This window comes from Centropristis striata, chromosome 2, assembly GCF_030273125.1.
Source record: "Centropristis striata isolate RG_2023a ecotype Rhode Island chromosome 2, C.striata_1.0, whole genome shotgun sequence".
Lineage (NCBI taxonomy): Eukaryota > Metazoa > Chordata > Actinopteri > Perciformes > Serranidae > Centropristis > Centropristis striata.
The window spans coordinates 12,645,815-12,701,023 of record NC_081518.1 but is presented as its reverse complement, the minus strand read 5'-3'; the positions used below and the strand labels follow the sequence as shown (position 1 = coordinate 12,701,023).

At 39.1% G+C, this 55,209-nt stretch overlaps 2 protein-coding genes and 1 long non-coding RNA gene across 4 annotated transcripts; 1 reads left to right on the top strand and 2 right to left on the bottom strand.

Annotated features, from left to right (window-relative positions):
• Positions 1-1,245: 1,245 nt before the first annotated feature.
• Positions 1,246-45,765, top strand: itga11a (integrin, alpha 11a). The gene is made up of 29 exons (XM_059359258.1): positions 1,246-1,352; positions 12,145-12,257; positions 12,717-12,808; positions 13,198-13,312; positions 13,455-13,582; positions 14,573-14,721; positions 14,814-14,958; positions 15,466-15,631; positions 16,176-16,246; positions 19,062-19,206; positions 20,123-20,271; positions 22,818-22,961; positions 26,837-27,040; positions 27,470-27,600; positions 27,839-28,005; positions 29,801-29,940; positions 30,498-30,608; positions 31,159-31,244; positions 32,007-32,217; positions 32,360-32,458; positions 38,162-38,238; positions 38,509-38,592; positions 38,867-38,957; positions 39,569-39,682; positions 40,624-40,707; positions 40,818-40,928; positions 41,110-41,205; positions 42,121-42,234; positions 44,523-45,765. The coding sequence occupies exons 2-29, from the start codon at positions 12,170-12,172 to the stop codon at positions 44,598-44,600; spliced, it is 3,390 nt and encodes a 1,129-aa protein (XP_059215241.1). The 5' UTR covers positions 1,246-1,352; positions 12,145-12,169; the 3' UTR covers positions 44,601-45,765.
• LOC131993385 (uncharacterized) lies at positions 40,960-43,682 on the bottom strand. 2 transcript variants are annotated; one of them, XR_009396316.1, is made up of 3 exons: positions 43,288-43,682; positions 42,728-42,834; positions 40,960-42,457 (listed from the first exon to the last, which is right to left on the bottom strand). It is a non-coding gene; the product is annotated as an uncharacterized LOC131993385 (long non-coding RNA). The 2 variants fall into 2 exon arrangements; XR_009396317.1 differs by lacking the exon at positions 43,288-43,682 and adding an exon at positions 43,113-43,280.
• A 7,283-nt stretch (positions 45,766-53,048) lies between the features above and the next one.
• Positions 53,049-54,916, bottom strand: LOC131989616 (relaxin-3 receptor 1-like). The gene has a single exon (XM_059354901.1). The coding sequence runs from the start codon at positions 54,854-54,856 to the stop codon at positions 53,711-53,713; it is 1,146 nt and encodes a 381-aa protein (XP_059210884.1). The 5' UTR covers positions 54,857-54,916; the 3' UTR covers positions 53,049-53,710.
• Between the last annotated feature and the right edge of the window lie 293 nt (positions 54,917-55,209).

The window sequence follows — 55,209 nt, the reverse complement described above, 5'->3', positions numbered from 1 at the left end:
CAGGGGATTAGGTAGAAGACAGATGAACGGAGAGAGATGGATCGAGAGGAAGTCAGAGTGGTTGCCGATTAAGTTTTTTCCCTTCTCTTCTGCCAAAAGGAAAAACTCATCACCTCACACAGAGTCCTCCCCTTTCGATGGAAATTTGAAAGCCAAATAATGCTATCACCATCAATGAGCTGTAACGGGTAACTTGGTGCCAAGCAAAATGTGAAAACAAAAACCCTTTTCCAATCGGTATTTTAAGTGAAAACAGACATTTACTGCCCTTTTCTACCACCTGGTAAGCTGTCAAAAGATGTGAGAGAAATTTAAGTACACAATCGGGAAAACAGAATTGCTTTGATGGTGTCCCACAACAGCTTATACTTTTTACCCTCTTACTAGATGTCAGGTTACACTTCACCATCTATTAACTGCATTATCAAAACTAGTCCCCTTGCCAATCTTATACAGAATTGCAGTCTTCTTACACCACATTTATGGTCATATAACAATTTATACATACATGTCATATTTTATAGATATGGATATATTTTATAGATTTATAGATATTTATAGATATACAAACTACATTTTTACAAAAAAAAAGACCAGGTGAACCAAAAATGACTTAGACCTCATTAAAATGACACTACATTTAATGAGAAGCAAGCTATGACTTGTTATGTCTCAAAGTTCAAGATTTAGAACTTACCTGTCTTGACTTACAACTCGAGTGCAAAGCCTTGAGATTCACTTGTGACTCTAAATAATGACTTCCATCTCTGGAATAAGGCATATTATATTTACTTCATGCCAGATTGGTGCCTGTCAAAGAGTTCTTATGGCAGTAAGACGTTGGTCTTGTAGATGGTCATGTTGATCCTACTCTGCTTGACCAGAACCCCTCTGGGATTTTGGTGGATGACTGTCTGTCATATGTGACAGACAGCTCAGCTGCTCTGCAACATATACAATGAAAATGTGTTTTCTTCATGGGGAAGGTCTTTGTTTAGACTGGTGCAGGGAGACAAACAAACAGGCAGGGAAGGGATTATTTTAATGATGAGTAAGGATGAGTTTGTGGCATTTGGGCCAGATGCTGAGGTCTTATCAATGTTAATGTAAATATAACTTTTAGTATAGCTGCTGAGGTACTACCGGGTGGCACTGAAAACTAAATGGATAAAATACACTACTGCTTTACTACACTACTTTTGCAAATGCTAATGAAAATTGTCTTTTCTTTTTCAAGGTTTCCATGACTGCTTCAATATCGACACAAAGAACCCCAGAATCATCAAAGGCCCTAAACAAGCGCAGTTTGGATACACTGTTCAGCAACACGTGGGTGCTGGAGGAGAAAAGTGGTAAGGGGCTGATATGATGTACAAACTGCTGCTATTAAATATATCATGACTTGTGATGTTTTGTGATCAGAGCTATTTTTTATAACTTGGCGAACATTGTCTTATGTAGAATAAATCAGTTTCAGCAGCTAAAACACTGCTGTACTGACATAATTTTTGCTTCTGGCCAACAAGTCCTCCAGCTCATACGACCACTTTGGTTTTTGTTCCTACCCTCTGATTTGACCTACAGAAGGTTTTCCTAAATGGCAAATCTACTGGTAGCAGGAGATCAACATGTCATCATACAGTGCACCAGTTGCAGTTTTAACACGTGGTTAATGTTGTGAAACAGTCACAGATTTATCAGGTTTAGGCTTAGGTTTGTTTGGTAAGATAAGTTGTTTGTAAAGTAGTTTACGTACTTAAGTTAATATGTTACGTTTATGGCATAATTTAAGTACATCATGTAATGTGATGTACGTTTGACGTAAGTTTACTGGTATATGTAAGCTAATATAAATTAATGTTGACTTTTGTTTCCACATGGGACATGAATAGTAGTCTCCTGTGTCAAAGTCCTGTTTTTTTTTAAATCATCCATCCTCACCTCCTTCCTATGTGGAATGTCTGACTTCCTCCTTTCTCCCTTCATGAATACTATGGCCACTAGAGGTTGCTGTTTCACAATAAACGCAAACACAGCTCGTAATAATTTTCTTGTACAAACAGCCTATGTGGCCTAACAGTCTAACACAATAACCACTTGAATTACAGTGTTGAACTTAAAATATCTCTCATTGTGATGTTTATTTTTTTAAGCTTCTAAGCTTTTCAACAGCCAAATTTTACCTTAGAGATATATTGCTAAGATTAAGAGGTCAAATACATAATGACAGTAAAACACATGCAACAAGCTGTAGTGCTGACTGGCTGTCTGACTTGGCAGTAAGATATTTTTCCCCCGGAAAGATAGTGATCTACTGTACCTCTCCTGCTGTGTTTTAAGTTTCCTCCCATTAATTTGTGCTTGCAAAAAAAAACTGTAGTTCAGAGCTGGATACCTCACATTCATCATGTTACCTCATAGCACAAACTGACTCCTGATGCACACTATTATTAGGCCAACTGGCACCGTGTGGTGGCCAAAATTAGTTTCTGGCATCCCCAAAATGTCTGGTAACAAACACTGTGCTAGTACCATGCCGAGTTCCAGCTGTGCTTCTGTCTGTGTCTGTGTGTGTTTGTGTGTGTGTGTGTGTGTGTGTGTGTGTGTAAATCATTAGTTCTGTTTATATATATTTTAATTACACGTCTGTTTTTTTCTCTCTCTGGCTTCAATGGCCTCCAGACTGACTTCACCAGAAAATTGATAGCGTTTGTCGTTTGTTTAAATGCTTAAAACAACCGTTGTTTACAATTTCCTGACGAACAATCTCCTGCAGTTGATAAGTGAATAATGACTGTCCCCTCAAAGTAGCTTCATTTGTTAGGGTGGATGCTTTGGTATATAATGCATGTGACCATAACTACAGTTCACATCTTGTCTCCTTCTAACAGTCAGCCTTGTTGTAACAATGAAAGCTAAATTAAAAACAACCAGATCTTTCCCAAACCTTATGCACAGTCCCAGTTGCCTTAGGCCATGTTGAGACAAACAAAAGCACTGGGTAAAGAAATGCAGCCCTCTTGTTCACTTAAATTAGATCACTGCAGGGACAGGGACACAGCAAATAAATGTAGGTCTGTCTGGCAAAAAAAGTCAAACCTGGCTCAATGTTTGAAGGAAAACAATGCAACTTCATTCGTAAAAACGTTGCTTTGGCCCTAATTAACAATGCTGACTTTGTAACATAAATGCTTTATTACTGTTGGTTTTTTGTTACTGTTATGATGAAACATAAAGTGCATTGCTGCCATGCCTCCCTAACAATATAAACTGCTGTGTAGCATTCTGGGATAATGGAGTGGATCTTTACTCAGACTGGGCAATTTGGATCACATTGCATTGTTTTATATGTACATTGTCAATACCTACCAATCTCTGTATTATTCAATATCTATTCTCTATCTTAAGCCAGCTTCATCTTGATGCAAACTTTACTGAGTAAAGGGTGTGCCCAACTAGTGATCAACAAACTATCTAGTGGGCCTTAATCATCGTGGTGAAAACACTCACATTAGTCGTATAAGTGTAACATAAGCATTAGTTGTATCTAATCTAATTATTGTAATAACAACATTGTGGTAGAACTGGGCTATGGCAAATTAAGAATTTATTGGTCATTTTCCTCCAAAAGAGCAACCCAATGGTATTTCTATTTTTACACTTGACACTACTCTACTCACATAATGGGAGCATTGTATATGCAGTCAATACCATACTGTCCCGTGCTGATTGTTTTTACTGCTCTTGGCTAGTTAGCCATCCTCTATTACCCCCGGCAACCTGTGATATGAGGCCTATAGTTGTATACTTGTGTGTGTTGTGTGTGTTTGCATCTGTAAAAGTATATTCATATCAAGAAGCTTTAGAATATTCAATTTGGCACTTAAATAATTCTGCTGTCTGATAAAATCACACATTACAATGTGATGTGAGACATTATTAGAAAACAATTGCATTTAAACTGTTTCTTACTTCTTCAAAGGGTTGTTTTAATATCAGAATTGGTTTTAGGGTTATGGTTAGAAACAGGTCAAGGTTCAGGTTTTATACGGTCAACAAATCTTAAGAAAAGACCAAGATCAACAACTAATAACACTTACAAACAATATCTGTGAAGCCAAAGCCTGATGTGGATTATTCCTCTGAGTCAAATGCCTCCATAGTAGAGAGTAGTAAAACCACATCAATGAGTCACACTGTTTCACTGGGTGAAATGTTACCTAATTGTAATGAACATGGGCACTGCAGGCGAGTTATGAGTCAGTCAGTCTAAGAAACACTGTCTCACTGTCATGAATGCTTACTAATCTACAACTACTTAGCTACTAAGTAGCTTTGACAAAAATCATGAAAAATGTATATTTGTGACTCCTTTTCATCATCAGTAGGAACCACACACAGGGTTGGGAAGTCATAAAGAATTGAGACACATTGCTGGTTTTGGTCTTTTCATGAACGTTTTTGACACTGAAAAAAATGTAGAACATCCCTCGCTTTATCCTGTAAGGTTATGAGGGGCTAGGGAGTGCAAACCTGTGTGTTCTTGGCCTACAGGAAGGGACAGTGACACACTTGCAGAGTGAAGTGACACACTAGCAAGAGCTGCCAGCTGACCGAAGTGAAAGTCATCTTTCACATGTCAGCAACAGAGTCCGTCACACTGTAAAAATCTGACTTCTTTACCATTCAGAGCAACTGTAACCCAACCATGTCTACCAAACCTGAAAAGGTCTGATGAAGCTGATTTGTGGGAAATTAAGGTCACCAGAGACGTTGCCTCAGCTGAGGTAAATGTCTGAGAACGAGGTGAAAACATTTACACTGGAAGAATAGTGCAGCACAGCCAAATGGAGCAGTAGGGATTGATTTTTTTGTTACATCTTTATTAGGTGTTCATACATCTGGTATAAATGTGTCCTTTTTCACAAGTAATAAAATAGTTGTATTGTGGATGAGCACTCATGTGGTGGACAGTATTTTAATTGATGCAAGAAAAGATAACATTTCTGTAAATGTCTCCTTTTATACATGTTAACAATGTTATAAAGCATTGTTATTGTGGCTATTCAGTATAGTGTAACTCAGCCTACTGTGACCCACAGTGTTGAGTCTCCCACCTCTTTTACACCTTGGTTATGACTCGTCTGTCTCCCCGGCAGATAAATTAGTCATCCAGTGGAGTTTAGTTTTAAAAAGACTGTTTAGTCAGTGCAGCAGTGTGCGTAGGTGTGGGTATGTGAACACACAGCTGCATTCACAAACTCAAGCTGTACCGTATATTTGTGTGTCTGTGGGAGTGTGTGTGCAGTGCATAATCTGACAGTTCTCAGCTGGACCAAGGAATGTTGCAGAATCTGAGGGAGAGGTGAAAACACCACGTTACTGAGCGTTAAAATTATTAAAAAATAAAAAAAATGTTGCCAATTTCGACAAGACGTGATTTGTTTCATCCACATCTGCACATGTAAACCAAAGATAATGTTGTTGAGGAAAGTTTTATCTCTGACCAATGGGAGCTTGGCTAAATAATGGGAGCATCCAGTCTATATCAGACAGTTGTAGAGGTATTCAGATTATTTAATTAAGTACTGTAAAAGCAAGATAAACCAGTCACTGATTGTACTTATCGTACTACTTACTAAAGCAGTGTATTATAAAGAGCAACAAAGGCCACGTAGGAAGGAAGTCTGGGTGGATGGATGAGCCATGTCACTACTCATTCCATACATCCTGCCTGACTAGTTCTGCACATGTGCAACTCTTTACAGAGATCGGAAGGAAGTTGGATAGCTCACTTAGTTACTTCCATCATCAGCTGGAAAAAAAGTGTTTAAATCAGAAATGTAATGATTAAGACTTTTTAAAACACTCTTGTACTTGGGCAGGCACAGTGATTGCTTGTGTTGCTGGAAATCTGTAGGATTTCACACAGATTTTGCACAACTTCTCATAAGATACCATATGAGAATGGTTGCATAAGTAAGTGGAAATACACTGAAGTATCAAATGCGTATGCACAATTAACAAAAAATGTGATAAAAATTTGAACTTATTTCGATCACTTTTTAAACTGTTGAGATAAATTAAATATATAAATCAAATATAAATAAATGACCAAAGAAAAGTAGAATTTACTCTGAAATGAAGTAAATGTATAAAGTAGTACAAAGTACAGAATTGCACATTTTGCTTAAATCCAATACATAAGCACCTTTACTTAATTGTATTCCATCACTACCAGATCAGCGATGCTTTCTTGTGTAGAAGTGTTGACTTTGACTCCACGTGTCTCCCATTTTCATGTCTGTCATCTGAGAGGGATTTCTATTTGTTTTCCTCAAGATTAATGTGTTGATGAGGCAATGATCTGTGCTGATTAGGACAGAATCTGCTCTTTTTTGTTTCAAGAGAATTAGAATAAATCTTTGAAGTGCCAGACAGCAACTCTGCAGCAGCACATGTGCTCACCAAGTGTCAGCACTTCAGGGGGGCATTTCTGCTGATTGTCTGGGTTTGTGTGTTCCGATGCGTGTATTCACTATATTTACAGATGTGACTTCATGCTTAGATTAGTCAGTTAGAAAACTCAGCTATACACGTATTATGAATTGCAGTGGGGAGTCTATTCTGTCCTTGGCCATATATGCCTTTTAACTTTTTAACCTCCTCTTTCCCCTCAAGTGGTTTCACCTCAGCTGAGCTTTTGATAGAATTTAAATTGTAACAATCACTGATGTTGCCTGTGAGCATCTGTGCTAGACTGCAGCGCTGTCAACTTTTCCAGAGCTGTCTGATTTCTCAAAACCCTCAGCTCTGTTTGGATAGGAACAGGATCACAGCTGGTAAGTGACTCTGTTTAAAAGAAGAAGAAAAAAGCTTTTTATGGCCTGAACCTGAAGTAAAAGAGGCATGCAGCTAAATTCAAAAGGCTTTTTGAGCTCCAAATTAAGAAAGTAGTGTGTTTTGATTCCAGTATGCTTGGACAAGTTATTTACAGCTTTTGTGGATTTGCGGTCTAAAAGCAGTATGTGTAGAAAGAGATTTATCTGAGAAATCATTACCAAAGCTTGTGTGAGCAGGAAAAAAAATACTGTTTTCACAATTTTTGGTGTCAGAGACGTCAAGAAGTTGAGACATCTTTGTCAGGTCTGATGACAGTTTCTGTCCATGACTGCTGATGGAGCTACCAAGTTGGGGAAAGGTCATAATGTCAAGAATGTGTCATTTCCTCACGTGTCTACTGAACCTTATGGTGCTCTAAACACTCTGCCAGAGCAGACACTCTTTGGGGAGCTGACAGGAGGCCTTCACTTCACCTCCAACCTGATGGGATACACGGACCCTGCATACTTGAACCATACACCACAGAAGCCGCCCACTTTCTATTCCCACTGTTTATTTTTCTGCAGTTGTACCAGATCTCCTCAATGGAGACCTGACCTTTACTCCTGAGCTCAGTTACGAGTTGCACTCCACAAAGAACCACAGGGAGTCTGTGAAGTCTTTCAGCACTGACGTTAAATAGGGTTCCCTTTATTTAGCTCATTTGTAAAGCGGCAAAGAAAAGTGTTTTTACACCTCCTGAGCTCGGTAGGAAAACAGAATTCGATCCATTGAATTTTAGTTTAGACTCAACACTCTCAGTCATGTGATTATGATGCCTATGTCATCGGTTTTCATGTATTTTACACCATTTAAGTTAGAGGGTAGATACATGTTACATAGAATATTGTGAAAATATGACTTTGTAATATGACCATTAATGAAAGGAGTGGATGCACATGCATGTGGTTGCAGCTACTGCAGATTTGCACTTGTTAGGGACAGAATCCACTCTGAATCTCTAAGCCATGGGCCTTCCTTTAGATGTTGAGATTACGTTTAACAGATAAGTAAAAACTTTGACCTTCTGGTGATGCTAGAGGAAAAGGAAAAGGAACCACCAAAGTCAGCAGGATTCAGCCTGTGGGGGCCATGAATGTGTTTACAAATTTCATCCAATCAAATCCATTTAATAACTGTTGAGATATTTCAACCTGGTGGAAAGTGATGGACTGATCAAACAACATTGCCTTTCCTTGAGCCTTGTCCCCAGCATGACTAAAAGAATATATATCTTAGAAGGAAACATCTCATTGTGTAAGCTGGAAAAGATCAACATGTTTTGTGGGTCAATGAATTTAAGTCACCCTGACGCTGTCCGGTCAATGCGCTGAAGTGAAGCAGATACACTAAATTAATGTCTTTGTAAAATGATTATGTGACTATTACAATTCCTCAGATTTATGAGGAAGCATTAAGAGAAGAACACATATCCTGTTAATGCAGACAAATGGAATGTGATGAACAAGCGTGACATTGGAGTAGCACGCTCATGTTTGGGGCAGGGATGTGGTTTCACAGCGTATACGTCTCATCCTTCCAAATATGAAAAACATTACCACATTAATGACAGCCTGGGCTTGGGGATGGCGCTTCCTCAAAACCCCAAAATCGTGTATCCCCCTGTAACCATGGTAGAAAATGTCCATGAATTCATTTTGGGTCGAGTTTGTTTCTCTCTGTGTCATTACCATTCCTGCAGCGATGATGCACTGAGGCTAGCATTCGACCCTAATGAGCTCTGGAACATGATTGTTTGAACAGCTTCTGGTGAAATTCAGGAGGACCCACGGCAGGCGTCCAAGTCAAATGCAACAATGGCCCCTTTTCATCAAGGTAGCTGTATCCTGACCTGAACTTGTGCTGCAGTGTCTCCTCTTGCCAATGGACAGCCATAGCTGAAGTAATAATCATGATATTAATAGTTATGAAAATATGAGCACTGTTGGAGCCACTGTGGTGAAAATGACTTCCAGAGTCTGTGAGACATTAAAATGTTGGCTTCAGGTGCAATAACATTGAAGCTTAGTTCCCTTTGAGTCGCTGTTTGATCTGCAGTGATGGACTGTTTGAACAACATTTCCTCTTGTCCTCATTGCTGCTTTAAAATGTCAAATCATAACTACATTAATATGCCCTTAATATACCTCACATCAAATGCAGCTGCTCTAAAAGAAACTCACCAATAAAGATGGCATGCCACATGCCAACTCAAGACTGAAACAGTAGTTGGGTAAACAGTCTCACCGCATGGTCTATTTCTGTTCTGGAGCTTATTTATCACACGATCTTTCTCAACAGGAGTTCCAGTTTTTATGGAATTCGATGTTAAAGTTTCGTGCAACTTTATAAATCCCAACAAGGGCACAATCAGTCTGGTAACAAGTGTAAAGTAAAGTGTACTTAATATGAGTATTCGTTTTCACGATATGAATTTCCTATGATCTTTTTGAGCTTGCTGAGGTTAAAACAGCATATTATAAAAAGGACAAAAGAGTGGTAATGATAAAACGTAACCTGTGACCTTAATCAAATGAACAGTTATGTTTTGCAATACACTGCAGGATTTTTTCTTTTATAGCAACAGCAGATAAAAACCATTTCACATTTGAGCTGAATTACTTGAAAGTTCTTGTTGAGTACACAGTCTGAATGCCTTTCCAATGCTATCCACAGAACACCTTTGATTTCCACAGAAATCATGCATGTCATGTTATGTCATACTAACCTTGTGCAGTTCTAAGCAAGTTTCTGGGTGCACGCCTTTCCTAGGAACTAAACAAAACCAAAGTGTTTTCTTTGGAATTTTTTAGGAGCTTTAAAACTCCATGGATCATGAGCCTGACCTAGAAATCCTTAAATTGAAGATCTGTCGTTCTTTAATTGTTAGACTTTGACCTAGAAGTCCATCATGCACGGGGTTGGCCACAGTCTGCTTTTGCTATAAAGTGGTGTCAAGTGTCTTTCCTCTCGGGCACCACTGAACTGGGAATTGCTCCTTTGACCGCTGCTTTCCCTGTGATTTTCACTTGGACTGCACAGTTGTTTAAATTCCTAGTTGACCTAATGTATTTTTGAAGCTTTTCCAGGAATGTGATTAGTTTACAGCTTGCCATTGCATGCCTATGGGAAAAATGAAAAGCTGCAATCTTATTAAAAAACAAGCATATCATTTTTTTTTTTTAATTTATTTTCTTATTTTTAAGTTGAGATGCCATATTCAGTTCTTCTCGCCATCTAAACAGCCGTTTGGATCCCATGATTTTTCTGCACTGTGTTTAATGTATTTCTTCAGTCGCTGTCATAAAACTTGATTGGAAACATGAAGCAAGAAGTGACAGTACAACTTAAGTGGTAAATTGCTGCATTTATGTAGCACTTTTATCCAAAGTAATTTATAATTTGCCCTTCATTCACCCATTCTCATTCAGTTTAAATGAAACACTAAATTAAAGAGCTTGGTGCTGCTTTTTCTGTGCTTATAAAAAGCATTGTAAGGACAGTTTACTCCATTGTCACTTGTGTATTTTAGGTATTTTTCGATTTTGGTAAAGATCGAAACAACTAGAGAATACAACTGTGTTATTATTGCAGTGTTTTTTGAATGCATACATTGTTGTATCTATTTAGGGTTTAAGACTTAAGTCAACGAGTTCTTTACCATGTACTGTGTATGGGGTTTACTGTATGTCATGCAGGACAGTATGAAAAATCCCCATGCAGAGATAGAGCTGAGGGCGGTCTTGCAGTCTCATGTTATCTGTTAACATACTATGTTAAAACCTGAGGCATCTGGACAATGAGCCTCGTGACTGTGATGGTGCTGAGATGTAGAAAAAGTGAGCTATTTAATCTAAAGATCAACAGAAACACATCACAAGACAAGTTAAACCCTAAAGGACTCTTATGAAGATCAATAAAAAAATGAATAAAACAGCTTTAACCTCCTTTTTGTTTTGAACACAGAGAGTTCTTATAGCCGACATGAATTATGACTGTCTTTAAGGCCTTTATGCCCCCCATCAGTCCTGCAGTAAACACACTAGACAACTTTATATCTCCATCACATTAAGTCATCTAAAACCTTTAAGTGACATTTATAAGACCATGCTGACCTTCACAGGAAACCCACTCTCCAGTCAAGTGCAGGACTGACTCCTCACGAACACTACGTCATGTGAAAAGAATGTCCTCTGATTCAACCTTATTCATCAGAAAGCTCTCATAAAGTTGAATAGTTATTTCCCTCAAAGGTCCTAATGATGGCATCATTGCACCAATGATTGATGGGACACAGGAATACTCAGCTTGATCTGCCTGAGGTCACTTTTGCAAAATGACAGGAGACCATAAAACAACATCAATAATATGTATACCTTATGGAGCAGTATGTTGAATATCACTGGTTTAGAGAGAAGAAGAAGCAAAGTCTCTATGGAAAAAACTAAATACCTGATTCAACTCCTTCCAAAACAGATATAAAGGTGTCCTTGAGGGAAAGCACTAAACGTTTTCCTCGATCATGAGGTATATATTTTGGTTTCTTAGTGAAAATAAGTAGCGAAATCAACTATTGGATAAATTGAAATGCAATTCAGTGCCCATGGGATGGGCCCACGTTGGTGATCCTGTGATTTTATCTTTAGTGCCACCATGAGGCCAACATTTGTGGTTCTCTATAACTACTGGAGGTCCAACTTTTAACCTTCATCAGATATATAGGCCAACATACCTGATTAAGGTCATCAGGTTACCACATGGGGACATTGTAGGAATAAGAAACTGGCACACTGACAGCAAAAATTATGCTTATAATGCACTATGCAATTTGTGTCAAGCTATGTGTGTTTCCCCATTTTTTGTAATACAAAAATAATTTCCGTGTGAATATTTTATGGAGATATGGTTGTATCTTGAGGCTCTGACTTGCATGCAAGACTGGATGTACTGGTGGCTGGGTGAGACTGTTTGGAACTGTTTAAGAATTTGAAGCCCAGCTGGACGTGATTAAACATGCTTAGTTAATGTCCTTAGATAAAAAAAGGTTTGAAATCTTCTTGGTCAGGCCGTGTGTTTTTTCTGAGTCACTGAAGTTAACAGACAGTTATATTCATTCAGAGGATTGGATACCAAAGAAGACTTAGTTAAAGATAGGACCAAAGTTAGTTAACTGTTTACAGAGAATAAATTATGATTGAGACTTCGTTAGAATTATACTTTAATATTGATGGTAAGTGACTTTTGTATTTTGTGTCTTTGCAGGTTATTAGTGGGCGCTCCATATGAAATGAATGGTCCTTACCAGACAGGGGATGTTTATAAATGTTCACTGAGCCGAAGAACCAATGGCAACAGTTGCTCCAAGCTCAACTTAGGTACAGTATTGCAATTTTATTTTTTTTACCAGAGTGTATGCATGAAATATTTTGGTGTTTGTCTGAGTGTTTTTCTGCATTTGTCTCAGTAAACATCATGGCAGCATGTGTGAGACAGAAGTGTGGGTACCATACCAATCATTCCACATTTAACTATTTTTTTAAATGGTTTATGTACATTTCCACATGTGTGTTTTACCACACATTTCGCCGCATGCTTCTTCATACCAGTTGCACATGTGTGGTGCTGGTTAGGAAGGCACATGAAGTTTGTCAAGTAAACGTTTAGGTCTGAGGATGTAGACACTGCTTTGGCTGCCCAGACAGCAATAACAAACCAAAGTCCCAGATGGTGGAACTTCTGTTTGGTCTCTGAAGGATAGTGCATGTATTTATGTATATATTAGTCTGTGCATCCAAGATCCAAGATCCTCTCAATGAGCTTCATTTTCCCTCAAGGAAGGATATCTCTGACCAATGTATCAGAGCGAAAGGACAAGATGAGGCTGGGAATGACTCTCACATCGAACCCTAAAGACAACAGCTTTGTGGTGAGTTCAACACTCATTGAGCCTCATTCTTTATTTCTTCCTAAGGTTTTTCTTACATTTGTTCTGAAGAAAGGCTCACTGCAGTGAACAAAAAAAGAAATTTCTTCTTAAGAACAGTTAGTGAATGAGGCCCAATGGGTTTATCTTCTTGAGATATAACCTACAGTTGTGGTCTAATACTGCAGGACCTTTTGAGAGGTAAGAACACATTTAATATAATAAAAATGGTCAAAATGGAAAAAATAATCCCACAAGATTGTCTTTTGATTACACGGTTGTCAAACTGCAGCTTTCCCTACGGAAGTCCTCTGAGAGCATGAACCTAACCTTCTGTAATGTGCTGAGGTCGCTAATGTTGCTTTTATAAACACTTTTATTTTATTTTTCAGGCCTGTGGGCCGTTGTGGTCCTATGAGTGCGGCAGCTCTTACTACAGCACTGGCATATGCTCCAGAGTCAATGCAAGCTTCAAGTTCTCCAGAACAATTGCGCCTGCCTTTCAAAGTAAGCCATTAAGTATCTTTACTGTTTGAAAAATATTCATGGACAGTTTAAGTCACAGCAGGGGATTATTTCCTCAATTATGATCATCTGTTTTCTCCATGTGTGCTCTCAGGATTAAGTCTCATCTTTAAATGTTTTTCAGGATGTGAGACCTATATGGACATAGTGATCGTCCTGGATGGCTCTAACTCCATCTACCCCTGGTATGAAGTGCAGGCTTTTCTCATCAACATTCTTCAGAAGTTCTATATTGGACCAGGTCAAATACAGGTGTGTAAGGAAGGAAGGAATATTAATGTCCCCCTCCACTCAAAAATGTGTTTTTTTTTCTTTATTTCATGTCCTCTATGTATATGTCTGACCTTAGGGTAGTGTCTCACTAACCTAAAATCTGAGATTCAAATGTACACCAGGCAAGCTAGATCTGGTATGTCATTACTTCGAATAGCTAATCACATGCCAAAAAAGAACATTTAAAACAGTGTAGAGCAGACTTGTGTGTAAAGAGAATGAAAGAATGCTTTAAAATCATTAAAAAAAAATGTTATTGTGTCTCACAATCACTAATGCTGTGCCAGCCACTGTCAGTTAAAAGCTAACAAACACATTCTTAACAAGCTAAAAGATGCTAACTGCACTTACCGTTCTGATACATCTGCTAGTTGCCTATTTTGATGCATAACAGACTCCTCGTCTCAGTCTGGGGTCACCTAAGGTAAAAAAAAATTTACCAAATGCAGTTTGCAGATCTTGAGCCATCGTGCTCCACCTGGTTAGTAGCGAGATCACCGGCGTTACAGTAGCGGGGCTAATAGCTAATAGCCCATAGCCTGGAGGTTCGAAATGAAATTCAAGCGCCCAAGGCTGTATGGGTATACCCAGGCTAGCAGTGGGCGGTATGGAGGCCAGAACCACAATCTCAGTACAGGCCAGCCTCTTTTAATTTTTTTTGTTACTTTTTATCAGGGGAAACCAGGTTTAATAAAATGCAAACTATAGAGTATGTTTACAGACTATAAAATTTGTCTGGAGGGGGACTTTAAAGAAGATAAGATGTATTAGTTCAAGTATTGGACTTAATTTATATATAAAAAAATATATATTAAATCTCAGATTATTGCCCGCGGCATTTTCACAAATTTTTGTTCTTCTGTAGGTTATAAGGCTGTAATTCTATTTAAATATTACTGAAGTTAACTGCAAGAAGACAGAGGTCTTATTAATTGTGAGAGATCATTCTCATTGTGCTTCATCGCACAGGTTGGAGTCGTGCAGTATGGTGAAAAGGTGGTCCATGAATTCAAACTCAGTGACTACAAATCTGTTGAGGAAGTGGTGAAAAGAGCACGCAGTATCGACCAGCGCGGTGGAGAGGAGACCAACACAGCTCTTGGCATCAACACAGCACGGTATAGTATCTCAGTTTCTACACATGAGTAACGGATTCACTTCTCCTCCATTCTGTAAGTTATTTAACTGAACTGATCACTTGTTCTTACAGCTCACAAGCTTTCAAACAAGGAGGTCGGCGCGGTGCCAAGAAGGTGATGATTGTGATAACTGATGGAGAGTCACATGACAGTGCGGATCTCCAGCAAGCCATCGAGGACAGTGAGAAGGATGGCATCACCCGTTATGCCATTGCTGTAAGTCTGCTAGGCCTATTATTTACCTGAGTTAGGTGGCCTACATTTTATGAGATTTAACCTAGTTGTGTTATGGGTAATACATTTCCAGTGCAGCATTTAAACACCATAAACATTAATGAGGTGACCTCATAGAGTTCAGTGAAGAATTGAGCCAAAAACAATCAAAGCCCCCAGAGAGCGCCAAATCCTGTATAAGCTCAGTGGAAGTGCAGTTAAAGGTGTAAATGATCTCCTCCAAACCACATGCATCTTTGGTTTGTGCCACTGCTGGTGCAGCTATTGGCACACTTGATTCCATCCAGTGGCTTAGCTGGGCATCTGAGCAAAAACTCTGAAGTCATTTGGTTGAAAACCAACTGGAATTTTTGACTGTGCTGGCATTGCTGAAGAAAAACTTAAATTCTCTGAAGCCTTCTCAAAGACTGCCAGTGTTAACCTCTTACAGGGCTGTTAAAATGTGACAGATTGGTTGACACTCAAGATCGTTTAATTTAATCTTCACAGGTCCTCGGCTACTACAATCGTCGTGGAATCAACCCTGAAGCCTTCCTCAATGAAATCAAGTACATCGCCAGTGACCCAGATGACAAACACTTCTTCAACGTGACAGATGAGTCGGCACTGAAGGATATTGTGGACGCACTTGGAGAACGCATCTTCAGTTTGGAAGGTTTTGCAAGGAATTAATCAGAATTACATTATATCACACTGATTAGACAGACATTTTTGTTTGTCCAAAGCAATGTATAACCCTCTAACCCTTAAACAATTTCTCTTGTGAACTAAACCACATGCTGTAGTTTCTGTGAAATAGTTACATAATGCTGCTTTAGGTTTTTTATCAAGCAAAAATATAAAACATTTGCTGGTTTTAGATTCTCAAATGTGAGGATTTTCTAATTTTTCCTCTTTTTTTATCATTGTAAATTTAAAAAAATGTTTTTGTTATCGAGTAGAGTGAAGAAGTCCTCTTGGGCTATGGGAAATTGTAATGTGATTTTCAAAAAATATATATTTTTTTGTTATTTTATAGACTAATTAATGGGAATAAAAGATTAGATAAGACGGGTGGTTATGCTCTAAATCATCCCTACATGTGAAAGTCCACACTGAAACTCAAGAACCATGGCTCTTCTTAGTTTTGATTGTGTTGGCAGCTTAAATTTCTTTGCTGCACTAGTTCCAAACTGTAAAAGACTGACTTGTTTACACAGGAACCAGTAAGAACGGGACAGCGTTTGGCCTCCAGATGTCTCAGGCTGGATTTTCCGCACACAACGTCGAGGTGAGTCTGACTTCTGCAACCACGTCACTTCACATCATCTGTCAACATGTGGAACAACACACATTGTCTCAATTTCTGGCGCATCATAACTCCTCCCCACAACCTGCCATTTATCACTTTCCAGTCCCCCCCTGAGGGGCCTGCTGTGTAGCCCCAGAGGTTTAGGTCATCCTGATTTAGGAGCCCCCGACAGAAGAGACAGGCCTTTTTCCACTTCAGCCATGCAGTGATGGGTAATAAGACACCACTTGTTCCCCAGAGAAACATATTGCTGGGAAGCTGAGACAAAATTGAGACAGTTCGGCTGCAGAATAGGTCGTTTTTCCGCTTACTTTACTGAGAGGTTTTTGATTGTATCTGAGAGCAGATAGTTGCAGGTGTGCTGGCTTTGAGGGTGACACAGCTGGAAGCGGCAGATAAGAAACATCTCTACTGTACTTGCTGGCCATACCAATTTTTATTCCTCTCTTGGCTCTGTCAAGGCATTTGCTGATGCAACTGCTTTGATTTTCCAGTTCCCCTTCACAGTGTGATTTGTCAGGGGGGGGAATAAATATCTATGATGAAAAATAAATATCTAGCAGAATTTGCAGCTGGGTGGCAGCAATGGCTGGAAATTCTGTCCACAAGGCCAGATTCCAGAAATGCTCGACGACACCAACCTGAGTGTTGAGAGTAGGATAACTTATTGGAAAGAATGTCGGAGCTTTAAAGGAGAAAAACAGTCCTGCAAGCCCAGATGGTTTTGCTGAATGTGATATCTGCCAACTCTGAAGGCAGCTTATGTCATATGCTATCCCTATAGAAGTATACATAATGTATCGCATACAAAGCGGTTTCTTTGTCTTTAACTGTAACTAAACCTTGCTAAAAAATAATGCCAAGACTCCATGCATGCAATGCAATACTTTCTGTTTTTGCCACAGTACAGAATATACATCGCTTGTTTGTTGAGCTGGAATAAATTGCTTATGTTTTTTTACAACCACAAATCTGGCCCCCTTCCGATACAGTAAACTAAGAGTTGACATCCTAACCAAAGCACGGCTCATGGTCGTACATGCAACTGCAGTAGAAATAGGTCACTGGTTTGTAAGGTTGAACTGTTTTGGGGTTTCATCCATTTGCCATGGAGACCATTTTGACCAAAACAGACGACCACATTGGCGTAAAGCTGCTGTCAGAGAGTGACGTAGTGCGAGCGTGGTGAGCACACAATTCCATCTTTAAGGAAGGAATCACAAGCCCTCCAGCACATGCTCAAACACTGGAAAATGTGTTGTCGGCATATTGTGTACGGCAAAGAAGAAAACTGCGCTCATTAAGCTAAAGAACCCTATAATTACAGTGTCAGTGATACAAAGTATGGTGAGCCATGGAAGATAGAAAATCCCCCCTCTAGCCCTCCTTGTGTCTGCAGCTAATTACACTCGCCGGTTTGTTCCTTTGTTGAATGTCACTTTAAAACACACACTGATCAAGATTTAACAGTGATTTGATAATGGCCTTTTAAGCAGACTTGCTTTCTTCGCACACTGTGGTTTGTGATTGTGTGAAATTGTTCCACTGTAGCTTTTGTGGTTGTTGATGAAGTAGCTGTCATAAATTCAGTTCCACCAATAGTTTTTTTAATGTCCCGGAGAGAACAAGGCAAAGGCCAAATCCACACGCACATGGGTATTTTTCAAAACGTAGTATTTTCCTGTGCATTTTGGCATTTGTGAAGATCTTTCAAAACTCTGTTTCCAGTGTCTATGCGTAGACAGGACAAACTGAGTTTTTGGCTTGTAACATTAGAGTGTGCACTATCATCTCCTTTGTGAGGCATCACAAGTGAGACAACATTTCATGCATTGGCGGACGTTGCCGAAATAATGCTTACAGGACTATTAACATCTTTACACAAAAATGCAGTTATTCTTCCACTATATTAAGGAACAGGGAGGTTTGAATGTGATTCACTGTTGTTTCCAGGTAGCTTCCTCTAATTGCTGGCTTCTGACTTTTTTTTTGATGATTTTCCATATTGAAACTTATTGAAAATATAGTCAGATTTGTCTAGTATGGAATCTGGGAGAAAGATAACTTTTATATATTTAAGTGATCGTTATTGCCCTCTGTAGTGGGGATATCGTGCTCCTTCGGTGACATGAAGGAGGTCAGTTGATGGAGATTAATGGGGCACTTTATCCAAAATTACTGTCTTAACAAGAGACCTTCAAATTGACTAAAAAACTTATTCAGTGAACACATGGAAGGCAAGAAAGGAAATCTTGTATAAAAGGATCAGATTTGATCAGATTAGATTACTCTTGTTCTCTGTTGCACTGTGATTATTGATGTATTATAAAGGTTTCTTTTTATCCCATGAGGGATGATAGCCATGACATGACAGGACACCCATTCAGTTTATTCATTCACTTTGAGATGGACCATTGGTTTTTATTTACCGCAACATGTTCCTGTTACAACATCTGCATTAGAGTGATCTGATGTACTGCAGGAGAGAGCAAGAAGGATACCTTTAATTAGATTTTCTTCATTTTCTTTTAAAGTAATCCAAAAATGTAGCCAGAACCTCCCTTGTGTTTATCACTGTTACCAAGATTACGTTTCACCACAAGCCAACTTCCACCATCATTAATCTGACTGAAACTGAGGTGAGCCAAACACACAGGCTGCGCTCCAAAGTGGTGGTCCATGAATGTATCATTGTACACAGCTATTACCATGTTGCGTGCATGTGCAGCACAGACAGATCATTCTCTATTACTCTGTTGTTTGAAGTATAAAAATGAAATGTACCCCCCTACAGGATGGGATTCTGGTGGGGGCAGTCGGGGCTTATGACTGGAATGGAGCGGTGCTGAAGGAAACGCGACAGGGAAAGGTGGTCCCTCCCAAGTCTTCCTATACACAGGAGTTCCCTGAAGAGCTCAAAAACCACGGTGCCTACTTGGGTGAGTAACACCCTGGAAATGATTTAAATGGAGCAGAAAAATCATGACTGGATTGTTATGGATATGTCTATAATGAGAGAGAAAAATGCAGAAAAAGTACAATGTTGAAATTGTAACAGTGAAGGCTACGCTTGAACACCGTTTATAACATTTGCTCCCACGGCCACCAGCCTTTAGTTTCTGTTTACATCCTCTTGTCCTGTGGTTTAACACTAACTGCATTAGCTGCTACCCATCTCTATAAAGTGTACCCATTGCTCCCAGTGCTTCCCATCATATCCAACCCCATCTCACTCCACCACCACAGCCCTCTGCTTTTACCATCAGTGGTTTGTCTCTGAGCTTATCCACCAGGCTGCCAATGGACGCCATTCTAGACTCAATAGTAATATGAGGTGGAAGCATAATTTTGGACAGCCAGGGAGAAAGTTAAAGCTGGGAAAAAGGGGGTATGAAGATGAGAGACGAAGGTGGAAAAGTATACGGGGAGTAAGTGGAATTTTTAAGGGGAAAAGACGAAATAGAAGAAGAAATCTGAGAAACCTGAGAAACTAGAACATCCAGTTCTGCGTAACTGAATGCAGCTCACTGAGCTTCAGCTCCTCAGATTGCAAGTTTTACTATTTTTCCTTGAGTCATGCAGATCACTGCTGTGAAATTAAACCTAAAGGTCAGGCCCAATCACTATTAGCACACTCAAACAATGAAACAAAGTATAGTGCCTGGGATCTTCATGATACATTTACCATCAATTAACCTAATTTACAGATTCATATTTTATGGAAGAAAATGATGATTACTGACATCACAAGTAAAATTCAACACTGGTCCCTTTGGTCTCTAAATCTACTTACTTCAGAAGGTTATTGACTGTGAACAGAGGCCGTATTAATATGTGTGTTTTTCACATAACCAGGTTATACTGTGACGTCCGTGGTGTCAGCCAGAAACGGACGTCTACTCGTAGCGGGAGCTCCACGATTTAATCACACTGGCAAAGTCATCATCTTCACTCTGAAGAACTCAGGCAACCTCACCATCCTGCACTCCCTCAAAGGCCAGCAGGTACTGGAGCATCCAGCTCTTCACCTACTTGATAAAAAAAGTTTATCAGCTGCTGTCCACATGTTGTCCTCATTTCTGCTGTTGTTGCAGTGCAACAAGGAATGTCATAAAATATTGTTATAAAACATCAATGAAGTCACCACTACATGATATTGGCCCTGATTTCCCACTTGCTGAGTTTTTGGAGAACTCAGAAATAAGCCAATCAAAGCAAATCAGCATTTTCTCCCTTGGGTGACGCTTGCTATGTGTGATTGTTTTTTCTCTTACCTCAGAATAATAATACTTGCAGCCAGACCTTTCTCCAGTGCTGACACAGCGCTGTGGAGACTATCAGAGTATAAACTGCCCTGCATGGTTTGAAGACAGTTATTAGACAGGAGTCAATGGTATAATCTGTTGAATTAACCATGTGAGTTTAATGCCCTGTTTTATTTCCCTGTATTAAATAAACTGATTTACAATCCTGAGAACAAAATGCCAGACAGGGGTAAAATAAAAAATAAATAAATATATTTCTGGAAAGAAAACAAAAAAACCAAGAATGCTCACAGACCTATTGTGACTAGCATTAGCATGTTCCCAGCTGGCTAGTATGTTACTGATTAGCTTGCCAGGCAACAATTGATTACTAGCTTTTAGAAACACATATTTTACAACACACACAGGCAAATATGTACCTTTGTATACCTTTATTCTTTTAGGGAAAACTCAGAAACATCCTCGTGGGGCACCTCTATCTGATCCTACATAATGTGCATAAAAACCAGGATCACAACAGGCAGTTTCAGGACACTACTTCAGCCAGATTTGGGGATTCAATCTCCTCTTTCCCTGTTTTTGACATTTTACTTGCTAGTGTATCCTGAATATTTTACACTGGATAGCATTAGAATTATTCCAAAATAAGACAAAATGGCTGGAAAAATTATCATGACTGACAGTAGTTTTCAGTGGAAAAGGCAAATAGCCAAGATAATTTTCATTTTGAAATTTAAGCCCAATAAAATGACTGTGCTCCACTGCCACAGTCCAAATGACATTAACATAACATACTGCACTGCTGCTGCAAGTTGACGCAAGGACAACTTCTCTGCATGTGGGATCTCTATTACTGTTTGGGTTTGATTTGGTTCTATAAATGATTATTGTTGGTGTTATATAATTTTATTTTTAGGACTTTGAGTGCACAGCAAATCATCTGTTGGTATGTAATCCCACTATCTGAGTTGCATTAAGTTTAAAAATAATCATCATTTCAAATGGATGGGGCTCTGTGTGTTAATGACCGCTACACTCATAGCTGGCAGCTCTTCACAGACTGCAGGCCTGAAGTGATCCTGCAGCAGCTTACATTGTACCTTGTCAGCAACAGCTCATCCAGAACAGCAGATGTTTTTCTGCAGAAAACTTTCTTGATCTCACAACTTTTCTTAAGAAAAAGAGCTTTTTATGGGCAGATGTTTCTAATCTGAAAACCAATAGATGATGTTCCATCCACGCCAGTGACTGATCCAGACTCTTACACTGAATCTGTCACAGTCTGCTCTGACCACTTGGTCTGACACAAAACATTTGCTTACGATGATCAAGTTTATAAGCAACTCCAGATCATCAGTAAGACATTAAACAACATGTGGTTCAACAAACATTAGAGAAGAAGCCAAACATGTCAGGAAATATAATCAGCTAGTCAAATGACGTTTTTTTAAAGGATCCAAAGTAATAAAGATCTTAGATTGACTTGACATATATTGCTCTTATGGATGGGGTGATATACGATTTTATAGCAGATTGCAACAAACACTCACAATAAGTTGACTGTTGTAAATTTATATTGTGTCTGTAAAAGGCAGACTCATGGGTCCCGATATAACCTGTTTTAATTCAGATATCTTGAGGTCAGAGGTCAAAGGACCCCTTTGAAAATTGCCATCCCAGTTTTTCCCCCCCAAAAGTAAACCTAACTTAGGAGCGTTATTTAGCCCCTGTCTGACAAGATATCCTGACATTATGTCTTTTAGTTTAATGTGATACCAATATCTTCTCTATTATATATATTTCTTAAAATCATTTTGACAGCACTAGTTATAACCTTAGCACTGTGTGGTGTGGTCCCTATGCCTGGCTGTTCTCACAAGAGTCATATTTTTGTCTGCCGTCTCCAGCAAATTGACTGCAGTTTTTCTCTAATAATGATATTAATATTTATTTATTATTATTTTCTATTTCCCCTAGCTCTAATATTCTGCATTTTACTGTTAAGCACTTTGAGTATGAAAAAGATAAAATGTATTATTATTATTATTATTATTATTAATAATAATAATAATAATAATTTGGCTACAACCCATAAGTAACAGTAACATCAAGTAGAATTTATTTTAATTTTAAAGAAAATCCATCTTGTAATTTCTGTATGTTTTAGTTACATTTTAAGCATATTTTGATGATAATTGGGATAATACATGAACTGAAATTATTTTGTGCCAGGATAACCCTGACATGAATTTTTCACATCATCCCACACATAATGTGTCTTTCAGATTGGCTCCTATTACGGCAGTGAGATTGCACCTGTGGATATTGATGGCGACGGCATTACTGACAACCTTTTGGTGGCTGCACCCATGTTCTTCAGTGGAGGCTTGGAGAAGGGAAAGGTCTACATCTACAGAGTGACGGAGCTGGTGGGTATAAACTATAAAAACATAAACAAATTCAGAGAGGAAGGACACATACAGGGATTAATCAATTTCTGACCCAGAATTGGGTCAACACCTGTTCAAACTCCAGACATTCCCAGTAATTTCTCTCTCACCAGAAGTGTCCGGTAACACACGCCAAACCAGACTGCGCTGCATTCCAGCTCCACAGTTAACACACATGGACATGCTGCAGGCAGACATTTGACACATGACCTTGTCCAGATCAAATGTGCAGATCAAATGCTGCCATGCCAGGGTGCAGACTTTATTAGATGTTTAGAATGAACTCAACAGGAAAGTATTCTGCCCCTTCTAAAGCCATTCCCAGAAAACCATTTGGAGGCGAGAACTTTCTTTAATAGAAGGAAATTTCCTGGTGCTCCAGGTCTGTCTTGCTCATTGGAATAACAAATGTCTCCAGCTGTTTTGAATCCATTGAACAGGCCTGGAGGAGGCATTTAAATATCTGGTGTGGCCCAAACCACATCACAGGTGGCAGGCCAAGCTCTATAGTCAGAAACAAAACACAAACAGAAAGAAATCACTCTTTTAAAACGTCTGTCATCATCTGGACAGCAACGCTGCATGTGCAGGGTAATTATTAATCATGATGTGGTTGATTCAGGTGTTGCTGTAGATGCTGCACCATGTTATTGTTCTGGAAATCTATTTAGGGTTGGACAATCTGGTTCAAAAATGTCCCTGTGGTTTCAGTGAATATTAAACTTTGACAATATGTGCCTGCAGGCAGCAACTCATAGGTGTGAATTCTTGAGAAATCTCTGTAATAATTTGATGGATTACCATAAAATGTTGAAATATTTTTCGATCAACAATGAATCAACTTTTGAACCTACAGCCACACAGAGCTGCTAACAAGTCTGTAGACTATAGTTTTGTGAATCTACCATAGATATTCTTCTAGTTTCTCATACATTTAACCATTATATGAGTAGGATATTTTGTCTTATCAGAAACATATCATTTTGGTTTAGCTGGGATACATTCAAATATTGTTAAAGCAGCTAAATTAAACTTTCATTTATGTTGAGATTGGCGGCGCATGTGGGGAAAAACGAGTGGTTCCATGAGCTCCAGACTGCCATTAGAAAACCTTTGATTTTACGGCAGCAGGGTCTGACAATCCTAAGTCCTGGTTCTGGTTCTTCCGTGCCTCCTTTCCCTCAAGCAGGCCCAGAAAACTTAGGCTTGGCATGTTTTCATCTGATTTTGATGGAATCTGACCCCAGTGGCACCGTGACGGCATTTACAATGAATATATAGCCAATATTCTTGCTGGTGGTGTTGTTTGCTTATATGGGTCATATCAAGGCATTAATATTAAACTGAGAGTGTTTAATAACCAGTTAAAAGTTCCTTGTAGATGCTTTATATTGACGTAAGTAGAGGATAAGTATAGATAACCATTGACAGGCTGGTACTGAGCTGCCTGGCTGCACACCAAAGGCTCTGATCAAACTAAAGGGATAAAGACTACAAGTCTAAAGCTAAATGAAGTCGCTCAAAGTCTGGCAGCTGGTCAAAAATTAAATTCCATCCACAGTCTGACATTAAAGAAACTGCACTTTTAACTTCCTCCTGAGCTACTGCAGTCTGGTCGTGACCCTTCATGGCCTCCTCACAAACCATATGTTTCAAATTTAACAGCGCTGAATATATTTTTCCCCATTTCTCCATCAATCTCGCTCTTTGTCACACATGCACACATCAGGTAGCCGAGGAGCAAAAGCTACCTTCCTAAATCAACTCCCCTCCCATTTATTCAACTGAAATAACAAGTGATCTCATGTTTCGTCTGCCGACCCTAAATTATATTATGAGCTGGGATGCCAAGTGGAGCAATGATATGCATGACTACTGATGGACTGGCTCTGTTTTGTCTTTAAGAAATTTCCAGTTGGGTAGTTGCTTTCAAAGACCTGGAATTTTTCCATCTGACTTTATACTTGCTAAGAATAGAACTTCAAATAAATACACTAAAGCTATACAGCGTTCTTAGTCCTTTTATGATCCAGAGGTAAAATTCCTCACTTTTTTGGTGCCAGATGTTTAAGATATTTGAGTTCAAAAAGGTCGAATTAAAGGATTATGTGGAAAACACAGAAGCTGATCCAAACTTTATCTTTCGTTTGATTAAAGATAAAATAATGTTTGTTCCTTTTTTCCTGTATAAATTCCAACATGATTAGCTGACTAAAGATGTTTTTGAGGTAATTGAAACAACAAACCCAGCTGGAGGGAGGACAGAGAGAACAACAATCTCTTCCTCTGTCTTGTTATGAGACATCTGACGGATCATTTAAAGCACAGATCTGCCCTTTGACTGGATAACTGAGCTGTGCCAGAAGGCGTGGCTTTGCCCACTAGATAAGACATACAGTAAGCATTTCTTTACAGTATTTATGCTTTGAAAAATGTCCATTTGGCACTTCTGTTTCCAATAAAGCTTTTGTCCTGCGCTGGTTTTATTATCCCCGCAAGGCGTAAAAACCTGGAGGGGATCATGTGTTTGGTTGTATGTGTTCATACATGTGTGTCTGTTCAAGGCTATTCTCACGTACTACTGGAGCCATCAGTCTAATATTTATTGTACACATTTAGCACTCAAGGACCTCCTGTGGTTGCACAATTTTTTAAAACCCATTTTATTTACTTTTTTATACCCTCATTATCTGCTGAATCGTTACTCCAGTAGGCCAGAAGGATCAACAGCTGCTTCAGTTACATAGCAGAGGCATTTCCAGCAATCCGCTAGGCTAAAAACAAGCCACACCGAGTCTGTTGCTGGCCATATTTTGACCTTTGCTTAAAAAGTGACGTCCACAGTGTACCCGAGTTAGCAAATTAAGAAAGAATACGAAATGAATAAATCCTTGATTTTGTTATCTGTGCTTTTTTTTGTATCTTTGTCTTTGCAATTAAACTGCAAGTAAAATTAATTTTTGATTATAAATGTATTAATGCAAACCAAAGACTTGAATTGAATATCTGTCTATGCACATACATATTTAGATTTATTTATTCATTGTTTTTTTTACAATTGAGCTTGTCCAGAAAATATAATAACTTATACTCTGCTGGAAACAGCTCCACAACAGGGAGTTATGAAACGAAAAACATACACACCTCAGCCAAATCTGACTCTATTTGGGAGGCCAAAACAAAGGTGAACTATCTGGGTTATTAGCCAAATGCAGATTCTTTACAGGGGATTTTTTAGAAGAGACGTGGCACGAGCAAGTGAAAAGCTAAACAAAATGAGAAGTTGTGTACACAGTCGAAAAATCATACAGATTTTAGATCATATTTCTTTGGTTCCAGTTAATAACAATTGTGGTTTCTAGTTGAGCCATCATGTGAGTACAATGTCATCATAACATATTGGTATATTAGCCAAAACAATAAGACACAGACTTTAAAATATTTCTCATTATACATTATGCATTAATCAACTTACTCATACACACGGACAGCGTGTCTTAGAGGAGAATAAAGCTCTGGAAATGCATCTTTGCAATTTTTCATCTTGTGTTGTGGTTTGAAAATGTTTTTGTTCACTAAACCCTGTTTGTGACAATTGATTCTTTGAGACGAGCGGCCAAAAAAAACAAAGCTAATGTCTATTTATCAGCATCAATACTGAATACTGAAGTGTATAATCACAAATTCTTATGTCAAAAAAGAAAAAAATCAGAAGGCATTTGCTTTCAGATATTTATGAAGCAAGAAAACAAATACATTTTGATAGCTGCAAGACCAGGATGCTTTGTGTAACATATGTCTTCTGTGAAATATATTTATGAGCATGCATCATTATGTTTCCTTTCATCCTCCAGAATCGTTTCATCCCTGAGGGGGCGTTGGAAATCCATAATGGTGGCCAGAACGCTCGCTTTGGCTCAGCGCTCGCTCCCGTCCCTGATCTGAACGGTGATGGCTTCAATGACTTGGTGGTCGGGGCCCCGCTGGAAGATGACCACAAAGGAGCCATTTATGTTTTCTTCAGCCAGCACAACAGAATACTACGCAAATACAAACAGGTACGAGGTTTGCAAACTGTTCCTAGCAGAGCGAAATGACCTGAAGTATCTTAAGTGGCAGCCATGATAAGAGCTGGTTGAAATCTCTGCAACCCTGACTCCAAAAAAGTTGGTGCTGAAATGTTAACAGGATGTATACAATTCAGAACGAGCCCTAGAAAACTGTTTTGTCAAAATGATGAGCTTACTGTATCACTAAGACAATATATTTTCGGAAAGAGTTTTTTAGAGAAAAAAAGAGGGAAAGCTTTTTTTTCTTGGGTAAATTATTTTAAATGTACAGTGTGTGCTTTGGCATTTTAATCTGCATACTGTATTTCAACAGCACAGGTTAATTGCACACAACTGCTCCAATTTAATCACAACATTGTAAACTGCTGTCATTATGATCCTTGTTTGCTCAGATCTCTTCTTCTGTCTGTTTCTCAGAGGATAGCAGCAGCAGACCTGGCTCCCGGTCTGCTGTACTTTGGCCGTAGTATTCATGGCACGATGGACATGAACAATGACGGCTTAGTGGACCTGGCAGTCGGTTCCCTTGGTGCTGCTGTTCTCCTTTGGTTAGTATTTCACTCTGTAAATAATACTGTTGTATTATTTAGGATGGTTTTTGCAGGCTTAGCTCTAAAAATAACTTCCATCAGTTACTTTAAAAGCATCGCTCTTATTCCTGCCATGATTTCCTTACTTTCACTTTTACTGTTAAAACCCTCTAGAGTTTTATGTACATCTTCAGAAAGAATCAGATTCCCAAGGTCATGAGTCGACTTCACCTGTAACACCTTCATGCCCTCACAGGTCCCAGAGTGTTGTCCGGATATATACCACTGTCAGGTTTGAGCCCAATAAAGTCAACATCTTTGTGAAGGACTGTCAGAGAGGTGGCAAGGACGTGACCTGTATGTCAGCCATTGTATGTTTCAACATCACTGCCAGGACAGCCATTTCTCCCACACAGGAAATTGGTAAGCCAGCGAAAATAAGCATCTCCGCAAATCTTCCCAAGTTCCTCCCCTTGTCTTTGTCTGATGTTTGACATATTCCAGAGGTTAATATATTTTGTGTATTGGTGCAGCATATCTTTTTTACTTAATGCACAACCTATCAAATCTATGGATAAAACAAGTCTTAGGAAAAGAAAAACTATATATTTTCACAGACGGAAAGATGCTGACACAGCCGGCTGTATTCTCCAACCTCTGGATATTGTCAAACCTTTAACAGATCATTTTTACCGATATGCTTGAGCAGAGAAATTTATGTTTTGGATCTGTAGTTGCAATATGGTTGTGCAGTCGTTCAGATTATGATACATGACAGGATAAAACATGGCTGGTTTTAAGTGAGAAAAGGCATTCTGCACTGAATGTATATCCTTCCAAAAGACTTTTCAGCATGCGGCTTCCCGTAAAATCTGTGATGGCTCCATCCATTCAGAGAGGCGCCAAAGCAAAATTTCTCTTTACTAGCAGTAAGAGATTCTGATCTCAGTGCTTTTCTCTGCCAAAGCTAATGCTGCCGCCTCCAAAACTGGTATATCTGAACCACACTGGTGCTATCAAATGCTCCTTTAATGTGTAAACGCTGGTTGGAATGCTTCTACAAGTTTATCTTTGTTTTATTCAGCTAAAAAAGAGAGTCATTTCTAATTGTTTGGTGGTGGCGACAGCTCATAGACGGCTGCAGATGGATGCTGTGCCACTGATAGTGTCCCACCTGCATGTAACCACATGGTTTCTCTGCTCACGATTTGTTTTAAGAGATATATGTTGGCGGGGTCGAGTTTCGCTGTGTATGGGGGGGAGGAAACAGAGGTGCAGTTCTGAGTTAACCTCTTGACCCTCTGACATCTTTAATAAATCTGTCAGACGTAACAAAACAGAGGAGAGGAAGAGCAGAAGGACTTATCTTGTCTTCACTGGTTACATACAGTGGAACACGTTTATTTAATTTTCCTCTCATTGTCGTGTCTGGCTAGTAATGCGTGGCAGATGTGCTGGTGTTTGTGAGTTCTCTGTGGTCTGTTGCATTATAATGGAACTCATTTTTCTGTTCCAGTCAACTTAATCCCATTTATGCAAATTTCTATTTACAGTATTTTGGAGAAAAAGCTTAATCAACAACAGTTTAGATGTCCAATGTTGGGATTTGAGGCAATAAACAACTGGTAAATAGTGCTGAGTAGCCAAATAGTTGTTGAAACCGGAACTTTATTAGTAAATTAAGCGTTTCTCACTTCCAAAAAAGGAGAAACATTTTATAATGAGTTGATTTTGATAATTGTGGAGTAGTGAAAAGTGAAGAAAAGCTTCCAATTTAGTGTCCACTATGTGCCCAGATCGTTTGACGTAAGACATAAAGAATTCTCCTTTCTCTAATTCTGTAGTTGACCCCAAACACGACTCAAACACAAGTTCACTCTTTTTTTTTACATTTTTCCTCATGTCATGAAAACACGAAGCAATAAATGGAAAGCCTTTTAAACAATGTGGCTTGGAAATGACTCAGTACTGAAGCCAAAGGGTTTGGATTCTTATGTTGGTCACACATTCATCATATGTTCAGAGTGAAGCTAATATATTATTGCACTGCAAGAGTGATGTCATTCACCATAGCCTCATGCTGCCATTTGTCAATTTGTCTTCACTTACCTAAATAAGAACAGAAGCCCATCTTTCTTAGAAACAATGCAAGTAGAAAGGGATCTTTTAGGATTCAACATATAAGTGTAATTTATTGACTGTTCCTATGACCTACCAGGGATCAAATATAATGTCTCCATTGCGGAGAGACGGTTCAATCCTCGGGCCGTCCTGGACAACCCGAACAAGCTGCAGCCTCAGAACCTGACCCTCTTTGCTGGAGAGGAGACCTGCGAACACATCTACTTCCACGTCATGGTGAGGGGTTGCAAAAGTCCGATGAGAGAGCAGTGAAAGAACTGGCTTCAAGATGTATTTGTGCATATAATATATTTTGTTTGTCCATTTGTACTCTTAAATTAATTTGTAGTTGCAAGATTAATGTATCGTATTGTTTTACTCTATCTTTGAATAGGTGAGATCGTTGAAAGATACATATCACAAGTGGGATTCTGTGGATAATTTTAGTTTCATGTGACGGTTAAAAATGCATTTTTTTAAAAAGAAAATCAGAATTAAATTCTGCCAGAAACCATGGGTATTTGTAGTTTTCATTAAATAAAACGATTTGAATCTCAGCATGTTGAATTTCAGCAAAACATCAGTTGCCTCAGTCTTAAGACATCATTATTGATAGTGGTCTCCCACATTGGTCAAAACCAACACTCGCTCACTCATAATTTCTGAGCATTTCTGCATCCTGTTCATTTGTGTAAACCTTTTAAAAGCAAAAGATATTTGAGTGCCATAGATAAAGTGCCACGATAAATGAGTAACTCCACAGGCTAATCTTTGAACTTAATGTTTTATATTAGGAGACCACAGACTACGCACGGCCCATAGTGTTTTCTGCACAAGTGGGGCTACAAGATCCAGCTAATGGACCAGTTCTGGATGAAGGCTGGCCTACTGTTGTGAGGACCGAGGTGAGACAATGTGACAGCTTGTCTTGTCTTTGCTTTGCTTTCAAGTTAACCCTCCTGTTATGTTGTGACCCATTTCAAAGTTTAAAAATCATAAAAAGAAAACACTGAAAAATGTAAAAAAAAAAAAAAAAAAGAAAGAAAAGAAATGTAAAAAAATCTGTGCCATGTAAAACCATTGTATTTTATATGAAGGTCTTTCCAATGTACATAAAAAAAGTTTTAACAGGCATTTTTATGAAAAACAAGTTAATTATCCTCCCTGAACTATGATCTGTGAGAGATAAGAACACCATTGCACTAAATATTGATTGAAATGGTTAGTAATGGAGTTATTAATGAAATAAAAGCAATGTTTATTGGGATTTTTTTGTTTGGATAATTAAATATGCTCCGGGTGAATATGACCCATGAACATTATTGCTGTTCCTGAGAAACAAACATAACAGTAGGGTTAATACATTACGCTCCTATAAATTATTATCTGACTCTACCTAAGTAGAATGGAACAGATGTGTAGTTTCTTTGACTTGAAGTTTGTCTCTTTGGCCAGCTGCCCTTCTGGAACGGCTGTGACGAGGATGACCGATGCATACCGGACCTGGCACTGCAGAGTATGACCGACCTGATGTCTCGAGAGTAGGTACACGCATGACAATACACAGATATACACTGCAAAAAAAGAAAAGTTGGGTGAACTCAAAATTTCAAGGCAACAAACTTCGATAAAATTTTAAGTTGGACAATTAAACATTTAAACAATTTAAAAAAAAAAACTTAATTATTTTAAGTTTTGTTTTTGAGTCTGCTCAACTCTGAATTCAGATTTTTGTCAACTCAACTGTAAGTTAATAACTTACAATTTTACATTGTAATAACTTTAATCCTTACTTCTGCTAACTTCTGAAATGTGCTGAATTGGTTCAATTGTAACACCGCTATGAAATGTCAGCTAACGTTGCAACCACAATTTTGAGTTAGCATTGATACGCTAATGATGGCTACTCTTGTAGCTGTAACAAGCAGCGCCGCTAGCATCAGTTAGCCGCTAGCATCAGTTAGCCGCTAGCTTTCACTAATGACCGAATTTCACCGATTTCCCGCATTTCACAACAAAGAAATAAGAGTTAGCAGAACTATTGTCCCTTGTTGTGAACCCCAACTTAAAGATATAAGTAACAACAACTCACCAACTTGTTTTTAAGCTTACATTATTGCCCTAAATGTCAATAATTTATATTTCCAAGTTTTACCAACTTAAATCACTGTTTTAGGCCAAAAAATACAAGTTGGCTTTTTTGCAGTGTACTGTATTTAGACCATGATTTAGACCCAACAAAAACTGATTATCAGCTGCTCTGTTCCTTATGATTCCACTTCCCTTCTCTCCCCGCCTCCCAGTCAGTTCTGTGCACAGCCTGTCCAGTCTCATGGTGCTTTCTGCCGCCATCTGAGTGAAGGAGGGAGTGAAGGATCTCTGCGGGTTCTAGAGGCAAACAGAAGGAGGATGGTGGTGGATGTCCGATTGGAGAACAAAGGAGAGAACGCCTACAGTGCTCGCCTTAATATCACCTACACACCCAATCTGCGTTTCTCTAGCCTCATAGTCAAGGTACATCATCATCAAGTGGTTCATGATGAGAATATGCATTCTTAAATTGTGTGAAATTATTGTAAATATTTTGAAGCGTCTCAGATTTAATCAGTAGATAAGATCAGATAAGTGAATAAAACTGCTATTGTTTTTGATTCAGGACAACTCTGACATCAAAATAGAGTGTTTCACTGAAGACAAACTGAGGAATGAGAAGATCTGCAATGTCAGCGCTCCATTCATGAGGGCCAAAACTCAGGTGAGAAATCACACTCAACGAAATTAACATTTTTTAAATACCAGAGATGGGACTTTTACTCTGGAGTTGTGACTTTATTTATGATTTGATTATCTTCTTGAAAAACATTTGTTTTGCTGTTGTAGTCACGTGAAAACAGTGAAATTAAAAGGGCAGATTTGCAGATTTTACACACATTTTCGAGTATTTGCTATATTATATCCAACATTTTGTTCCTGGGTGATTTAAGTCCATTGAGGCCATATGTTTTAGGTGAGAATCCTCCTTTCTGTATTTATCTGACTGAATGGAAAGCAGATGTAAAAGCTGATCTTCCAACCATAAAAAAAATTCATTCATCTTAGACTTTTCATACTGATTCCAAAATATGATTAAATAATCAGTTTATATGCTGGCACTTCTGACTGAAATATAAATCTAGATCCATGTCTGCATCTCTGTCAAAGCAACCTCACAGCCCGCATTATGCTGCTGAGAAAACATTGACGTGGGTCTTATTAGATCACAGGGACCCAAAACACATGCGGCATGCTTTAGATGACCATGACAGACCACACTGGTTAATGTGAAACCCACAAGCAAACCAGAAGAGCCCAGTTTAGTTCTGGTTTGTGAGATCCCTGCTGTCTATAGTCTGACATGAAAGTCAACAGTGTCGACACTAAAACACGTCCTTCTCTCTTTAACTTTCTAACAAATCTGAAGGAAGGAAGCAACTGTAATATGGATGTAATCTTAAACATCTCATTGTTTTTAAATCCATTTTAAAAGCTTTTGTTTTCTTATCACGACCAAACAACATGTTTGAGGTTAAAATCAACATCCTTATCTTAATTTATGTCTCCCAAGGTTGTGACTCAACATTATTTACAGCTCTGTGTGTTGAGGGTGGTCCCCCTTAAAGTACAGTGTGATGTTGAAACCTAGCACTTTTTATTTTAGTTTCACATGCTCTTAAGGGCCAGACATACCAAGGTGACATTGAAAAATAAGTGGCAATGAAGGCTGACTGTTACGTCACCTTAAGTAGCCTGTTGGGGTCATAAAAGTTGCACTTGAACACAACACAAAAATTACAGAACTAGCACACATTCAGCGCCTGCATGACAAGAAATAACTCTCCATACCAGCAGGTGGCGGTGGTTTGTATTTGTCATTCAAAAAAGGGAAACTGTAAGACCTAGGACTGCGGATATACAAAGTGTTGTTATAATACATGAAACATAGCACTATTTGTCTACCATTTTCATTTCACGTCATTGTTAAAATATTCTTATATTGATATTATCAAATGATCAAATGAAGATGAAAAATGAGAGCCCTCTGTGCAAGCAAGTCATTTTCTAGCTTCCCTCCACTTCCTTTCTCTTTCCTGCTCTGATTTGCTTTGGCTGAACAGGCAATCAGAGAAAATTCCCTCACCAACGGGCTCTGCTGCCCATTTAGCATGCTCAATCAGCTGAAAAGCCACTAACAAGGGCCAACTAGTACCAGTGATGCGGGACACCACGCCAAGTCCACCAACGCTCACTGACAGCCTGGCCGACCATCAGCCGACCATCTGTCTGGCGTGTCAGGGCCTTTAAACCTAAAGACCTTTAAGTTACTATACAGTCAAAGCAGGAAGTGCAAAAGGTGCTGTGTTAATAAAAGTAGGAAAAAACGCTTTCATTAGCCACAGATACCAAGAGGGCTACACATTCACATATGCACATACTATTAAAAGTGAGAGAGTTCTTTTACTTCCTTTAATTTTACATTTTTAACATTTAAAATGTAATCAAAAAATCCAGTTGAACCCTTTCAGTAGAATACCTCACCGGAAAAATGTGATTGAGAGAAAACTATTAATAATTAACTTAATACAACATAGATAGATAATATATTTAAAGGAAAGCCACAGAAATCGGTTCCAGATAAGTTCAGGACTCCAGTAAAAATACATTGTCGCTGTCCACTCCTGCCCATGACCTGACTTTGCTCATGTAATATTTGTCCTTAAACTATACATGATTGCTTCTCATAATGTGACCAAAGTTCCTGAGTTACTGAGATCACATGATGACACCTTTTGAGTTCATATTAAATGTGGGGTTTTTTTTAACCTCCACATTTTCCATATTGTTAAACATTTAGTACGAAAGAGGACACAGTGTCACTGGCACTAAAACATGTTAGTGTAACTGAAAACCTGCAGTGTGGAGTTTGGAGAATTTCTGGGACACATGCCACAGCATAGTATGTGAGTCCTGTTGCTTACACATTTGCCTGAAAGTGACTTTGCATGTTTTGAAAGCATTTTCCTTAAGAATCTGTCTGTTTTTCTGACATAAAATTCTGTCACGCAATACCTTCTTCCTCTATACACCATAAAAAATTTTAATTGGCATCCCACTTGGTTGTTGTTACATTATTATCAGGATAAATCTTAGCAACGGGGTAAACAGAAATTAGGAAGCTTCTTCCTTCACCATTAAAAACATTTTCCCTCCACTTTAGCCTGGTGCACCAGGTGAGACTGACTGAAAGATACTGAGAGTTTCTTTTTTCTCATCTGTTACTGATTCTCACATTCAGTTCTGCTGTTCCCAAGCCTTTCCACAGGCTTGTAATGTCAACAATATTTATGAGACCCTTGCACTTTCCAGTGTATTTTTACAGCACGGCATCAAGTTTTATTTTTAAGTGGGTGATGTTTGAATTAACTTTGATAGGGATGACACTGATGCTGCATCACACAGTGCAATTAAAAGCCATTAAACAGTAAGCAGATTATAAGTAAGCCATCTTTTCCATTGATGTCTGAACAATAGTCTTTCCTACTGATAAAATTCTGCTGACAAACACTACAGGAATGAAGTAATGAAGGTGATTGAAAGAGTTCACGACATGTCCTGACCACGTCATTATCACAAACAGTGGTCATCTCCTGGGCAACGAATAATATCACAGCATTTCTCAGTAACGCTCCCCAACGACTGAACCAAGAGGACTCCGGTCACCCTTTAAAACTCACTGAGTGATTCATACCCATTCATTCTGCCTGAACAGCATCCAGAGCCACAAGGCTGAAATGTGGCACGGAGTTAAACAAGGCTGATTGTGCACCGGTGCTGCTGCCAAGCCTGCCCCCAAACCGCTGTTTAGCTGAAGGAAAAGGAGGAACCTCAGGGCAAGCTATTTAAAATAGCCAGTTATCGCTCTTGTTTAGACTCTTCTGGTTGGTTTTGACCTGTAAAACAAGCGTGTACTGTAAACTTTACTACTGCTGCTGCAGAGTGAGCTCTACATGTCATACCCCGGTGGTGACGAATGTGTTTTTGTCTCTTGTGGGGGCATAAGCAAAGACGAGGAACACTGGTTATTGCAAATGAACTGTTTGATGATTGACAGTGAATGTGGCTCAGGGATGTGGGCGGACTACATCAACACAGAGGAGGAAGGGGAGCTTCATGCTCTGTCTGAATTTCCATGTTCAGCTATGCTGCCACACAAAAATCCACCAGCCACGGACAATCATGTCTTCCAAACCCATACTTGCATGCATGCGTGTGTCGTTGCATTTGTGTGTGTGTGTGTGTGTGTGTGTGTGTGTGTTTGTGTGTGTATGTTTTCATCTGACTATCAGCTAAATGATGACAACATAGATTCATCCAATTATTTTGGAAAAGGGCTGCACGACAACCTTTCTTTTCTAGGACGTCCATAACAAAGACAAAAACAAGAGATCATTTTCCACTAATAGGACAGGATTATATGAAAATAGGCAGTGGTTAAAGAAGCATCCAGATCCTGTAGTTAAGTAAAAGTATCAAAACGACAATGTAAAAATAAGTATTGCATTCAAATTCCATGTATATTTGTATACATTACTTGGCCAATATAGCTGATTCTGATTAAAATTCCTTATTTTATTTCATTTGACTTTTGTTGTTGTGTCCAAGTGTCATTCAATGGGTGAGCCAGAAGTCTAGTTCTGGTCCCACACTTTACAAAACAGGCATTCTTCCTCTGTAGGCATAACTGCTCTCCAGTTAGCACAAGCTCTTCATCTGTATATACTGGCTCAAATTAATACAGACGGCCATCAAGTTCAAAGATCTCATCCATATTGTCGAAATGATTTTTCAGACAACAGCTACGCTTTCTGTTCGCCAACCCAACAAACTTCCTGGCATTCCAACTAATGTTTCCATCATTGTCTTCTAGCAAGTCACTTATCATTAAATTTCAGAACGAGACTTCTCCTCTTCATCTTCTCTGTTGGGTACTTTCCATAATGTTGTCAGGCACTGAATTAATAACAATTGATATTGGCCCAAAAAAGCACTGGATTGGATATTGAAAGAAAAAAAAGTATAATCATTTCCGATCCATAAGCCTAAACTATTACAGAAATGCTTCAATAAACTTTGTGCGACCTGCCGTACAGAGAGCTGAGCAGTTAGTGTTATATTGAGGTATTTTTGTGGGCAATGTATTTCTTCCTTCAGAGGAGTAGTTGTCTGTTTGAGCATGATGTTTTTAGATGGATTCTAAAAACAAATTTCTTAACAGCTGTTGTTTAATGGAAAAATATGGTCTTGAATTGGTATCTGTATCAGCAGACATTTATGGTTGTCGTAATGATATCAGACCTGAAAAGGCCATCACCACTTTTAACTGGCCAACGTACAACTAACTGCAAAACTCTGCCAAGGAATATGTGAATGTAGGCTCTGATCTGAGTACCTTAAATCATTTCATCGGATTTTTTCCAGGAATCGGACCTGGGGCCAGGCATTCAGAAAAGTATAAAGAAATAGCCAGTCTTCTAGCTGATGGTCTCATTTGCTTATGTAGGTCATGTAGAGACATTATAATAACATTATAAATGTAAATTATAAATGTAAATTATATATGTTTCATAACCAGTTTAAGTACAATACTTGAGCAAATGTCCTTAGTTACTTTCCTGTAAATAGGTTATAATGTTCAGTTGTACTGTATGTACTATGTCTGTGGCCTGTCAAGGATGAGTCAGTCTATATGGAGGAGGAAAGTTACAGTAAACACCGTCATGTATTCCTTTTTGGTCGGACGGAGGATTTCATTACAGCATGAAGGACTGTAAACAACGCTCAGCTCTGCTGCCAATCAATCCTCTCCTCTCCTCTCCTCTCCTCTCCTTTCCTCTCCTCTCCTCTCCTCTCCTCTCCTCTCCTCTCCTCTCCTTCTGTTTTTGTTTGGACTTTCTCTAACGACTTCCATGCTCTCACTCACCTATTGCTCTTCTGTTTCTGTCTGTCTGTCTCCTCTCCTCTTTTCTCTTTTCTGCCTCTGGGCTTTTAATTTGCCCTAAATCTGACTCTCGCTGGTAGTTGTATGTGTGTCTGTGTGTGTGTGTGTGTGTGTGTGTGTGTGTGTGTGTGTGTGTGTGTGTGTGTGTGTGTCATGTTGATTTGTATTTAGTGCATTGTCCTCAACTAAGGGGAAATTCCCTGGCTCTCTTTAAGCAGCAGCCGGCTGCCTGGGGTCAAAGCCCAGGACTTGCAGCAGGTTATTGCAAGCTTTACTCTTTAATCCATGATGCAGGGCCTTTACTGTTAAAGTTAGGGAGGGTATATACAGTAGCATATGGAGTCAAGAGGAGCTTTTTGTTGTAAAATGTCACACTGATAAACCTGATTCATTCTTCTAAACTTTATCTTCTCCTCTGTGTAGGTTACATTTCGTCTGGAGTTTGAGTTCAGCCGTACTGTCTTCCTGGAGCACCTCAGGGTTATCCTGGAGGCCCGAAGGTGTGGACCCTTATCATTTTATAATGATTGACACTTAAATACACTTCCAGTTTGCATAGAAAGAAATCCGTCCTTGACTGTCCTTAGTGTCCTAACGATAAGCCAAGACGTCCAAAAAGTAACAAACAAGCAGTGCACAAATCGTGTGGTGATCTCAAGATAAGATAAAAGCTGCAACTGCAGTAGAGCTACAAGGATAAATATTTAGACTGGTGTGTCTCGCTGTAACATCATTACTCACGTTCTTTGAATATTTTTGTCTCTCAACAGCGATGGCGAGGAAATGAGCACAGCTGATAACTTCAATGATATCTATTACTCACTGAAATACGAGGCAGACCTTCTCTTCACTAGGTTTGTCATTATCTCAATGTCTTACCAAACAATACATGTTTCTGAAGATCTGCAGCTGATTTTGGAGGCAATGAACTTGGAAGCAGCAGTGACTGGAGCTATTTAGCGTTTTCCAGATGCCAACAAATCAGTGTGGGAAAATATGTTTCAGATATTGTGGCTGGAGTTTTTAACATTCTTTAGACTTAAAAAAATATGCTTCAAAGCTCAAATGAATGGAAAATCATAGATTTCTCACATATTACTTGTTCGTGTTTATTTTGCACTTCAAAAGGGATTCCAATCCGACTCGATATGATATCAAATCTGAGCTGTCACTGGAGGAGCCTGGAGTTATCGGACCTCCTTTCAACTTCACTTTCCAGGTGAGAGCCAAGAGTATCAATATAATCATCACTACTTTAAAGGAATACTTCACCCTAAAGTGATCATTTGTCTATCAAATACGTATTATATGTTACTGTACCTTGAATTTGTAAAGGATCGCATCCCTCCATGGTAAATTAAGTATCCAAAATCAGAAAATCCTTGGTGAATTTAATTTAATTGGATCTGTGTTTAACAACAGCAATTTACAAACTCTCACACAACTTGTGCAGTGTAATCTAAGTCATGTATCCAGTCGTATGCTCAGTACTTCACAAACACATGCGTTTTCACCAAAATCATATTATTAAAACACTTTAGCATTAAGTCTCATGAGCTGTGTGGGAGTTAAAAAAGCTGAAGTTTTGCCATAGATTCGCTGTTGTTAAACATGGCTCCCTTTTACTTCAATTAATTCAAGGTTGTGCCATTCAACAGGATGTGTTATTGATATAAAATATATAATTTGGGGGTTTAAGTATCCCTTTAATTTACTGTACTTTAAAAAACTGCTTGGAAATCCATCTATTAGCTCTACCCACTTATCCTTAAACAGGCTGGGGATGGAGCTTGGAATAATTTTCATAATTTACTCCTTGTTGTCTCTCAGATCCAGAATCTTGGTTACTTTCCAGTAAAGGATCTGCAGCTGAACATTGAGATCCCAGAAATGACAAAAAACGGGAACCAACTCCTGCAGATATCTGACTTCTATGTTGACAAGGTGAGTGTGGAGCCTTAAAGTTCATCTCACTGATTTAAAGTGAGACGATGGAACTTTTGAAAGTAAAAATAAATTGCTCATTCTTCTGCTTAGAAGTTTAAAAAATACATATTGCATATTGCATATATAGTGTAGTGAATAGTGCTAGTGAACTTAATAGAGCTAGTACAAAAATAGTTTTATAGCACAAAATAGAATTGCACAAACAATACTTTATTTACAAATATCATGACATGTGACCTACCTAAATGAACAATTTATCACTTTTGTAAAAACACATATGGCAAGTAAAACAACTTAAGAAGCGGTAGGTGTCCCCCCCCCCCCCCTTTTTTGTTGATGAAATTGAGCAGTTTCCCCTCCCTCCAGTCTTTATACTAATCTATGCTAAACATTATCCTAAACCAGGCTAACCACATCCTGACTTCACCTACAGACTTAGAGTTTTTCTTATTCAGTGCTTGTGCACATGCATAGATCATAAAACATGTGACTCAACAAGCATCACATCCAGGCTATTTACAATATGCTTTCCCCCATCTGAGTATCTCCACCCATGGCCCGAGAACTACCGTTTCAACGGTGTAACATATTTTTGTGATTTTCTGGAGGGCGTCTTAAAGACACAGGCTCTTAAATTGAGTGTTTCAGTCAGAGGGTGAATACGGGTATATTCAGACAGACAGTATGAGAAAAAATAATGTGTTTCTTTAACACTTAAGCATGTAAACATGTTGTAGTAAAAACCCGAAATACAAGAATTAACTTTTTATATTTTTTATAAATTATATTTCCAAGGGCATCAAACTCTTTCTTTACTTACAGAGCTATATTAATTCTTCATTGCAATTTAATGCTAATACACCGCAACTTGTCAGAATATTATTTCACTGTTTCAGACATAAAGTTGTAACATACTAAGAGATATTTTCGCACCTCAGAGAGATGGTACGCACTGTTTACCACCTCAGCATGTGGCCCAGAGCAGGGCGTCACCTGAGGACCTCTCACGCTTCTCTCGCTTGGTAAGCTACCAAACCAACCAAATTCATTCTCAAATAAGATTTTTATTTCCATCTTTGGTAACTTTTTTTATCATTTTAAGATGTCGATGATATGTTGTTTCTTCACACAGAACCGCTCCAACACTTTAACTCTGCCGATCCAGTGCTCCGTCTATGTGGCGTCCTACAGAGAAATTGCAGTTAGAATCACAGGAGCGCTACGAATAGATACCTTACATGCAGTGAGTACAAAACCCAAAGCATGCATGTATAAAGCTGGAAATCCCCTGCTTTATAATAACACATATGCATGCAAATGCTCTATTCGTCGTGCTGTTGTTCTGCTTTGACGACAGCTTTGTAGTCTCTCAGCTGTGTGATGTGTTTGTGAAAACTGGCAGCATGTTTTGATTTCCTCTCCAGCTGAAGTTTAAGATCCTGGAACTGGGAACCAGTGCATCAGCGGAGCTCCCCTCCTCCGGCCCCATGTTTTTACATGAAGAGAGGCCTGTCAGACATGTGAGTCAACAACAACTCATGCTGTAAACTGTGTCTGTCCCGGGGATGACCTGACTCAAATCTGAGCTCATAATAGCATCATAATTTGATCAGATTTAGCCTCTCTCTTATTGTTATCACATCCATGTGTGAATATAGTGTTTCCTGCTTAAGGAGATCAGTCTTTAAAACTTATTAGAATGGACTGAAAGTATTAGAATAGTATAATATCTGGAACACTAAACAAGAACAGATGTGACTTATATATAAAAAAGAGATATGAGTGGTTTCTGCTATAGTTGAATAACTGAAGCAGTGTGGAATCAGACAGTAAAGGTTGGTGTTGAATCATACGTGCTGTGTGGTGCTTAGGGACCGAAAGGACCAGCGGCACAACATGTAAATGTCTGGACTCATGCACTGATCTTTGCTGCCATCTATGGGCCATTACAAACAGTCATAAAATGTCTCTAATATTCTTTTAAGAGTCAATGCATACTGATTTATTTTAGCTTACGTAAGCTCTAAATGTATTATTAGTGTAGAAAAGAGATTTCGTGGTTAACCTGGTTCTGATCTGTGCTGTTTCTCTAAAATGTGTGTTTAGAAAGAAAGTTTTCAGTCCCGTTTAAGACCAAATTCTGAAAAATTGTCATGGGTTTATTCTACTTATGTACATATTTGTGTTCATGTGCTGAATATAACCACAATAACAAATATCTGGATTTATAATTCAGTATAATCATGTTCATAATCAATTACTGCCTGTGAATGTCAAAGTAGCTTCATTTTTAGCATTTGTTGTCATTACAGACAATAATTTATGATTACAAATAGTACTGGATGTACATATTTTTAGTTGAGTAAATTCAGTGTCCATCCCAAAAAGAAATAAGAATTTATTTTCTAATGATGCCAATATCATCTCTTCTACAGATAATATTGGAGATCAGGAAGGAGGGAGATTACAGAATCCCTAACTGGATTATCATTGGTAGCACGCTGGGAGGACTCTTATTGTTAGCCCTGCTCAGTCTTGCTCTGTGGAAGGTAAGTCATCATAACATGCACTGTTATTAGTCATGAGGAAAAAAGAGATGAAACCTTTAGAATTATTTGCATTAAGACTGTACATCTTTGTTGAGATCAGGTGTGTCTCAGAAATGTTGCTGTTTTTACTTATTTTACTCTCCTGGAGTTATCTGAAGTCTTCATAGATCTTGTGCACAGCTGGGCTAGTGCTGCCCTCCTCTGGTAGAGAATAAAATAACACCTACAATGACATAGAAAGGTCAGATCTGACTGAGATTATTACAGAAGGAGTGCAAGACTTTTTCATATAAATCAATCTCTCCTTCATTCACTGAGCCAAGCCAGTTAACACAATGCTGATTAAACATCAGGGAAAGCTTGCTGTATTTATACAGTGTAGAGTAATTGTGGTGTCTTCCTGTAAGTCGCTTTGGATAAAAGCGTCTGCTAAATGACTAAATTTAAATGTTAATGTGTCTCTTTTCACACTGATGTTGGTGAACTTGCTTACTGGGTTTGGACACATGAAGGGAAGACTTGTAGGGGGCGCTCCTGACAGGCGAGAGGGATATGATGAACATGCAGGCCCCTGGAGGCAGCTCTTCACTGCAGGTTTAACTGACAAACAACCACAGAGTTTCAGTATAAAACAGTGTTTATATAGCTGAGGACAGTAATAATTTGTAATCGTGCCTCATATCTTGAAAAGAAGGTTTTTTTTCCACCATTGCCCAATGTATACAGCCTAGAGAGTTAAAAATACAATAAGTCGAACAGTGAAACCACATGAGTCCACTACACGTGCATGTTTGCTAGTGGAAGAAAAAATGGCACATACTGTATGTAAAGCCTCACTTTGAAGTGAAAGCTCAAACAGTCAATAATGTCAGACTCACATTCACGGTCAACAAAGGAGTCACTGACCGAAACACACGATCCACCTCCAGGCGACTATAGATCCTAAAATATCATGCTTCTCTGAGGCAGAGCTCTATGAGATTATTGTTTATGTTCACAAGACATTATTAGCCTCCTTTCATATATATATATATATATATGTGACATATATACATTCAAAGGTCAGGTCCTCTTCACTCTTGCCTCACAGCAAGGGGGTCGCCGGTTCAACTCCGGCCTGTGGCTCTTCTGTGTGGAATTTGCACGTTTACCCGTGTCAGCGTGGATTCTCTTTGGGTCCTCCGAATTCCTCATACAGTCCAAAAACATGCAGCTTAGGTGAAATTGCAAATTGCTGATAGGAGTGAATGAGAGCATGAATCATTGTCTGTCTGTATGCCCCACCGTGACCCGATCCATAAGCGGTTAAGGAGAATGAAGGTTCTCTTCACCTTAAAAAATAAAAGTATTTCAAAGTACTTTATATGTAGTTTATTTTGGAATAAAAAGAGGGCAAAATGGTTTACAGAAGGACAAGGACGAGTTGAAAAGCCCTGAATACATTGAAAGGCGCTTGTGTTAAACCCGCACAGGTGATTCCACTTTTCCTTGTTGATTAGAGCTCTTGTTATGACTCTGTGGGTGTCTGCAGAGTGTTTGCCATCTCTCTCACTCTTCTGTTTTGTTGCACCTGTTTGGCCTTGACAAATTACACTTTCATAGACACACAGTTTGAGCAGAGATTTGATCATTTAAAGGAACTGAAAACCCTGTTAGCCTCTGCTGGGTTTACTAAAGAGCACAAATGAACAGAAATCTTTAGGTTTTATGTTTTGTTGAAAATAAGCTAATGTGACAAATCTCAAGTCAAACTCAACCTCAGTTGCCTTTTTTGGCAGGTTTTTTCCCTACCATGGCTGAAATATCCAGGCCAGTGTCTAGAAAGAAATGTTGCCATAGTATGCTTCCTGTCTTCTTTTTTGTGAAGCAAAGCATGACAGGAGAAACTACACTGTGAACTGTAACAATGAGAGGAGCAAATGTTTGTGGTGTGTGTGTGTGTGTGTGTGTGTGTGTGTGTGTGTGTTGTGTACATTAGTGTGCAGGGTATTCTGTTGTGTACGGGGCCCTGTGTGTCTGATAGTGTGTGAGTGTAAAGGAGCCATGGGTAGGAGTGATTTAGAAGGAAACAAAGGAAGGATATATAAATAAGTACATTATAAAAAATAAATAAATAAAAAAGAAGGCAAAAAAGGCCAAATAGAAATAAATCGACAAATTGGAAGAAGACATAGTTTAGTGGACTTTAAATTGAGATGATTTTATGACACAATCTGATCTGAACATAATTCCAGTGCACAGTGTTTTATTGTCAAGCTATACCTCTTGTCTGCTTCTCTCCCTCCCAGCTCGGCTTCTTCCGGAGGCAGAAGCGGAGAGACGAGGACGAGCAGGAGGCAAACGGGAAAGTGGCCGAAGAACGGTAACGCAGGCTGAGGGCCCCCAGCAGACACCTTTTCCACAGGGGACCCGACACTCAGGGACCAACCCACCTCCCCCTGCTCCCCCAAACACCACAGTGGCGCCGCATAGACAGCTCCGCATGACCGCTGAAGCAAGGCTTGTTCAGTGCACTGGATCTGTCCCACGCCACGACCCCTGACCCCCAAGAGTCAGCACTGTCACACTCACTTAGCATTCCTGCACTGTTGCGGCATTAGGGCCCTCTTCTTCTATGTATTCACTGCCCTCGATGTCGTACCTTCACAGATCTTTGAGCTCTCGTTTTCTTGGCTTCGGGCTGGAGCTCCGGTGCGAGCTGCGATCGATCCGTCCCAAGAATTTCAGGCCACAATTTGCCCTCGAGGCAAACGTTAGCCAGTCACTCTTCTGTCTCTTCCTGATGTGTATTTATTTAACTCTTATGGTAAAGTTTGAAATACATGAAAAACCTCAAGGGTGACTTGCCACCCGAAAGCTACCGCAAATGTAAAGTTACTATACTGTATATTGAATTCGATGTTTAAAAGATTTTATCTGCAACATGTTCAGCTCACCTGCATAATAATTTATGAAGAAATAAAACTGAACTAAAGTCGCCAGAGTACAAAGAAGATTCACGATGTTTAACTCACAGAGACGTTGCTTGATCTTTTTCTGCAGAGAAGAGTTTTCTTCATTCGCTCTTTCTTTTAATATTTTCATCCTGGAAAACATTAAACATTTGATGCACTTTTACTTTGTACAAAATCAACTTGAATTTTGTAAATAGTCAAGTACCTTTTTATACGCTTTCAAATATAATAACGGTTTTCAGTATTTTCCACAGGGTTTATGGCATTACTTTGTAACTTAAGCAACAAGGCCTTGTGATACTGAACCTGTTACGAGATGTTGCATGCCTTTTAACGTGCACTGCATCAGAGCAAAAGGATGTGCATAAAATACTGCAAGCAACATGGATTTCAACAAAATCATTCTCATGAAGAACTGTAAGTAAATGATCATTAGATGCGGTAAAGATGAGTCCAGTAAATGCACATTGCTTACAGTATGTCAGCACCCTCCCGGTGCTATCAACGAATGTCAGTTTGTCCTGTTTGATGAGGTGTAAAGAGCTGTAATATGCCTACAAATAAAACATGTATATGTCTGCATGTCTTTTTTATTGACACCTGTGGAAATTCAACTGCACAAAGGAGAATCAATAGAGTTATTATTTAAATCCTGTCAATTAATCTGATATGGAGAGAAGGAGGCAAGAGGAAAAAGAACAAATAGGTATTACATATTTTAAGTCTGATTTAATTGTCTTTCACTCACACTCTAGGAACAAGAAAAAAACTTTTCAATTCTCAAGTGAGCAAACAAGCTGGCAGATATTTTGGCGGGTGACAGTTGCAGTCTGATGTTGGCAGAAATGCTCCGTCTGGTTGCAATGTGCTATTAAAAAGAAAAAGAACTCAAATGTTATTGTCATTTCCCAACAAGTGCACAACAGCCGTGTTCAATGTATTGTCTGTGATGTGATGTCTGAATTGAGACACAGCACGTAGTTTTAGCAATACTGTCGTTAGCCCGACATCAGTATAGCCAACACTTACAGCAGATTAGTGCTTATTAAAATACATGTCTAGCAAAAAGAAAGATGTGACAGAATGTTACATAACTTGCTAATAAACAATGTGTTCCTTGTGTTTTAGAGTGGATGGAGAAATTAAAACAAATGCTTTCAGTTCTATTTAGAACAGGGATGGACAACTGGAGGCCCGGGGGCCACATACGGCCCGCACCCTCACTTGAAGTGGCCCTCAGTACAGCTACATGCATTTGAGCGTGAAATCTTAAAAGTGCAGTGTAAAAACGCACAAAATTACTTCTTGCAATTAATGTTGGTCTGCTCTTTTTGCACTGAAAAAAAAAATCACAGTAAGTGGTTATTTTTTTATTTGCTTCAAACCTTTTGTATTCCTATTTATATTGTTATATGTATATTGTATGTGGCCCTGTGGTAGTGTCGATGAAAAAATTGTGGCCCCCTCCAGCATTTAAGTTGCCCATCCCTGATTTAGAACATGAGGTATTGGTGCACTCCATTGTGGCTGAAATATATAACATATATAAAAATAATAAAAATATATAACAATAACAACACATTTTTTTATTTTATTTACCTGTTTTCACAGATGGAAAAAAAAGTAACTTCGACAAGAGTGATCCTGGCTAAATATTTTACCCAACTGTTACACAAATTAAACATGAGATAAAACAAGTATTTTTTTTCTCTCTCTTTCCTCTCAGAGTATTGTTAGGATGTTTAAGGGTAGTGAAAACAACAGAAGGTTGTTTATAGCAAAAAAACAAACAAACAAAAAAAGTTAACAGTTAAAACAGTTAATGTTTTTCATCATTCAGTTGCCCAAAAAAAAGGACCCAGATGGTTGGAAGAGTCATGGAAAACAATAACTGCTGGTTGCTGGTTGACAACAGACAGATTTAAACATTAATGGTCACAATGAAAGCAGCAGAGATATTCAGAATTTTGGTTCTTAGTATGAATCAACCTCCAGAAACATCAGATCATACATTTCCCGCAGTGCAACCATCATCTGGCTTTCAGGTCTTTGAAGCTCCAAGTCCCCAGTTTGAGCTTCAAAAAGTTCCAGATGATGCAGCTGTTTTCACAGCTTTTGAGCTTCTCCACAGGATGAATAAACTGATTGTTTTGTGTTATATTTTCTGTGAACAACAAGAAAACGTTTCAGAGGGATTTCTTTAGTTCTCTTCATCAGCCAGTGAGGGGCAGTGTTGACCTCACAGTATCTCTCAGACTGCAGCCAAAAAAATAATAATTTGGCACTTTGATTAGACTTTATCACAGTTTAATTAGAAAATAAACTAGATCACATTCATATTTAGGGTTGAAAATAAATAATACATATGTAAGTTTATGTGCATCTTTGAAAACACTACAACAACTATGGACAAATAAAACATGTTATATTGAGAATTGAACAGAACAGAAGTTATGCATGTCAGTTTTAAATCTTTGGTGTATTATGTAGTAGCACAATAATCTGTGGCTTAAAGCCAGGTTTTAATAGATAGAGAATTAAAGTGACAGATCTGCCACATGGGTCCTGTAGTAATTCAAATCATTATGAATTATTTTTATCATCAAAGAACAATTTGCCTTCAAGCGTAAAGGTGACCGTGGCAGCTGCCTGAAAGCTTTTAAAAACCTTCAGGTTTTGTTGGGTTTTTAATGACTTTTTTTTTTTTTTAAACTGATTTAAAAGCAAATGAGAACATTGTAAGTGGTTGCTCATATTGTTCTCTGAGGTCCCATGTGGTGCAGTGGTTTAGTGAACCTGTCATTTGTGTTCAGGGCTGCAGGTTTGATGCAGTTGGCTGTCACATGTTAACCATCTGCTGTCGGGGAAAACATATTGATCCCTGAGGGGGAAATTACATTGTTGCAGCTGGAAATGTAATAAGGAAAAAATTAGATCAGCAACACGAATAGATTAAATGTGAGCAATAAAGTAAAGCATACAAAACACAGTCAATTCATCTAAAGAAATGTGAGGTAATGTAAACATCCTGCAGATAAAGGGTGAGTGAGTTAGAGAATAGATTGAATTGGAAACACTGTGGAGAATTCTTCCCCTTTGTTTGTTCAGTCAGTGCTGCCAGAGCTAAATTTAACCTTTGGGAAATAATAAAAGCAGCAATTCAGGACAAAGATCTATTGTACACTGATTGATAAGGACTGTCAAGGTAATTACTCATTAGAGTGTGTAAGTGGCTTGGGCCAAATCGATAAAGTACAACAGTGATACTCAACTGAAGGCCTGGGGTCCAAATCTGGTCATCTTCTTATTCACATTAAAAACTAAATTGATTCAAAAGGGGAACATTTTTGTACTTTGAATGTACATAATGGTGACAGGCGTCATCAAAAAAAAACATTGAGATAGAGCTTGATCCCCAGGCCGTAAATTGACAATCTGTGATGCTAATAGATTTCCAACACCTGTTGCCTCCCCGGTGGGGCTCCAAACAGATTCAGGGGCGTCTCAGTGAATGGAAGTAAAAAAATATTACACAAGTTTTCAAAAAGAAGATAACACAGAGTAGCATTAAAATGTGTAATTTGGTTAAAGGTATATTTTTCTGGATTTTCCTGGGGAAAAAACAAAACAATGCAAATCCCTTTCAATCATCACTCATGACCCACTATGAGTGTCCCTACAGTGAAGGAAAGAAGTATTTGATCCCCTGCCGATTTTGAGATTTTTGCTAAATTTTCCCACTGACAAATAAATAAATGACCGGCCTCTAATTTTAATAGGTTTATTTAAACAGTGAGAGACAGAATATTAATACAATAGAAATCTAGAAAATCACATTATATAAAAGTTAGAAATGTATTTGCATTTCATTGAGTGAAATAAGTATTTGATCCCCTACCAACTATCAAGAATTCTGGCTCCTACAGACCAGTTATATGCCCATGAGGTGCACAAATGAATCCTCTCACTGTAATAAAGTACTTCTAATCTCAGTTTGTTCCCTGTATAAAAGACACCTGTCCACAGAATCATTCATTCAGATTTCAACCTCTCCACCAAGGGCAAGACCAAAGAGCTGTCTAAGGATGTCAGGTACAAGATTGTCCACCTGCACGTGGCAAGACCATCAGCAAGCAGCTTGGTGAGAAGGAGTTGACAGTTGGTGCAATTATTTGAAATGGAAGAAACACAAAATAACCACCAATCGCCCTCGGCCTGCAGCGCCACACAATGTCTCACCTCATGGGGTATCAATGATCATGAGAAAGGTGAGGAATCAGCCCAGAACTACACAGGAGGAGCTTGTTTATGATCTCAAGGCAGCTGGGACCTCAGTAATGTAGAAAACCATTGGTAACACACTATGCCGTGATAGATGGAAATCCTGCAGTGCCCGCAAGGTCCCCCCGCTCAACAGGGACATGTACAGGCCCGTCTGAAGTTTGCCAATGAACACCAGATGATTCAGAGAAGGCTTGCTAAAAGGTAATGTGGTCAGATGAGACCAAAATCGAGCTTTTTAGCATCAACTCAAGTCGCTGTGTTTGGAGGAAGAGAAATGCTCACTATGACCCCAAGAACACCATCCCCACCGTCAAGCATGGAAGTTTAAACATGCTTTGGAGCTGTTTCTCTGCTAAGGGGACAGGACGACTTCACCACAGTGAGGGGAAGATGGAGGCATGGGGACATGGGGACATGGGGCCATGTAACGTGACATTTTGGTTGACAACCTCCTGCCCTCAGCCAGGACACTGATTATGGTTCGTCGATGGGTCTTCCAGCACGACAATGACCCAAAACATGGGCCAAGGCAACAGAGGAGTGGCTCAAGAAAGAGAATATTAAGGCCATGGAGTGGCCCTGCCAGTCTCCACACCTTAATCCCATAGAAAATCAGTGCAGGGAGCTGAAGCTTCATGTTGCCAAGCGACTGCAAGTCATAAGGTTTTGAGGCAAAGAGGAGTGAACCAAAATCCCCCCTTAGATGTCTGCAAACCTGGTGACCAACTATAAGAAACGTCTGACCTCTGTGCTTGCCAACAAGGGTTTCTCTACCAAGTCCTAAGTCATGTTTTGTTAGGGATCAAATACTTATTTCACTCAGTCAAATGCAAATAAATGTATAACTTTTATATAATGTGATTTTCTGGATTTTTTTTCTCACTGTTTGAATAAACCCACCATTAAAATTAAAGACTTTTCATTTATTTGTCAGTGGGAAAAATTCAGCAAAAATCGCAAAATCAGCAGGGGATCAAATATTTATTTTCCTCACTGTATCTACAGAGTATATAAATAAATGAGAGCAATCTGTTGTTTGTGTTGCCTTTCTTTGAAGGGAGCTAAGTTTGAATGTTGTGTTTACAACCCATAAACAACCATTCCTGCATAATATGCCTTTAAGGAGAGAATTCAGATATAAAGCAGTTTTGGTGTTTTTATGCCCGGAGACATTATGCAGTCGGGTTGTCTGTTCAACCTGTCCATCCTATACTTGTGAATGTGATATCTCAGCAAGACTTGGGGGAACTGTTTTAAATTTGGCACAAATGTCCACTTGGATCCAATGATGAACTGATTAGATTTTGGCCATAATTATAAAATGTTTTTGCTAATCATGACAAACTTTACATAAAAATTCTATCAGGAGGAAATGATGAAGTGATGCCACGTTATATCCAAAAGGTAAGCTCAGTGTGACATCATAATGTTCTGGAGAAACACCTTTCTGGCCATTATTCAATGTCATAGCTCAAGAAAAGAAAGGGGAGGCATTTGGCTGAATACTGAGTTCTTGACACAGGTTTGGGTTCTCATCTTGAAACTGTGGTGACTGTAAAGATGCTCTGAGCTGCCGGGTTGAAGATGTGTGTGAGGCATCCAATTTGAAGCTGCTTTGAAGAAACATCGATATTTAAAGCATTGTCTATTGTCATAGTTGCATAAGTTTGGACAGATATGGATTTAAATGCAACTTGGCTGGTTGCTGGAGGCACATAACTTGCACTGTTTCAGAATCTAATTAATCCCTTTGGAAAGATATTGTTTATGTATTTTTTGTTGTCTAAAGTGGCAATGTTGCAATATTAGTCTGTTTTGGCTGAAATGTTCTGTCTATGGACTCAAACAAACATTATCATAATCCCATAGGCGTCTATCCAGGACTTGAGAACAACTGAGCAATTAAATGAACTCTCAGACTTTGTAAGCCCCTGCTTCAGGGAACAGTCTGCAGTTTGGACACTTTGTGATCATCACTGTTCACCTTCCCTGCAGCCTAACAGACAGGCCAGACAAAACAAAGAGCTCTCAGGGCACAAGGAGAAGAAAAGTCAGGCAGGAACAGACACTCATTAGCACACAAACCTGGCAGTAGAAGCAGCCAGATGCAGCCAGAAGACTCCCTCAGGTCCAGGCTCTCCTGTGAGAAGAGGACCTGCAGTGCTGACGAATGCCAAGTGACAGCAGGACCCTCTGCAGCCCACTATTAACCCCAGGTGTACCTGACACAGCCTCTGTGGTTGACCAGAGCTCATGAATATAAATTGATATTATGATGAATAATATGATGAAAAAGCAGGTTTAAGCTGATGTATTCAATCCACAATTGCAGAACTGCATGAATGCAAGTATAATTTATTTCTGTGTTTGTTTTGCCCCTTTATTTGTGCGCTGCTCAAGTGTCAAACTCAAGAATTAATTCATGACACTACTTGAAGAAAAGGGTTTTTTTATTGTTGAAAGCAAAAAAAGACAGCAGTTCTCAAACTTTTTCGCATCAATGACCCCTAAACTTACACAATTAGTCCAAGGACCTCTATTTAATACAATTTTGTTCTGATTTAGTCCCAGTAATACATTCTGTCACTGTGTTACTCATGGGTAGCATTTTAGTGAAAATAAATGATTCTGGGTAATACCTGAAACTCCTTCAAACACCCCTGGCGTTCCCCAGACTCCACTTTGAAAACTTCTGCTTCAGAAATGCACCTGCTGTTTCTGACAGGACGGCCAATAGTCCACATTCATGCTATTTAATGACGTGAGAGAAACCTCCATTGTAAATAACAGATCATTTGACAAAATATACAATATATACATTATACTCCTCTTTTGTACATTTAGTAGTTGTTGAACACAGCTTAGATGTTGGGGGTGAACATTTTTTATACACAATACAGAATACAGGCTCACTATACATGTCAATCTTCCACTGATAGAATTGAAGACGCTTCAGAATAAGAGCTCAACTGATTTTATCTGCCGACATTAGCCTGTCACTCTGGCTTTAACAAAAAGTGATATGAGAATTAAATACATTCCATTATTCATTTATAGTGTGAATGGTTGTCTGTCTCTACGTTTCAGCCCTGCAATAGACTGGAGACATGTCCAGGGTGTACCCGCCTCTCGCTCTATCAGCTGGGATTGGATGGATAATTGGATGGATATTCATTTAGTATTATTGTAGGCCTGAAACAATTTTTATAAATGTGTAATCTATACAAAGACTATACAAACTTCATAAACCATCAATTCTCATTTCAGTCTTGCATCTTAGCCTCCAAACGTCTAACCTTCTCGCCTTCTTCTCTAAATTTTGCCAGACCCAAATAGTGATGAGTTTCACTGGCAAAGCAAGGTATGAATTCAAAATTAAAAAAAAAAGTCAAAAGTCTTTGAGGGAAATGGAGCATTAAATAGCACATGGACATATTTGTTTCTTGACATTCTTGATATGCAGCAAGAAATTGACAAATTATATTCACAATAAGGATCAAATATGTTTTGCGGCTCTAGATTTTTAAGTTTTAATTTAATAAAAAAGGTTGTTGACCTACAACCTATATATGACTATACAACATAGTCATATATGTGCAAAGTCAGTGCACCATCCAAAAAGAAAATGTCTGTTTTGATTCAAGCTTAAACAAGAAAATCGCTTTATTTGCTGCCTTACCTGATAATTAGTTATCAGTTTAAAAAAATCTCAAATCGGTTGAGCTCTAATCAAGTTAAAGACACTCTGAGAAGGTCATCTCTGTGAAATGTGAAATCAACCACTCAACACATCAAATAGAAGAATCAATTGATTTTTACAGACAGGTTTAACATGAGTAGAAAACATTGCAACTTTACAATTCTATTTTATTATCCACATCCATTCGTGGTCTTTTTCATAATAAAAGCCAACATTTGAGTCCTGTGTCTAAGATTCTGGTCTGGAGACATTTGTCCTCTGTGTCTTTTTTCTGTTTCTTTTTGCTCCCACTGTCCTCATAAAGGTCTCAAACAGGGCAAAAAGAAAAAAAACATTTTGTGTATTTTTTACAGGAAAAAAAGGAAAGGATAAACTTAATGCACATCGGCTCCTTCATCTTCAGAATCAACAAGTGATCTTGTTACAGTCGAAATTTGGAGAACTAGCAAAAGCATTACGCACGAGTAGTGACAGTCACAGGTGGACAGCCAGAGCGATAAAAGCAGCTGCATGGGGGGTATTTTTCAGCAGGCTGACGTCACCGTGGGTACGGGATCATTTTGGAGCTGGCTAAGCCTTTACTGTCTATGATGGACAGCGTGTACTCTCCACTGTTCATAATCTGGAGAGGCACGACTCCCTGCGTCCCTCCCTGCGTAAAAGAGCGCGTCGCGCAGCTCTTCTTGGAGGACGGAGTGGAGACTCTCCAGAACAAACTGCTGAGCATCTTCCTGATCTCCGGCCTCATCAGACAGTAAAGCACCGGGTTTAAGCAGCTGTTTGCGTGGGCCAAGCACACAGTGACAGGGAACACGTAAGTGTGCACCATGTAGTACGACTTATCCCAGTTAGCCGCGTTAAATTTGACCAAAACACCCCAGAAAGTGATGGCGTGATTTGGCATCCAGCAGAAGAAGAAAGACAAAACCACTATAGCGACAGATTTGGTGACTCTAGATCTTCTTTTGGGGTTGCTGCTGTCCATGCTCCTCCGTCTCACGAAGCGCAGGAGCATCAGGTAGTTAACGGAGACTATGAGCATAGGAATGATGAAGGCTATTAATATTTTCTGAATGTGATAGAGGGCGAGCCAGTCGTGCCCATCAGGGAACTTGAGGAGGCAGAGTTTCTCTCCGGCCACCACAGTGACCGTGGAGAAGACAGCAGTGGGAGCTGTGGCCACCGTCGCGGCCACCCACAGCACCGCGCACACCCACTTTACGCACCGTGACCTCCTGTAGGATTTCTTCTTCAGGGCCGAGGCGACGGAAAGGTAGCGGGTCACGCTCATGGCGGTGAGGAAAAACACGCTGGCGTACATGTTCATCACGGTGACCGAGAGGATGATCTTGCACATGGCGTCTCCAAACGGCCAGCTGAAGTCCAGCGCGGTGTCCACAGCCCAGAAGGGCAGCGTGAGCACAAATTGGAAGTCCGTCACCGCCAAGTTTATAATGAAGAAATTGATGGTGGACCTCTTTCGACCTTGTCTTATTCTCATGAGGAAAAAGACGAGCAGATTTCCCACCAAACCCACTGCGCAAACTACAGAGTACACCACGGAGATGAGTATCCTCAGGATGGGAGTGCCGTCCGCGCTCACGTCGATGTCATCGAAACTGAATTTGTCATCGACAGGTGAACTTCTGTTGGGCGCTCCGCTGTGGTTAAACATGTCATCCATCTTTAAAGTTAGAAACCTGGACTCGCACCAGGCGCACAGGCTGCAACACAACTCGTACGATCCATCCAAAAGTGCCCTCAGGTTTATCATCCAGTGAACTGGAGTCTGCTTTTATACAGGTGTGTCGGCGCTCTGCTGAGCCACGATTGGTCACACAGGACGTGACAGAGAAGCAGACAGTCATAGTCATGGAAACGAGAATCCAGAAGCAAACACGCCAATTCTCTGATTGGTCTACAACATAATATATTTACATATTTATTTTCACAGCATCTGGGCTCAGTGAAGCCATGACGGAATGCTTCAAATACGTCAGATGGAGAAATGACAACTTTTCATCAAGAAAATTCAAG

Coding starts and splice junctions, on each gene's coding strand:
- LOC131989616 (XM_059354901.1), bottom strand. CDS start 54,856: ATGGATGACATGTTTAACCACAGCGGAGCGCCCAACAGAAGTTCACCT.
- itga11a (XM_059359258.1), top strand. CDS start 12,170: ATGAATGGTCCTTACCAGACAGGGGATGTTTATAAATGTTCACTGAGC. Junction 12,258..12,716: donor TTGCTCCAAGCTCAACTTAG/GTACAGTATTGC, acceptor TTTTCCCTCAAG/GAAGGATATCTCTGACCAAT. Junction 16,247..19,061: donor TTTCCGCACACAACGTCGAG/GTGAGTCTGACT, acceptor ACCCCCCTACAG/GATGGGATTCTGGTGGGGGC.